The 72,089-nt window shown below is 37.3% G+C and overlaps 2 protein-coding genes across 2 annotated transcripts; both read left to right on the top strand.

Annotated features, from left to right (window-relative positions):
- Positions 1 to 31,208: 31,208 nt before the first annotated feature.
- Positions 31,209 to 36,090, top strand: LOC109014003 (protein STRICTOSIDINE SYNTHASE-LIKE 3-like). Its single transcript, XM_018996298.2, has 4 exons — positions 31,209 to 31,757; positions 33,179 to 33,454; positions 34,765 to 34,932; positions 35,434 to 36,090. Exons 1-4 carry the CDS (start codon positions 31,426 to 31,428, stop codon positions 35,834 to 35,836), a joined length of 1,179 nt encoding a protein of 392 aa, XP_018851843.1. The 5' UTR covers positions 31,209 to 31,425; the 3' UTR covers positions 35,837 to 36,090.
- A 13,573-nt stretch (positions 36,091 to 49,663) lies between these two features.
- Positions 49,664 to 51,118, top strand: LOC109014035. The gene is made up of 2 exons (XM_018996346.1): positions 49,664 to 50,651; positions 50,733 to 51,118. The coding sequence occupies exons 1-2, from the start codon at positions 49,664 to 49,666 to the stop codon at positions 51,116 to 51,118; spliced, it is 1,374 nt and encodes a 457-aa protein (XP_018851891.1).
- Positions 51,119 to 72,089: the final 20,971 nt, after the last annotated feature.

Here is a 72,089-nt window from a genome sequence, read left to right as displayed (position 1 = left end):
GGTATCGCATACGAGTAAGTTCCCTAGCGAAACGTCCGTGCACATGTAATTAGTTACCACATAAGTTTACTATAGTAATTCTAAACTTTTCCACCCCATTATGAACATATTCAAGAGTTGCATTCAACAAATCCTGTTGATGTCTCTAATGACATATATGTACTAGCTTGTGGACCAAACCCATGGGTTGGGTCATTTTCTTCTTGCATCATGAATGACACCAGATTTCATGCAGTGTCTCGTTGTCAACATCGTCGCACCCAAAATAGTGGGGTGGTTGTTAAATGGGAACACCAATCTAAGTTTGTCGATTTGTACGAAGTATTGATTGACATATTGCAATTACAATACAAGGATTGGCGTCATGTATATTTGTTTAGATGTGATTGTTTTGATGTCGATGATGCAAAGAGAGGAATACATGTTGGGGACCATATAACTAGTGTCAACACATCTCGAAAATGGTATAAGGATGAGCCATTTGCCATTGCCTATCAGGCAACTCAAGTGTTTTACTTTCAAGACAATAGTAAGCATGGTAATTGGTTCGTCGTGCAAAGGGTGACCAGTAGAAACATGTACGATGTTCTAATTATACCATCGAAACATGATGATGAGCAGAATCAGAATTTTGCTACTTTTCAAGAGAACGAACCATTGTACGTGGTGGTAGAACCTGAAAATGATGATAATGGCATTAGTTCTCCATTCCATAGGGCTGATGTAGAACCAATCAATGTTGCTACTGATACACTTTTCCAGGATGCGATATCCCTTCCCGATGATGAAAACTTCATTGATGACGAGTTAGATGAAAATGATGACTACCAAAGTGGTAGTTGTGAAGATCTTGTGACGGATAGTGGGACTTCGTCTGATAATGGTACACATTGATGCTATAAGTTTACCCACCCTTTGTTTACTATTTATTATATTCATTTAACATGCTACTATGAGTTATATATGATGTAATTGCATTTCTTACTGAACCAAATTTTGACCTGCATATTCACAGGTGATTGAGGCTACCTGTGATGTTGGAATAGCTACTGAGGCAAAGTGATATCTCTCATAGCATCGCCATTTCTACAAGTTTTTTTCTTTTCTTTCAAACTAGTTATATTATTTATTTACCACATTATATAGTGGGGTGCATGCAGTCATTTTATCAAAATTTAACATGCGTGTCTATTTCAATTTAGTGACTTAACGAGGACTTAGTAGGTTAATTAAAGACATGATTTGTGCATTTAAGAATAAATTCCTTCGAATAAATAGCTAGAACATCACCTATGGCTTCCTGTCCATGGATGGTGCTAATCCAAATGCAGTAATATTAAGGGCCCTCCAAATAAGATAGCTTTAAGGGCTTCCTCGTGTTTTCAACTGTTCGCATAAAAATATATCTGCAAGTGCACAAATCGTAACAAGTAGTAAAGTGATTTAAAAAAATGGATATCGAACCCACAGGGAATAATTATTCTATTGAGTCTTGAAATTGACTAAATTAATTACTATTTGGAAAACCGAAATTTGAAAAATGGTTTAGCTAAATTAAACTGAAGAAAAGAACATTAAAATTAAGATTTTAAAAATAATAATAATAGATCTAGAGCATTTGACTTCATCTAGCAAATCCCACACAAGTTTTTCTTCCTTGTTATAGAATCTCAATTATCCCAAGTTGATGATAAAAATCCCTTAACTATTCAATATTTTCTCTTGAACAATATCAAAAATATCTCAAACTAATAACTCCATTTCTCTATGTGAATTTAACTAATTGGAGACTCATTAAGTTCTTTAGATTTTTCTTGAAAATCACACTAGTCGCAGTATAGTATATTTGCTTTCGCTCAACTAGTGGTATTTAATTCTAGAGCTTTAATCACAAATCACATCTTGGCCTCAATGTAATCCAAAAGATCGAACAATAGTTAGCTAGAAAATTAAAAACATTAAGAACAATGAATAAACACTCAATCATGGAAATATTGAAAATAAAATAACTTGGATTATAAACTATGTTCAATGCTAGGCTACATCAAAACTCTAGAAAATAGAATTAGGTCATAATGGAATTGAAAAGAAAAAGAATAAAAGTAGTGTTTTTCGTTGAAGTCGGTTGATGAAGCATGTAGCTCTCGCCTTAGCCCTCCAATTCCGCCTTCTCGAAAGAGCACTTCAAGAATAAATTCTGGAACTCTAAACTCAGAATTAGACTTTAAAACATAAAAACTCTAGACTCCAATTCAGAACTCTCTAACTCAGACAAAGACTAAAACTAAAACTAAGATTAAGAACCAAGACTCCCTATTCATCGCAGAAGACGGGATTAAATAGATATCAAAACACAAATCCAGAAACAAAATAAATGCAGCTACAATCTTGCCTAAAAATCTAGAAAATAGTTTCCAAAGATAGATGTTAACCTAAATGGAAGATTCAATGATATGTGGCTTGAATTGCAGAGTTCGGGATGATTTGGTCGCCAATAGATTGATTGCGGAACTTGGTAGGATTCCACCTGGTAGATGCCATGTGTGCTAAATATAATTGGCATGGAGGTCAAATGAACGGGCGTGGAGGTCATAAAAGACCACACGGCCCTCTCCTCACCTACCGAGAGGAAAGACTCTGGACCCAGATGAAAGACTCCTCTCGCCTTTTCTAGTTGTTGCCCACGATATAGTTTAGGTTGATCTTTTAAGTTGGTCATTTGGACTAGTCGCCCAATCAAACCACCTAGAGCCTTGTTGCCAAATCTTCGCGCCTTTTGGTCGCGAGTTTCTTCGCCTACCAAGAGGTAAGTCTTCTCGCCTTTGGGCGAGAGAAATCTCTTTGCTTCCCAAGGGACAAGGCTCCTCACCCAAATCTCATCGGCTCTCTTAAGATCTTGCTGCCTCTCATTGGTCTAGACCCGTAATCTCTTCTTTTGTATCAAAATGCCCCCATTTCACATTAAATATTCTCATTCATTCAAATCAAAGAAAATAAATAAAAATACGTAGAAATAAAATAAAATCAATGGTATTGAAGGGAAAATGACATTTTTCAAAAATAAAATAGTGATAAAAATCACATAAAAATAACACTTATCAAATACCCCCCAAGCTTAAACTTTGCTCACCCTCGAGCAAAGAAGAAAGAAAAACATTTAAAACAAGCATTGGTTTGATTCATAAAATTTATTGCCTCAAAGATTGTCTAAAGTCTATAATTTAAATGAATCATTCAAGATCAATCAAGTCCAAATGTTAATTCAAAACTCAATTACACCGCATTATCCATCCCCACATTCATGCATACCCATCATTCTCACTTCATCATTAGCTCCCGGAAAGTTTTATGCAAACAAGTAAATAAATAATGGATTTCTAAACGCTCCATAGGCTTACTTTTTCAAATCACTCTTCACTAATGTAGAACATAAAATATCGCTAAGGATCAATAGGTCTTTACTAAGCTTTTAATCTAAGGCTAGAGTGAGGGCTACAAAGGAAAGATAGGATTCAAACAAAGCAAGAGAACTTAAATTTGAACACTAATAGAATAAATAGAGCATTCTCACCTCTAACACAAACTTCTCTTCTCAATCTTTGTAAATTTCTCAACATACCTATCTTTATTGCACTTTCAAGTATCTCTCTTTTTACGCCTCTATTCGGTAGGTTAGACATTTTCTTTTCTGGAAATATTCCATACTTTTTCGACTAACTTTGTGGATGACTCTCATCGGCCTTTTCTTGTTCGCCACACAGTAGACGAGTTGACTTTTCACACTCCCAAACATATGATTTTGATAATATTTTTATACTTAACTTTACTTGTAGACCTTCTACCTCTCTTGCCTTTCATGCGCTTGTGAGTCTGTGATTTTGTATAAACTTAGTTCTTTTGAAAGGTAAGGAAATAAATATTTAAGCTCAAATAGGGTAGGGAATATGAGGTTTACAAGAAAGAAAAATATAAGGCCAAAATATATTTCACTAAAGCTCAAAGGGGCGACTAGAGATAAACATAATAAACAGATAAGCTTGAAAGGCTCAATCGTTCAAAAGAATGCCTTAATAATTTCCCTAGTAATATTCTATCTAGGATTTTGCCTTGAGTATAATCAAATAAGTTATAGAGTAAGTTGAGACCATATAAATTCAAAACATTCATATAAAATTTCTCTAGGTACTCAAAACAATTAATGATCGTAAGAAGCATTCATTGGACATAGGAAATATGAAATTAAGTAAGATCAAGTAAAGAATTAATAACTAGACTTAAGCAATGAGGATTTTTCCTAAAAATTATAATCAATTAAAATCATATTCTTATCATAGAATTTTTATTCTTCAAACCATATTGTTTTTATCATCATTATTATCATTTTAATTACTATTTTATTATTATTATTTTTAAATAAAATAATATCCTTTCCCCCCAAACTTAAATATCACTTTGTCCTCAATGGGAAAAAGGAAGAAAAATTAAAGCAAAGAATGAGAGATGGTAGGAGATGCTCCCCTGATTTTTTTTTTTTCCGGTCTTCCAATTGACTATTTTCCTTGAAGGGGCAGCCATCTACCCCTTAGAGATCTCCCCGTCCTATTTGTTCCTTAAATTTGATGGAAGCAGTTTGCTTGGATGGTTCCTTACGTGATAGCTTTGAAAATTCAGGTCCATAAGTCTCGTCGGCCATGATCACATCTCGGTCGCTTATTTGAAAACAAGAATGTATCTCAGAAGGGAATTCCATAGATTTATATATGTCATAAGTGATCTGCTCCTCGCCGACCCTCAAAATGAGTTTCCCTTTCTGGACATCAATTAAAGTTCTCCCTATCGCAATGAAAGGTCGGCCCAATATCAAAGAGATCTCCTCGTCCTCCTCCATATCAAGTACAATGAAATCGGTCGGGAAAATGAACTTATCAACTTTCACCAGTACATCCTCAATGAGTCCTCTTAGGTATTTAATAGATTTGTCCGCCAACTGTAGAGAGATGGCGGTCGGTTTTGCTTCTCCAAGACCTAGTTCCTTAGGCGGCAGCTTCTTTTGTACAATTGCACTACTCTCCTTGGTCGCCAACTGTAGAGAGATAGTGGTCGGCTTTGCTTCTCCAATACCTAGTTCCTTAGTCGGCAACATCTTTTGTACAATTGCACTACTCTCCTCGGTCGCCAACTATAGAGAGATTATTAATCTTATTTTTTCTTAATCTCTAGGGAAAAGGAATTGGTAGATCATAAATTGAAGGAGAATAAGTTTCAAAAATAAACTTCCTATATTTCTTGGGTTTTGCAACCCTTTTATTCTCTCTAGTCTTCTCAGCTTGCAGGTCGATCGCCTCTCGATCGGTTTCTTTTAGCTCGTACTCGGTTTCCTTCTTCTCGGACTCCACATTTTCGATAGCTTCTTCATCTCGCTCGGTATTTACTGACTATGGTTGGTCATATGTCCACCCACTTCTCAACGTTATGACTTTGACATGTTCCTTCAGATTGGTCATAGTGTTGCTCGGTAAAGTTCTTGTTGTCCTCTTGGTAAGCATGTTTGAGAGCTGACTGATTTGTACCTCAAGATTTCAGATTGAAGCCCAGTTGTTTTGAATCACCATATTAGTCTTTTGCATGTACTACATGATTATATCTTCAAGTATCATCTTCTTCTCTTGTTGTGGAAACTGTTGTGGTGGTCTAGCTGGCACTTTGTTATTGTTCCATGAAAAATTAGGGTGATCTCTCCATCCGGGATTGAACATGTTTGAATAAGGATTATTTTGACATTGAAAATTGGACACATAATGGGCTTGTTCATAACTCGGTTGGGCAAAAGGATTTCCCACTCGACAATCTACATTTGAATGATTTCTTGCACAATGATCACAAACAACATTAGTTTGAATAAAATTAACGTTCATCTTACCTATTTGTTGTGATAGATTTGCCATCTAGGCCGCCAATGTGGTAATAACATAATCTCTTAATGCCTTGTACTCCTGGTCAGCTATATTAAATTTGGAGGTGGCAACCTCTTTCTTCTTCTCTTTATTGTACGCCTTTGTTCTCCTTTTTATTTCTTAAATAAAATAAAATCCAAAGTAGTAAAAATCTAGCTGGTATCAATATCAATAAGAAATAACTATTCCCTGGCAACAGCGTGTAACGCTCGTCCTTGTGGTGGGAATTTTTACAAAATATTTTTAGAAAGGACGACAGGAATTACCGTCTGATTTTAAACTTTTCACTTGCATACCCAGGGTGCAAGACTCCACGTTTATGAATTAAAATGTGCTTTGACGATAAAAGAGGTTTACAACGGAAAACATAAATCTTGAAATAAAAAGGCCTCTCGTGCGTTTAAAACTCGTGCCTAGACTTCCGTGCTCTTCCCCATGGGCCATGTCCATCCTGATCATGCAGTTCGTGTGGGGGGAGGGACATGCATAAAAACTAAAATGAGTCGAAGACTCGTAAGCATTACTTCATACAGTTAAAATATGACAATATAGGTTTTCATTCATGCATTCATCTTTCGTACATACTATTACGTGCATGCATACGTGTCATACGTGCGTTAATTTGAAAACTTCACTGGACTGGGTTTTTCTCTTTTAAACATGGGCTTCCTTTTCGTAAAATGTTTCTCCTGTCACTACCTTCATTTCTTCAAGAGTTCGTGCATGTTTTCGTGCATACATGCGTTCTTTTGAAAACGTCACTGGACGGGATTTTTCTTTCAAAAGGCTTTCCTTTCTTTAAAACATGTCCCCGATCAGTGCCTTCATTTCTTAAAAGTTCGTCCATGCATGCATACATCCATTCGTTCTTATCACTTTCATAGGCCAGTACACACTGTTACGTCTCGTGTGTTGGGGTTAGCGGTCTTCCTTTGGACCAGAATTCTACTCGTGGCCACGGGTTGGGAATCCCTTTCATAAGGGGCAGCACTTGGTGCACTTCTAGTACTACTTACCCGACATTGCAATTTGCCCATTCATTGGTACCCTTTTCATTCATTCATGTGGTCGTTACGTATCTTCATACATTTCATGCTTTCATTTCTTTCTTACTTTTCATTCGTTCGTTCGTGTCAGCTCGAAAGAGCTGGAGCTTTCATTCAATTTATTCTTTCATTTAACAGTCTTTTCTTTTCATGGGAAAGCATTTCTTTTCATGGGAAAACATTTCTTTTCATTGGAAAAAATATCGTTGGGGCGTAAGCCCGAAAATTGTCTTTTCCTTTTTCAGTCCATTTCAGTCCTATCATTTCTTTAACAGTTCGTTCATGAAAACGTCATTTAAAAACATACATGGGCTTAAACGTCAGCTTTCATGGCATCCATAAGCGTCATCTTGAACGTCGTCAATCATGGCAACCACGAGCATCACCTCGTGGCGAACACGAAAGCGCCGGTTCGTAGGATCCATAAAAGCATATGCTTTCATGCCTTTCATGCATTTTCATCAGTTTATAGATTTTCTTAGAAAATACATACAATAGATACAGCGTATAGTCATCCATTCACATGCGTACAATTAATATTTTGGGTGCGTAAACAGGGGCTGCCAAGGAGGGGCTGTACATACTTATACCTTCGAACAATTAGCATTTTCTTTCTTAAAACGTCTTTCTTTTCTTTTCATAAGCATCTTAAAAGAAAAGCGTTTCTTGTATCTTGGAAAACTTTAGAAGAGTATGAACGTAACACTTACCTGGACTCCATGCTATTTGCATATCATGCAGTCCATTCATGTGCTTGTCAGATGGCAACCTACATGCATACACATACCTTAGCATCATTTTCTATCTAATGCATAAGCAACTTAAACTAGAAATAGAGCTACATATCACTTAGAACACTCTCTTTCTATCTCGTGCACTTACGTGCCCTTTACTATGTTAAACCCTTCGGGGACCACTTACGGTCACCACATCTTCCAACTCAAAGTCTTGCCTCGAGTGCTCATCCACTAAAGTGAACCCATGATTCACCTTAGGATTAAGACACTAAGACATTTTTACTCACCACATCTTCCAACTCAAAGTCTTACTGACCACATTCCGACGCATGATTCCGATCGATGGACTCACGCATCCCAATCCTAACAATACGGCCGTCACTACCTTCATGCATCTTAGCCCACACTAAATCTTCATTCACATCCATACAAGCCACACGACTCTAAGCCAACTATGAGGCTTAAGCACTGTTCAACTATGCTCATTATAGATTATCCATTACATATGGTGAATCCGTCCGACGCATGTGTCTACCCAGATTACACATGTACCTTACCCCTTCATCACCTAAGACCAACATATAACATGTTGATCACCTGCTCGTAGGGACAAGGGCCATACTTTGATACCAACCTTCTCTTAACCCGGCTAGCATGACTCTTCACGCTACCTGTCCCTTTTGACAGTTCATCCCAACACTTAACACGATAAGACTCCATTTACAACTAAGCCTTATGTCACGTCACATAGCTCGAGATTGCTCCAGAGCTACACTATGACCTTGTTGCGTTTCCCAACATTCTGCTACGTCAACTCCTAACTCATCACGAGTACGGCTCCTCACGTACTCCCGTCACATCGTGACATCTCGTCACGTTCCCATTACGCCATTCCTGCACTCTAACATTTCACCCGTCATAAGCATGACTGCCAATAACCACGTCACCTCATGACGTTGCCCAGTCATGCTTCCACTGCGTACTCTTACACTTGTTCTGCTACTTCACACCTAATCTCAGCCATAAGTCAAGTATGGTGACACCTATCACCTTAGACTACAGGCCTCACCATAACTACCTCGGGACACTGTTCCACAGTTCCCGACACTATCCATCACGTTCCATGCCCATCAATCACATAACTATCCTTGTCTCTACGACACTCCACACGGGGTGTTGCTGCCACGTGAAGTACACTCCACGTGTACTCCATTCACATACACCATGCTATATCACCATCATGGTATACCCGCCATATGGTGCATCACTCTACCACATGGAGTACACTCCACGTGTACTCCATTCATATGCATTATGCCACATCACCACTATGGCATATCCGCCACATGGTGCATCACCCCGCCATATGGAGTACATTTCCACATGCACTCCCTTCATATACCATACCCCACACAGAGTACACTTAGCGTGCACTCTTCCCGTTCCACAATATGCTAGGAGGGTATATTTTACATATACTCTCCTTGTCTCACATTACGCCACACACAAAGTACACCCAGCGTGTACTATTCCCATTCCATCTGGCACGTCACCAATACAACACATACTCCACAACCACACTACACAGTGCACTTGCCAATTATGCCCAACACTTCACTGCACACTACACGGCACAATACATCTCCACACAACACAGATATGCCCAACACTTCAGAACACAGAATGCCCAACACTCCATCACACTGCACCACATCACAATACCACACTCCACAAATACCAACAGCACAGTCCACAACCTAGTCCATTAATCAATATCTAACATAATTACAAGGGATAGAGGGTTATACCATTGACTGGATAACCCGTGCGTTGCTCGTTGATTGTCACAGCGGATGATGTCGGAAGTGTCGTACGTGGCGGCTAACCCACGTACGTCAACTGTTTAAGCATTTGGATAGCTAGGTGTGGTCTTGGAAGGGCTTGTGGTGGCCTTGTGATGGGGGCAAGGATCATAACACGGCGGGTCTAGCCGTGTACAGTGGCGGTCAGCCACGCGCAGTGGCTTTACATGTAGTGACTACCCACCACTCAAAGTGGTGGTTTGGACCTAGGGTTGGGCTGAGGAGTTACTGGTGGAGCTCATGGTGGCACTGGGGTGGTGCCACGGTGGCTCACGGTGGAGGAGGGAGGAATGGCCGTGTAAGGGGGGAGGGAAACCCGTGAGTGAGTGAGGGAGAGTATGCGTGCATGGGTGGCAGATCGGGGCAATGGATGGTTGGGATGGCTTGGTGGTGGCTTAAGGAGGCCGAAGGTGGCGGTCAGTCACCGTGGGTGGCGGTGCACGACAGTGAGAGCTGTGCAACCCGTGCGTGGAGAAGGGGAAGCCCGTGCGTGGAGGAGGGACTTCTGGCCATGGGTCACGTGGAGGAGGAAGGGGGAGGAAAGGGGAGGTCCATGGCAGTGCTTGGTGGCCGTGGGTACCGCGTACTGCGGTGCTAGAGGCAGCGCACGGTGAAGCCCTGCGTGGGTCTCTTGTGCGTGCGATGGGGAAGGTGGCTGCATGGGAGGGTCTGAGCTTGCTGGAGGGTGATGGCCGGTGGAAGAGGAAGCTGCCGTGGAGCTGGTGGCGCCATTGGGGGGCGCACGGCGACGCAGTAAGCACTACCCGTTCAGGCTGTGCATGGCCAGCGGAGAGAGAGAGGGAGGGTGGCAGAGAGAGACTGGCATGGGAGGACTCACGGGCGTGAGGTGGAGCTAGTGGTGCCGGCGGTGTGGTCTGGTGACACACGGCAGCGCCAGGCTGGGGCATGGAGCTTCGGGCGAGGGGAGAGGCTGCGTAGTACGTACGCTGGGGAGAGGGAGGAGAGAGAGAGAGAGCTACGAGAAATGAGGGAGAAAGAGAGGGGGTCTGGGTATTTAACCCAGTCCTTTCGTCTGGGGATCCACGTAACGATTTAACGATAGATCTCAAACACTGATTTGAAATGCGTAAAACATTAACTTAATTAAAAGCTCTTAGAGGAATTAAGGTAGAATATTATTTTAAACTAACTTTAGTTTATAAAATAATATTCTTCATCATTAATAAAATGATGAAGTCTCACTTAACATATTAAAGAGAATAAAACCATTTAATTAATAAAAGCTCTCAACATAATTTAAATCCCATAATATCTTAAATAATTGAACTCATTTTAATAATAATATTAAAATGATTTCTGACAATTATAATATTTTTGGAGCTCTTTAAGAATATCATGATTGTCGTATTTAAGATCAATCTTAATTTAATAACACTGGAAATACTCCTTATAAATATTTCCAACATATTTAAAACACTGGGCATGCCCTAGAAGTCACACGATATCTTTCGAAACACGCCATCATGGTTCGACACACATGATGAGTCACGCAGTCGCTAGATAGAAAGGGCAGACAATCACAAAATCTCTGCCCTCGGAATTTGCTTACGTCATAAAGACAGAACATACGTCAGAAATAAGAAGCGTACGTAAGAAGGAAGGAGCAGGGTATCACACAGCGCCAAAAACTTGTTCGCATAAAAATATATATGCAAATGCATAGAATCATAACAAGTTGTAAAGTGTTTTAAAGAAAATAGATATCAAACCCGTAGGAAATAATTATTCTATTGAGTGTTGAAATTGACTAAATTAATTACTGTTTGGAAAATCAAAATTTGAAGAATGGTTTATCTAAATTAAATTGAAGATAAGAACATTAAAATTAAGATTTTAAAAATAATAATAATAGAACTAGAGCATTTGACTTTTTTTTTTAATAGAAGAGCCGGTAGCCACATGTCCAATAGTGGCTCCGTCCCAAGTTTATTAAAGAAGCGTTCACTTGTGGCAGAGGAATATCATGGAACAAGAAAAACAAATGGGTGAAAACATCAAAGACTCCCAAACAAAAACAACCAGCAATCCAAAACAGCAACAACTCTAAACGAGCCTAAAAAGACCTCTAAACATGCCTAGCAAAACAGGAAAACTAAGACCAAATATAGGGTAGACCCAATTTGTCCAGCATAGCCAGGCCTCTAATATGACATGGAAGACTCTAGGTATCCATGTCAAACATATCTACTCCCATCGCGCCCTCCTTAGCTAAGGAATATGCTAATGAGTTCCCTTCTTTGAAGTAATGACGACACTCAACATCCATCTCTTCAAGATGGTCAACAATAAGATCCTAGAAATCCCACAAATACCAAAGGGAGCAATTCCTGGAATTAACCCAGGACACCACCACCTGTGAGTCACAATCAACATCAACCTCCCTCCAACCGGCAGTTCTGCAAAGACGAAGGCCTCGAGCAAGGCACAGAATTCAGCCTCTCTATTAGTACATGACCCAAAAGTTTTAGAGAAAGCAAAAATAATTTTGCCATCCCTGTCACGAAGCACTCCACCACCACCACCACTCCCCGGATTACCCAAACTACTCCCATGCACATTCTATTTAACACGATCATGGGCCGGTTTGGACCACCAAACTACTCTTTCATTTTTTTGCTTAGGAACGACAAGACCTACTAGAAGCCTAGAATCCCCGATGCTAAACTTATCAACATTGGAGATACTATCTATCACCACATGCACCCAGAATTTAATTGAATGTCAAACCTCATTCATAGAATCATTGCTATTTTCCATCCGGGCCTTACATCTACGTTGCCACAATCTCCACACAACAATGGACAGAAGTAAACCGGTAAGGATCCCAACTTGGGACTGACGCGTAGCACGTTGAAACCAAGCTAAAATACGTTCCCTCCAGCTCTGGGTAGCCACAAACAGGACACCCATCTCAGCAGACACTTTCCTCCAAAGGGCAGTAGCAAAATCTACACTACCCAGGACATGATTAAGATCTTCACATTGCTGATTCTCACAACAATTACAACAAGAGACAATGGGAATACCAATCTTGCATATTTGATCATCCACACTTAGACAATTAAAGTAAGCTTTCCACACACAAATAGATATCTTACCAGGCAACCATTTATTCTAGATCCACGACGCACCATCCATTTTTGTGACTCTAACATGAATAATCTCCCAAGCCGACTTCGTAGAGAAATCCCTGTGTTTATCAGAAGTCCAAATCAACACTCCTCTTTATTCTTCACCCCACCCACCGAAGCCATAACCTCACTGGCCAATTGCGGTTTGACAAGCTGATTGAGTTTATCCACGTCCCAACAGTTCTGCACCACTATATCTTTCACCCTGAGATGAGTCTCCAAGATGTCATTTGCCCTCATACATAAAGGTCCGGCCTCCATAAACTTGCCAAACCAAAGAGAGACCTTGCCTTCCCTTACTTTCCATTGAGAATTATGTAAAACAACGAGATGCCTTGAAGAAAATTTTTCCAAAACTGAGAGCCAAGCCAGCCCTCCTGAATCAAAGGAAATATGATTATTTTTCACATAGTTAGCAAGAAAAAAATTAGCCCAGAGAGAAACCTGCATCAAAAGTTGCCAACCAAACTTTAGGAACATAGCCTGTTGAACCTCGCCAAGGTCCCTGACACCCACACCTCCCTCTTCACACGGAACACACATTTTTTCCAAGCCCTCCAATTTCGTTTCTTTTTCCCCTCCTCTTCTCCCCAAAAGAAAGTGGCAAACATGCTAGCCAATTTCCTCTTCAGTGTTTTAGGCATGTGAACCACTGAAAGCAAATGAATATGCATGCTAGTAAGAATGTGCCTCAAGATGATCAAGCGACCACCTTGTGATAACAATCTATTTTTCCAACCCGCCAATTTTTTCGCAACTTTCTCCACAAGAGGATCAAAATGGGAAACTTGAGCCTGCCATCAACTAGAGGAGCTCCCAGGTAGGTGAGTGGGAAATGACCCTGAGAGAAACTAGTATCAGCCAAGATTTCTCTAGTACGACTAGGAGGTAACCACTTAGACTAGAAAACAGCAGACTTGTCATAATTAATCTTTTGACCCGACCAAGCCTCAAACATACGGAAAATCTCCATCAAGGATCTAATGGTGCTTTTAGACGCATTAGAAAAGACCACAATATCATCTGCATACAAGATGTGAGACAACAAAGGGGCACCAGAAGGCAGGGAAAACAATTTAATTCTCCCCTCCCTCACCTTCTTGGAGATCAGTTGAGATAAAACTTCCTGGACCAAAATAAAGAGATAGGGAGATAGAGGGTCACCTTGCCTCAGACCGTCTCAGATTTAAAGAAACCTTTATACGTACCATTCATCATGACAAAAAACAAGGGGTGGAGACACAATTCCAAACAAGTGTGCAGAAGTGATCAGGAATACCAAAGGAGCGAAGGACAAGCATCAAGAACCTCCAATCCACTCTATCATAAGCCTTGCTCATATCAACTTTCATGAACAGATTACTGCCTCTCGCCTTCTTATGCAGCAGTTTAATAACTTCTTGAGTTAATGAAATATTCTGAAAAATACTGTGCCCCTTTACAAAGGCACCCTGTTCAGAAGAAATAAACTTGACAAGGATAGAAGATAACCGATTCACCAGTAATTTAGCATAGACTTTGTAAATCACATTGCATAGACTTATCAGACGAAACTTATCAAAACTCATAGGGTTAGGAACCTTCGAGATCAACACAATAAAAGAAGCAGTGAAGAATCGAGGCAAACTTACACCATGGAAGAAATCCTTCACCGCAGCCATGACATCATGCTTAATGAAATCCCAACAAGCAATGTAAAAAGCAGATCCTAGCTCGTCAGGACTAGGGCTAGAATCCAAAGAAATGGAAGCAATCACCTCTCTGACCTCGACTTCCGAAGGCTCAACCATAAAAGCATCCCGATCATTATCCACAAAACAAGGCTGAATGAGAGAAGTTAAATCCGGAATTTCACCATTCCCAGACTGCCCAAGAAAATCCTCAAAATGCTTCACTGCCCCCTCATGAACTTGTTCCAGAGAAGAAAGATTGACATCTTCAGAAATACGCATGGACTTGACACTCGAGTTCCTACGTTTTTGAGCAATAACAGCATGAAAAAATTTTGAATTCCGTTCACCCTCCTTAATCCACTATTTCTTAGCCTGTTGAGTAAGCCGAACATGTTCCTTCTGCATCCAGGAATCCAACTCAATCTTGGACGGCAACAAATCAGAATCTAACTGATTAGAAAAGCCATTTTGAGGGCTTTCCTCAAGAATCTCAATCCACTCTTCAATATCTATCTAGGATACAAAAATCCACCCTGCCAAATATGTTTTTGTTCCAAGCATGGAGAATGACTTTCATCTTTTTAATCTTCCCAGCTAGAATAATCAGCTTATTGGCACCCGGTGACTCCACACTCCAAGCCTCCCGAGCCACCCTGAGAAAATCCTCATGCAATAACCACATATTCTGAAAATGAAAGGGAGCCGAACCATACCATTGGAGGGAAGGTGTCAATTGGAGAACAAGGGGCGAGTGATCAGACGTACTACGGTTAAGAAGCCTGGCCTCAGCACCTCCACACCTGACTGTAAAAGTATTATTAACAAGAATACGATCAAGCTTAGCCCAGCTGCGAGCTAGACCATGTTGCCCACTACACCAAGAGAATTGAGTACCAAAAAGGTTCCATTCTAACAAACCACAATTATCAATGCAATTATTAAATTCACTCATAGGCAACCGGGATCTTGGATTCCCACCCCTTCGTTCAGCGTCCATAGGAATAATGTTAAAATCTCCCATAATAATCCAAGGAATACCCGAGCAAGTTATACTACTCAGATGATCCCATAACTCACGACGCTCAATCATCGAACATTTGGCATAAATGAAAGAAACCATGATAGCCTCCCCATTACAAGAGAACGAACCTATAAAGGATTGGTTAGTCACGGGTACCAAATCTATCTCTACCTCCTCTCTCCAACAAAGCCAGATTTTGCCTCCCACTTCCATATTGGAAGCTAACTTGTGAAACCCAATACGAAGCGCCCATTTATTAATTTTCACAATTGCCTGAAAAGGCTCAGATATCGCCAAGATCGAAATATTCATCTTGTTTATCAAGCTACGTAGCCTTCTCTTGGAAGTGCCCAACCCACGAACATTCCAAATTGCAATATTACCAAACATCAACAAAGTTTGGGAGGAAGGGCGTTAGCCCTCTTAGATCTCCTCGGCTCAATAGTTCTTTCTCCATTATCAGCGAGTCACCGAGTTCTGAGTTATAATCTTTATTAGCATCAACCACCGATAATGACTCCACCTCTGATAGAGCTTCATACCTGTTTTGACAAAGAATCCCATCAACTTTTCCCAACATCTCTTCCTCTTCCTCTTCATGCGTAATGTCTTCAACGAGCACCTCATCTTCAACATTGTTATGTATCTGGCAAGTATTTATGAGTGGCTGGACTGTCAACCAAGCAAGCACCTCATCTTCAACATTGTTATGAATCTGGCACGTATCTACGAGTGGCTGAACTGTCAACCTGACAAGCACCTCATCATCATGCAGAACACAGTTATCATTGTCTTGACTGGTACAAACTAGAATCGTTGGAGGAAATGAAACCCCCTCCCCACTTTCACAAGTTCTCCCCCTGTCCCTGCAATCCATCTGGGTCGACTGACTCACTACTGCTTTCTCGCTTTCCTCTGTACTGCCCCCAGCCTTGCAAGACTCAACCTTATCCTGAGATTTATCAACCTTATTAGCTTCCTCATGCATAGTCTCAAGCACCGGATTCTTCCGTCCCACTTCCTTCCATACTTTTTCATCATATTTATTTCCACCCACTTTCCCCTTCCTACTCACGTCATTACCACATTTAGCACTTTGCCTATTTCTACAGACCACCTCGGTATGGCCTTGTCTAAAGCACTTGTTGCAGTAAAATCCTAGTTTCTCAGATACAACCGGCTGCCAAATCTAATTTGAGTTGCCAATCCTCACAGGAAAGCCTGCAATCTAATCATCCCTAAGATCCGCTTCAATGCACAACCACGCCCATGTGGCCTGAGTTCTGTAAATTGTCGCATTATCTGTGCCCAAGAATTTACCAAACCTAGTAGCAAAACTTTGAAGGCAATCCAACCGATACAGGTGCAATGGGAGACCTGGTAAAAATATCCATTGGGGAGCAATGGAAGGTTCCTTTTTAACATCAAACCCCACCATCCAACTAAACAACCTGAATTGCACACCAGCCACCACCCGCCCTTCACGAGCCCATGCATGGAGATAGTCTTTCTCATTCGCTAAGTGCAAGAGGACGTGAAAATCATCCATAAAACTTATCATAGGCATCTCACTAAACCCCCATGATTTAATAATATGTTTCCGCAACACATCAATGGATGGTCTAGTGTTCAGGAATTTGAGAACCAAAGCATATTTTAAGTCTTCGGCAGCCCTTGATTCACCATTGATTACCTCAGGGCGCCAGACTGGGAGTTTGAATGTTGGAGGTGGAATAGGCCGCTGCAAAGCTTCCACGAATGATCTACGCTCACAAGCCTCAGTATATTTACCGGCCAAAAGCTCCAGCCCCACCAGAGGGGCCCTGCCGGAGTACTCTGCTCCAGCCAGCCGATACCATAACCGGAGGGTCGCAAATCACCACAACCGAAGGATCAGTGCCACACAAGGGAAACCCTAGCAGAGCATGCACGCGTTACGTAAGGAAATTTTTTTTCTTTAAAATGTGTAATATATGTTTTTACATTCCATTTGACTTCACCTAGCAAATTTCATACAATTTATTCTTCCTTGTTATAGAATCTCAATTATCCCAAGTTGATGATAAAAATCCCTTACCTATTCAATATTTTCTCTTGAACAATATAAAAAATATCTCCAACTAATTACTCCATATCTCCGTAACACCCCGTATTTTAGTGTATTTTTAATTGAAGGATTATTTTTATTAATTTAAATATTAGGTTCTCTTGTTTTAAGTTTATCGAATTTTTCGTTGGTTTAATTTTATGATTTTTAATTTGTGAAAATTATTTTGATATGCTTTCTTAATATTAATTATTGTTATGCATTTAAATTTCTCTTTATTTTAAATTAGTTTATTGTTGGATTTAATTATTTTATTTTCATTTAATCACTACGTTTAAATTATTTTATTTAACTTGCTATTTTGAAATCTTTTTCGTTTGATCATTTTTGTGACCCAAGATGTGAGGATTGGACCTCATTTCTTTCCCTCACTTTTTCCTTTTTCCTTTTCCTCTTTTTCTTTTCTTCTTCTTTTCTTTTCTCCTCATTTCTTTTCTCCTCTCTCTTTCTTCTCTCCAGTGCAATTTTCCTTTCTCTCCCCCGTCCGTTGTGTCGTCCTCCACTCACTGCCGTTGTGCGCTGTCGTGGTCATCACCGCCCCTCCCATTCTCTGCCTCTCCGGCCGGCAACCACCCCCCCTCCGTTCCTAGCCCCTCTCGCACCACCATTCTCCTCCACGCACTGCTTCAAGCCGCGGTACCTCTTGTGTTCGCACACCGCCGTCGCGCCGCCATTGGCCACTATTTCTTCACCACATCATTAGCTACCCTCCAGCTACCTAACCCACCCATCCTCAGCTCCGATCTGCCACCGGTGAAGTCCATCTGACTCCATTCCCATTTTGGGCTTTTTGGACTCCAACCGCCCTCTACGCCACCACCCACGACCAACCACCACCACCATTAGCTTCACCGACATCCCTAAGCCCTTCCCTTGTAATCTCAAGTCTTCGTTCAAAATCTTCCATTTTGAGACCCCCGGCCATAGTGCATTTTGCATTGTTACATTTTTGTGCCGCCACTTCTATCACCTCCATGATCATTTGAAAATTATATTATAGCACTGTAAGTATTTTCCCAAAGAACTTTTGTGATTTAAATATATATATATATATATATATATATATATATATTGGTAAAGTATGAATGTTCATATGGATCTTGAGTGGTAAAAGCTGCCCAACAAATACAAATATATATTAGCTTGTATTTTTCGAAATATCTCTCAGAATCTAAATTTCATGATTTGATCCCCACATTTTTCTTACCAATTTTGTCCCTATATTCTAAATGATTAGTCAGGAATTTTGAATTCAAATACAATACAATTGAATTTAATAATCAAGCAATTAAATAGGCTTTTATTTAGATTTTAGGAGCATTATTAGTAAATAGGAATTCCTTTACTAATTAGTCATTTAATATGATTATACAACCTTTGTTTGAGTAGGTTAATTTAATACATGAATATGTTACACATGTTGCAAATTAAAAGGGTATACAAAGCCCCTTTGACAACTGATACACGGTTATCAATACAAAAATCATGTCATTCACATTTTTATATCATTATATAGAATATAAAACGTTTGCATACACGTGTACTCCCCACAACTGCCAAGTGTTCTACAACAAGGCTTTAACAAGGGCTTTTTAGACTGGTTACAACAATTAGTATAAATGACCATGTTGCTGTCAAGTATTGGAGTCAGTATAGGTACACCAGATCCCAAAGTAACATCATAACCATGCTTTCCCAGATAGAACCAACTGCACTTGCGTGGGAGAAGGTTTAAGCTAGGAGAGAATACTTGAGTATTTGATGCAATTAATGAAAGTCATAAGGAGAAAGATGCCCTCTTACTTGTAATGCTGAATATTTCTACTGCACACCTCTTGCTCCTCCATCAGAAATTATCCTGGGGTGTATATTCTCCAGGTTAACCATTCTGTCAACAACATCAACTTGGTAGGCCTTTTTATGGTTTTATGGTTTTCCATAACTTCAGATAATACATTTCCAACAATGTTTAAACTAGTACGATGTTGTTAAAGTATTGTTCTTAAACTATGGTATACTACTATTCAACCTCACAACTTCAGTGTTAAGAGTTTATATGAGCTTATTGGAAGAACCAAATTATGTGCATGCAGTTCTAATGATTCAATCAAAGAGAGGGAGAGGCCGAGGAATAGCTACTAGACCAGGGAGACAGGTTTTGCCTCCAATAGAACGACACCCACAGCTTGAACCAGCAGCCTGGACTTTGAGAGATGAAGCTATCGTGGACTCTAATGACTCCACTCAACCTCCAAATGAAGTACCTTCATCTTTTCCACCCTGTACTAATGTAGAGGTGAATACAACAGTTGAGGGTAAGTTCCCATCTTTTCCACATCCTATTTCCTATTCATAAACACCTTGTGATAGGATTTATACACGGTGGTCTTACTATTTGTGTTACTGGGTTAGTACCAAACACTAGTACATGTGGTAGGGCTGTAGTGAAGGGGATAGAGTTTGAGAGGATGCGAAAGTATGGGAAGATACTACTTGAGATAAAAGATGGCAAGATAGGCCCATCATTCAACAACAGAACAGTCAACATAACAAGAGTGATGTGGATCATGAAGCACTATGCAGAAATGAGACATGTTAGCTGGAGTGTCGTGGACGAAAATGAGAAAGAGGAACTTATTGAATGTGTTCAAGTATGGCCTTCCATCTTGAATTATTGATATACATTTTTTAGTACTAGTTGAATAAGTTGTTAAAAATCTAAATATATATTAGCTTGTAAAACACAATATGCATGTTGTTAGTACTCGTGACACAATGTTAGTTTGTTGATGATTTTTGCTTGCATGAGTTATTTCACATAATCTTAGCAAGAGTAAATCCAATATCCATGGGGATTGAATTATAAATAGTGCAGTAAATTTTAAAACACAAACTATGAATTTTACAAGCTATTATAAATATAGATTAGCTTGTAAAACACAAAATACATAAAATTAGTACTCGTGACACAATGTTAGCTTGTTGATGAACTTTCCTTGCATGAGTTATTTCACATAATCTTAGCAAGAGTGAATCCAATATTCCTGGGGATTGAATTTTTAACAATGCACTGCATCTTAAAACACAGTCTAAATCTTACAAGCTAATCTAAATATATATTAGCTTGTAAAAACAATTTGCACATTGTTAGATCATGTGACACAATGTAAGCTTGTTGATCATTTTTGCTTGCATGAGTTATTTCACATAATCTTAGCAAGACTAAAACCAATATTCAAGGCTGAGATGTTAACATAAATGTGTTACATCATTAGTTTTAGTACATGCATTGGGTTTCTAACACAATCTTTGGAATTAGTTTTCTGTATATATAATGGCCCATGGGTTTTTAACACAATGACATTGATCATAGGCTGACTTTGTCTTGGATTGGACCAAGAAAAATCATCGTTGGACAGTCACAAGTTAGCAATCTCGTGCATATAACGTGTTTCATTACAAGCTACACAAAAAATACTTGAGTTATGCATCACATGAGGAGGGAGTAGCTAATGGAGGTGCGTTGGTAGAGAAGCCAGTTTAGGAATGGTTATGCAATCGGTGGGCAAGTGATGACTTCCAGGTAAGCATACATGGCTATTTTATTTGTAGGATTCACATGTCAAAAGGTCAATGGCTATTTAAATAAGAAAATGAAACTGTTTTTCTATAATATTCCCCACATCCTTAGCAATAACGAAAGTTCCATTAATTGTTGTTGTTAGCAATTGACCTATGGTTCAAAAAAGTCCACAATTTTCTGTTTTATTGCATAAAATGTCCAGCCAAAACAAAGAAAATAGGCGTAAGCAAAGGGTCAACCACACAAGTGGAAGGATTTCGTTTGTTGTACTAATGGAAATAAAGGTATTGAGATTATATAATGTCCTGGATGTTGTGGTTCTATAAATTAAATTTATTTGCCCAACATAGTTCTAATGTGGTTGGTATGCCCATATGTTCATGTAGAAGGACAATAATCTAATTGATTTCTACAAAGATGTGCATTGGTCGAATAAAAAGAGGAGATTTATCACACCCCAACTACAGAAGACAATTATGTGAGTAGATCCATGTTTATACATAACTACCTGGTTGATTCATGATGTTTTTAACTGTTTAGTGTATGGCAAGTTCACTGTCTAGTGTTAAATAGGAAAAATGCAGAGTATTACCAAAATCGGCTTGAAGAGATTGAAGGTGGTTTCAAGACTATGAGGGAGCATATGCGAGTTTGTGAGTAATGTGTAAGTATGAGAATGTCAGAAATGGAGACGGAATTAGAGTCTCAGAGAGAGACTCAGACTGTAGTTCCTTAGGCATTTTTGCATGCCAACAGTTACTAAATTTGTATTTTGACCTACACTTTTGCTACACTTTTGATGAAGAAGTGTTGGGGATGCTGATAATATAGTAATACTTTTGAAAAGGGATTAATTATATTCTGATCTTGCTACAGAGGACGTAAATTGGCTTCTTGCTCTATATTGACTGCATGCTTTTAAATTATTTGATGCTGTTTGGAGAGGTCATCTATGACAGATTCAGTGACCTTTCAATTTTATTAACATTAAAGTGACAACTGTTACATGGGCATGTTTGGTGGTTTGATAGAATGCAAATATTGTACTATGTAAATCTGTTTGCAATGTTAAAACTGCCATAGACAGTTTTAACATTGCAAACAAATTTAACTAATTCTCATCAATCAAAGGGACATTGCTGGATATTGATAGGATATTGACAGATTCAAAACTGCCACTAAAAATTTGTTTGTAATGTTTTCCAATTGCAATCTTTACTTGGGGTGGTTGTTGGGAGGTTTAACTAGAAAAAATTTAGCGATTTACCTACTGCATGCTAAAAGCAACGACTCATATATTGACATTAAGTTGGTATTTAATCCTATGGGTGGTAGCTAAATTGGGCAACTTTGAATTTCAATTATACCCCTACTACCTTGTGAAGAGGTTTTTAGGCATACATAATGCTTTCATTTGTAGAATTGTGTTAAAGCACAAATATTGTTCTAGTGCAATAGCAAGATATGGTGAAATATAGATAGAACTAAATATGTAAAATCACCAAATTAGTGAACTTACTGTTGTTATATATACATGATAGGGTTCTTGTAAAGGCAAGGCAGGAATTTCAGATTTGAGAAACGATAGCAAGGTGGTACTGCTTGAGAGGTTGTTCATGGCCATGTGAACAGTAAGGTATTAAAAATAAATATCCATCAAATTCCATCAAAAAAGCTTATGAAAAACGACATTCAACCATTGGGAGTATTACTGACATGCATGCAATATATGAATTTCTTCAACACAATTGAATCTAAACCACATTCATCTCCACCAAGTAAAGAAGGAAAAATGAGACAATTTTCCTAGTGATGGAGCAGTCATTTTGTAGAGTGTTTTAAGCTGCCCAACACACAATAAGCAACAAAATTTGTTTCTGTTTGGCAATTGAAAGTACATTTAATGAAGATGTGATTTTAATAACTTAAAATCTTAACCATGCCTGCATTTTTTGACCTGACTTTTATGCCATTGTTGTGTATTGGAACTGGTGATCAATATTTTACCATCCAAAGGCAGTGGTGATTTAGATGTGCGTCCCAAGACCCAAAAGAACTTTAAGTTTAAATTTTCCTCTGTACGTGTGGTATGTACATGTATATGTAGAGATATATAGTAGGACTGCTGGCATGTTTAAATAGCAAGTATGGATCAGAATTTTTAGATCACTGCTAAACTAAGTTGGTGAACTCTCGTGCTCTAGCTTCCTGTCCGCTTTAGGGAAGAAACGGTCAAAGAAATTCTGTTGATTTGTGCACTCTAGGACACTAAATATCTCTTCCATGTCTTGAATCCAATCCTCTTCTGCGTTTGAATCGCCTATTCCATCAAATGTGGGACTATGGGTACGATTAAATTGCTTGAATGCGTAGCCTCCCTCATTGTTGGTTTTGTTCAAATCCTCAAGATTTCAAACTCAGCGACGAGACTCCATCCTGTGAGCTTAAACTTGGTTAAACGTTCTAAAAAAAGAAAACAAAATATATATACTAGATAAATATTTAAAACAGGTTCAATATATATATATATATATATATATATTTTACCCATTCCTAACCATATCTTTAATCAACTCATAAAGCCCTTCTTACCATCTATTATCGTAAACCTAACATCGCTTTAAATTTTCATACGTTTTTAGAGTCTAAACCTCAAAAGTCACGAATTCAATTCTTAACATCTGCCAAATCTAAAACCTCAATTTTCATAAAACACAATCCTTAATGCGTGCAGATTCTAAGACCTCAAATATCATAAGAATTAGCTCTTGCCATCTGCAGATTTCTAAACATCAAATCTGAAATTATTTCCTAAAGTCCCCTGAAATCTAAAACTTCATATCCTAATTTCTGTATAACCTCAAACTCGGCTTTCGATTAAGCTTACGTACACCTTCAAAAAAGAATCTAGACCTTAAATCTTATAAACATTATTTCTTATAGTCCACAAAATAAGCCTACCAGAACTAAAACCCCAAAGGTCATGACAATCATTTCTTAAAATCTACAAAATTTAACACCTCAGATCTCCAAAACTCAACCAAGAAGGTCTGCAAAATCTCAAACCTATCTCTAATACCTCCTATAACACCCCATTTCCAGAGGTCTAGAGAGTTAGCTCTTGTAACCTAAAACCATCTCCCATAACCTATTTATTTACTCCAAATTCTCTAAAAAAATATAAATTCTTTTATTCAAACCAAATATAAATGTTCCTTCACCACGACACTAAAAACAAATACCTCAACGAAATAAATTAAAATCTCTACAAAGACTCGAAAATATCTATGACTCAAAATACCAAAATAACATAAAATAATAAACCTAATAAATAAGATTCCAATAAATACTTGTACCCTTCGACACTTATTCTTCTACGATCATCAAACCTTGCTAACACTTCCTACTCTTGATTTCCAGCTAAGTCGTCAAAATTATCTGAAAAATATTGTGAAAGTAAGGGGTGATTTATCAACAACTCAGTAAGCAGAGAACATATACTTGTATATAAACATGAGCATTTACAGATTTCAGAATGCAGAACAGCGAATATTCGCTAGATTGTGCTTTACGTAAAATGCAAAAGTCACTTTTAGATTGTAAAAGACAAATATTCACTAGAGAGACCCAGGGGTTGTGCGACGGAGACTCACCAAGAGGAAGAGGTAGCGAGCAGCGAAGTGGTGGCAGGCTGGGTTGACGGTGGAGCACGACAGTAGTGCTCTATGAGGGAGAGAGAATCATGTAGAAAGAGAGAGAATGGAGAGAGAGAGAGGGGGAGAGAGAGAGAGAGAGAGCTCACCGAGAGGTAGAGAGGGGGCGTTATCCAGCTTGTTGGTGCACAGACTACAATACAAACTGGGAGTGTCTCACAGTGGTCGCGGCGATTAAGCAGCTGGTGGTGGCTGAGATCAAGACAGAGAAGGAGTTAGGGAAAAAGGGACGAAGAGACAATGGGGGAAGGTTTAACTTGGCTTACCAAAAGGAAAATGACGGACCTAGGGTGGAACAGTCGGTGTTTTCTATGGCATCATTGTATCTCTCCTTGTCATGGCTAGTGGCACCTAATGGGGTTGAGAGCAAGGCAAAATGAGGTTGCTCTATTTTGATGTGGTGAAAGAGAGGACAAAGGAGGCCAAGTGTGGTCTGGTGGTGCAGAGCAATGCTATGAAGGAGTTTTGGTGTTGCACCAAAGCTAAGCAGTGGGAGGAGATTGCGACATGGTGGCTGGAGCCTCTAAACATCGGTCGCTGGACTTCATGTAGGGGTGAAGGTTCTCAACGTGGTGTTACGGTTGAGTTCATGAGATGGGGTTGGGGGCGCATAATGGGGCATTGGGCTTTGGTGATGGTTGTTTACGGTGGAGGGAGGGGCTACGGTATAGCGGTGGCTGTGTTGAACATGTGGCTTAGACGGGGGTTGGTTTCTTTCTCTCGGTTTGTCCAGGTGTTACGGTAGAGGAGTATGGGTCCACTAAAACGTGGGGCTGGTGACTTGGGGAGGTGTAGCAGGGTAGGGCTTGGGTAGTTTCTACGTGCCTGAGATAAAAACTTATGTGTGTATATATATATATATATATAGGTGATTGAAACCCTATAGAAAAATGAGAGGAAGAAACGTGCATGGGAGACATGCATGGGCGTGGAACTAATCCCTGGGTTCTCACGAGCTTGGGCTTTTTGGGCCCATTCAAAGTATTTGGTCCACATCTTGGATATTGTATAGAGTTAATAAATTGGGCTGGTTAGATCAGTCCAAAAATCTCTTTGGTTGTCTGAAATCTTATGAGTCTAGTGCTTAATAAAAATTAATGGGCCTCACCAAAAATTCTAAAATAACCAAACTCATGATTCATCCCATAACTAAATAAAAAGACTCCACCTGATCAAATAATTTTAACCTAATTATCAACCTCAAAAAGAATCCATACTCTACCACAATAAAGTGTTGGACCTCCAGCCCAAAATTATTTGTTACATACCAAGTGGACTATATCTATTCATCCAATAGAAAATATTTATAGAACCGACGATTAGTTTAGGCTTGGTGTTGGGCTTGGGTGTTACATGGAAACATTAGTTTTATGCTGCAGTTTGAAGGTCTACGGTAAGTATATGAGACTGCTTGTGTGTTTCTCTCATTGGAGGGTTCACCTCATCTGTTTTAAGGTTTTTTCTATGATACAACCCAATGGCAATCAAAATTAAATCTTGATATCCAATTATAACTTATAAGTCCTCTAATTGGATATTCGGGTTTCTACCCCATATATGTTTGGATATTTGCATCTGGATTTTATGCTGATGTGCGAATTTATTTCACACATTTTCTTAGTCCTAATTGTTTTGATTCAGAGTGTTTTGTATGTTTCTTAGCTCGTTTTTCTAGAATTTTAGGTGTCTTTTACGTTTAGTTAATTCTTGAAAATTCTTGATTTTTTTCAAGTGTTTAATTATTGAATTAGGTTGAAATTAGAATGATGTGAAGAGGCAGAAATTGGGCTAGGCCTAGAGAGCAAATCCTAGTTGGTTTGGTCTAATCAAACCAGAACATTGTTTTCTTTTTAGGTTCTAACTGGAGCTAAGAACCTCGGTTTTAGGTGTTGTTTTGGTTAATGGAAAGCTAAGACGTAGACCTAAAACTTTTATGAAGAGTCCAAACCCATTTATTCCGTTTTGAAGTTAAAAACTTAGCAAAAATGTAGACGTTTGAATCTGTCCAGAAGTTTACTGCAGCCCAGACCATATTTCAGTTTTCAGCCTATATCTGAAGTTCTAGAATTTAGAATAAAGCAAGCCTAGGTGCGTTCAAAATTTGAGAATGAGATCTAAAACTTTTGTGAAGGACGCAACTCCAAACTGTGTGGTTTTGATGCTATAAATCTATCTGGAATTCGGGCAAACAAGAATTCTAGATTTTCCGTAGCAGATTTGGGAGAAATCTTTTGTTTTAAAATTTGAAAAGGGTATCGATTTTGGATGGATTGGATGGCTTCCAGATATGGAAGTAGGGTTCTAAAAAGCAAAATTTCTAGAGGGTTTGAGAGTAATTTGGATCAAGAAAAAAAAAAAGAAACCATAGAAGGAATCCACAAGAAATCCAAATCCGAAACGCACTAGGAGATAGCCTGGACATACTTTAGTCTTTTGACCATAACATCCTACTCATACATCCGATTGATGCGATTTTTGATGAGTTGGAAATATATCTTAAAGGGCTACAACTTTGTCTCAAAGAAGAATTTCGAAATTCGAAATCATGAAGTACGTACGTGGCTGCGAAGATAAATCCTAAAAGTTAGGCGATTTTGTTTAGGGGGAATCATGAAAGCATTAAGGTTTCTTTTCTACCCTATATAAGCATATCATTGGTATGAAATTGAGGGAAGAGGATTGAAGGAAGAGCCGTAATTCCGAAAGGAATAATGAATCTCACAATTTATGCAATTACAAAGTTCTTTTTCTCATTCTCTAATTTTTAGTTGTTGAATTGTTATTAAAGATGTTGAATTCAAATTTATGTTTGAGAAATAATTAGATTATTTTATTAGTTATGATTTGCTAGTTTTCTTATTCTAGGGCTAGGATGTAGTCATTGAATTTTGGATATGATTTGAGTATGGTTGTATTGAATACCCTTTATTAATTGCAATTGACTGATTTTGATTTTCATTCTTACAATTTATTGGCCATGAATTGCATGCTTAAGATGTTGAATGAAGTAACGAAAGTTAAAGTTCAATTTTAGTTCATGAATTCATCAAATCTTGGTAGTGTAGTTTAGAAATAAATACTAATGTTTTGAATACCGTACCGGAAGCCGTACCGATCAAGGCACTAGAACGAAATATTTCGGTACCAATACCATTTCAGGATAGTCGATATATGAATAAATTATATATAAAAATATATATAAATTATATTCTAAAATAATAGTCTATATATAAATACACATATATATAAATTATAAATAGCCTAGTCTGAATTGAGATAAAAAAAATAAGCTTGAAGTTTGAAAAAATGAAAAAAAAAAAAAAAAAAAAACTGAAGGTCGAAATTGAGGCCAATACGGCCAGTATTTGGGCTGGTACAAAACATATATGGTATCTGTACTACCCCAGCGGCCGGTACGGAAAATTTCGCCGACTGGTATGGTACGAAATTTAAAACAGTGATAAATACACACATTTGTGATCTACATTCAAGAATTCCACAAAAAGCATATTGGATTTATATTAATTTCTGTGATCGTGACAGTAGACATAGGATTAATATAGGTATAGGTGTTATACCTTGAAAGAGGATATCACGTAAAAAATGGAATTCAGTCATTGTAATTAGCAAAACATTAATTCAAGCAACCAGATTTAAATTCATTGAAGGAATTCAATTGATGAAATCCAAGTCCTATGAACCTTTCATATTTGACTTTTCAGGTTAAAAATTTGCAATCCGTCACATCAATTTGAGATTGTCTAAATAATATAGGAAAGTTTATAAATTGGTACTTGAATATCTTCATTGTGAAAACGATACTCTTTTTGTCCTATTCTATTTGTCACGACCCATGCACTTGTGGTAGAGTCTAAGGACCATCATATGCAGACCTAGATATGCATCCGGGTAAACAACTTGAATCGTAAATATTAAAGAAACATCTCTTCTTAATATGGTGTGTAGAGTACACTTAATAAAGTGTTTATATGACATAATTTGATTTGAAATTAACATTTTAAAATTTGAATCTTACAAATCAAATGTTACATTTAATTTATGTGGATGATGTCCTCTACGTACTGAATCAAGAATATAATAATTTTATCTTGCAATGTTAATATTTATATTATCAATATAAAAATATAAAAAATTATTAATTCCTCTCGAAATACAGATAAGATACCAAAGTTTTGAATTTCATATCATACCGGCATACCAGAGAAGTAGCCAATACAGAGAAGCACGGTGTTTCTTACCAGATAAAATACCGGCCGTACCGGAGTGTTTCGGCCGGTACCGGCCAGTATTTTGGGTTTTGGCCGGTGCGTATATAAGGGCTTTTTGTAATTTCGGTCAAATGGCAGGGGCATTTTGTCACAGAAGTAGAAAAGTATAAATAAGTCGACATATTGTCTATTCTAAACAAAATGATAAAAAAATATATTGTCTTTTATTAAAATGATCATTTCTCCTCGCTTGAAATTTCAGAATTGTATTTTTGATGTATGCGATCTCAATGAATTTTTTATTATTCATTTTAGTTGATAGTATTATTTTTTATTTTTTATGTAATCTCAAGATGAGTGATTTTATTTTAATAGTTGGATTGAGACTTATTTAGTTCTACAAATATGTGTGTTGTTAAAATTTAAGACTAGTATTCTAAATTTATGACTTATTTTATTATTATTTTAGAATATAATTTATGTGTGTATATATATATAATTTATCTATATATAAATTATTTTAAAATAGTATATAAAATGATACCAATACTAAAATATTTTATTCTAATATCTTGAAAGGTCACCGAAAGAGTATTCAGTACTTTGTATTATGGTCTTGATATATGCAATGAGTGGCACTTGGAGCCGGTCGGGTGTCTAACGTTGATTTACACCGGCCATTAAACAACTGCCACATGCAGATTTTAGTTATAATGAGAATAGAACAACATGCAGTAGATCACAGTTTCATAGCCTGAAGATCTCCTAAAATGCGATGCCAGAAGATTGAGCCAACGTAAAAGTCTTGTGCCTCTCCTCCTTGCCCCATCGTCGGCCTCCTCTCGTCTCTCTCTCTCTACTCTGTGTGAAAAAAAAAAGTCGTCTCTCACCGTCCATTATCCTCCCAACTCCCATCTGGCTTCTCCCACCATCCACTGTCTTCTCCTCCCCCAAACTTTGATTCATGGGCTTGTCCATGGCGAAACATCATCAGCAGTTGTGGATATCACACTGTCTTGCAACTCTTCCCCCTATCCTCAAAAGCCCAGGAATTATCCCTTAGTGCTTTCGAGTCATTTTCTGGTGAAGATTGAGAGTTCAAATCTGATTTGCCAAACTCTTCTTTGTACATCTCCTCAACCATGGGCTTCCAAAGTTAGCGCATTAATAAACCAATTTGCAATCTGATTGGTATACAAATTAATGAAGATGCCACATGACTTTTAAATTCCAGTACCAACAATGCATATTAAGAAACCATTTTTAGAATCATCTTACCAGATTTCTGGTCAAACCCGTTTCCTTTGCGAGCATAATTTTTTCGGATTCTTTTGGATAACTGGTGAAATAAGGTGAGAATTAGTAAATTAAAACTTCTTAATTTAATCGCAAGTACATGATAAAAATAGAATTTGGGGAATCAATTGTTGAGGGACATGATTGCCTAAGGAAGTATCTTGCCCAAGGTTTCTCTGGGTAGCTTGAACCTGACCCATGATTGCATCACCATCAGAAGTGTCAAGAAATTTTCTGGAGTGCAACAATTGTGTATGGTTCCTCGTCGACCCCAACCTTCACATAGCTGTGCTGCCCAGTTCTGGGCCTTCTAGCCCCCGTAGAAATTATATATGTAGCACCCGATAGAAATTATATATGTGAACTTCGAATCGACTCACCTTCGAATCAGGATCCTTGGAATCGGAATGGGAGAACAAGAACTTCAAATCTCAAGATCCTTCGAATCGGAAGAACAAGAAAGGGAGGAAAGAGGGAAAGTAAGTTGCGAGAATTCAGGAGGAGAGAGAAAAAAGAGAGGGAAAGGAAATTGAATTATTCCGTGAGGTAGGTGACATTGGAAGAGAAATAAATCTCATACGTGATGCGATCTTATTGGCCGGTATGAAATTGGATATTACACCCGACCGCTTCGCAATACCAGTTTTTTGTTTTTGAAAAATTCTAAATATAAATTTTGAATTCAATATGAAATATAAGGATAAAAAAATAAAATCACATATTTTTAAGTGGGTGTGCAAGATATGAAGCTTCTGTAGCACGATTTTGTTTTTTAGAGGGAGAAGTATCCAATATAGCGATAGAAAAGTCCAAAACTCCGCAAGACTACAACTGTTTGATAATTACTCCTCACCGAACCCTACTTTACGGGTCCAACAAGCCTCTGAAGTCTGACCGATTTTTACAACGTACAATGGCTCTCTAACTCTCTCTCTGACGATAACTTAATAGTTATGGGAGAGTAGAACGTTGCTCAGACCGATCCTCGTCTGTGTCTGTCTCTCTGTTTCGCTCCCAGCCTTTGTCGCCAGAAAAAGCCCGGAGTCACTGCAATGACACCGACCGGAACCCTCGCGGGGCTCTTTTTCCTCATCCTAGCCTTCTACTGTGGCACTGACCCTTTCAAGCACAGCGCAATCTCGCAATTCCCAGACTTTGAAGCCTACGCCGTCGACATGCCACCTTGGTCCCAGCTCCCTACTGAGAGAGACACCCAGAACTTGCTCCAGAATTCCGAAATCAAGTTCCTCAACCAAGTCCAGGGCCCCGAGAGCATAGCGTTCGACCCTCTTGGCCGTGGACCTTATACCGGTGTCGCTGATGGGCGGGTCCTGTTCTGGGACGGTCAGTCTTGGACCGATTTCGCTTACACTTCATCCAACAGGTGAGTTCCTGCGATGGGGTTCTGTTTGTTTCAATGTTTTTGAGTGTTTGGAGTGTGAACTCGGTGAGGTTGTCGGTCGGCTCTAATATAGGGATATGGGCAAATAAAATTTAAATATTGAAGGAAATTGTAACCAATATGGTACTGGTAGTTATACTAGAATTTTGCATACCATTGTTAGTTTAAAGCTTGATTCTTGACATATAACAGCATTTGGCAGGATAACCCATGATTTTCAGTTTTGAAGGGAATACAAATGGATGTAATAGTGGAGAAATTGTATAAAATATGTAATTTTGCTGTTGAATTCTGAATTTGGTAGGATGGTGACTTATTTGAATCACAGCCATAGAAGCACAGCTTTGTGAACTCCAAAGCTGCACCTATCGTGTAAATAACGTGTAATATATATTCTATTGGCTGGTTAATCACAAATCATAACTATATTATCCTAAGAATGGAATTTTTTTGTTTGGGTGAGAGGAATGTTTATAGCGTAATGCGACTAAATGGTAGTTTAATTGATAAAATGCTAAGTATCGTGTTTATTGAAATATTAAAGTGTGTGATTTATACATCATTTCTTTTTAATTATCATAAGCGTTTCAATATCTACATTCCACACCATATCTGCGGGATGAAATTGCTCTGGATTCGGTACAGGAACTACTTCTTGGTGAATGCTTATTTAGATTTTTGGTTATTTCCGCGATTGAATTCTTCAGAATACTCTTTTATCCTTCATCAAATTGGTTCTAGTTATGTTGGAAATAACAAATATACAACATGCGCATCTAACTATAACTATTAAGAGTAATAATAGTAGGTTGGTTAGTATAATTACAAATTTTCATAAGGAAGTAAATTATAACTTCTTAATAATTTAAATATATAATATGTCATTATTACTATTTTATTTAGCCAAGTATGAAAATGTTAAATAAATTAATGTTTTTCATTGTTATTATTTCTTATAGTGCTTCTGTTTTAGTAATATTAAAAAGAGTTATGAAAACTTTTGAAGTAAATTAAGATGATATGGTTTACATTCTTAAATTAAGAGCTAAACTGCCTTTGAACTAATGCAATGATTTAACATTATTGTGTTGGCTGTAAATAGTGATTATTGCATTGGAATGTTCTCTTACAACAGGTTTATTGGAGAATTTGTTGGCAGCCATATTCAGTAGTCTTCGTCTGTTAGTTCAGACCTAGTAAGAAAGCAAATTATAAGAAAATGTCTCATGAGATCATCTAATAAATGGCTCCATCTGACCGCTTCCATTATTGAAAGAACTGGTCTGAGCGTCTTTTTGCTAGTTTGTTAAAATATCTTTCCCAGTTGAGCTTGTGGTTATCTATCTTTGTAATAATACCTTTTAAAATGATAATTTCTTTACCATCTATTATTTGGCATTCAGGTCAGAATTATGTAATCCTAAACCATCGCCTTTGAGTTACTTGAAGAATGAGCACATATGTGGCCGGCCTTTGGGGCTTCGGTTTGACAAGAAAACAGGTGATTTATACATTGCAGATGCATATTTTGGGCTAATGAAGGTAGGACCAGAAGGTGGCTTGGCAATATCTCTAACGACTGAGGCAGAAGAGGTGCCCTTGAGGTTTACAAATGATCTAGACATTGATGATGAAGGGAATGTTTATTTTACAGATAGCAGCACCAAGTATCAGAGAAGGTAAGCCTTGCTGCTATTCCCTTTAGGCTCTGACACTGTCATATTTTGAAGTTGGCACTTCTTTGGATGTAAGTGAACTAGTCACATGTTTTTGGCCAATACTGAAGAGATCGCTTATTTAGTTCTACACTTATAGGGCATATTTAGTAATCAGTTTCAGTTTTGGTTTTAGGATTCAAAACTGGTTTATCCTTAGTTGTGTTTGGCAGGGAGCAAGATCCCCCTCCTCACTGCACCTCTGCATGGCCACCTAGGAGGGGGATCCCCCTCCTCAGTCCTCATGCCACCCTCACAGCCCCTTGGAGGTGGATCTCCCCCCCATGCACAGTGTGAGGAGGCAAATGCTCCCTAGTCGCTAGCACCACCCCCGATGAGTGACGAGGGGGCTGTTCCACCTTGCACCACGGAGGGGGTAGAGGCAGATTTCACCCCTGTGCCACTTCGTTTTCCTTTTGAATTTTGATCTATTCTATTTATATGAGTAGATGGAGTGACATGGACAAATGGTGAGATTTTGTTGGGTATATTGATTTTTTAGGACCATTAATGAAAAAACATGTGCCACTAGAATCAAAACCAAAACTTGACCCCTAATGAATCAATCCTGTGAAAAAAGAATAAACCAAAACCTTTTGCCAAGCATGCCCATAATATCCCACCCACCCCAGAAGTGACACCTTCCCGACAACAGAATGCAGATGGTAAGTCAATTAAAAAAAGAAAAAACAAGTTCATCAAAAGTCTTTCTTGTATAGTGGTGGCTTTCATCTTCCACTTTGCACATTTTATCCAAGATTACCAAATTTTGTATGAATTTCTTAAGTTACTAGATTAATCCTCAAAATCTCTTATCACATTTTAATTATGAACGATTTAGAACTTAACAATATCAGAATTTTTGCATATTATTCTTAAAATATACAAAAATGCTTGAATAACTCTCTGTCAAGCGCATATTTATAATAATGCCTCAGAGTAAAAATAAAAGTGCCTCCTTTTTTCTGTCCCATCATATACTCAGATTTTATAAAAAACTATCAATAAATTTCTTGATCCTGAATTTTTTACTTTCCTAGTTTAACTATCAATGAATTCCAAAGATTGTATCAATCGGCAGGTCATTGGTATACATCATTCAAGACTATTTCTGTCAAGTTCTTAGGGTGTCCCTGATTGATCCTTCCCACTCTTATTATGTTATGGAGAACTCCTAGGTGTTTCTGCTGCTTTATTTAATAATCTCCTGGCGTTATTTTTTTTAGCTGGAGGGAGCCGCTATGCAATAGTGTTAACATGGTTATCTCATGCAGGAACTTCATGCAGTTGGTTTTTTCTGCGGAGAATACTGGGAGGGTTCTGAAATACAATCCAACAACTAAGGAAACCAGTGTCCTTTTGAGGAATCTCCAATTTCCAAATGGGGTGTCCTTGAGCAAGGATGGTTCCTTCTTTGTCTTTTGTGAAGGATCCATTGGCAGGTGAGCTAGTCTTCTTAATTGTAGGTTTTCCCAAGTCAATATTGAGGATTCTGTTTATGAACTTACCACCCTTAACAAACGTATAGGTCATATCTGCATGTAGAGTCTACTTGAGAATTGAGATCGGCCCTCATTTTGCTCAACACTTTTTCATGTCTTTGTCTTTCTGTTTTATTGCTTGCCATTAATCACAAATATATAAGGCTGGTTTGATTGAAGCGATCTCGCCATATGACTCCTAGAGAGCAAGTTTCGACTTGGAACTTGCAAGAGATGTTTTGCAGAAAATATGTCCAAATATTGTTTTCTATATGCTGTGAGTTGACCAAGAGTACCTTTATATTGACAGAACTGAATGATTTCAAAGTTGTTTGGTGTGTATGCTCCAAATAGACTTCCTCAGAACCTCTTTCGCTCAATTAAAGCTATTCTCATCAGAAGTAATTATTGCTGTTTTCTTTTAGTTATTGACGAATTCTTGTATGATCTTTGATCATGCAGGTTACGAAAGTATTGGTTGAAAGGTGAGAAGGCAGGGACATCAGAGGTACTAGCGGTCCTGCCCGGATTTCCTGATAATATCAGGACCAACGAAAAGGGTGACTTTTGGGTGGCAATGCACTGTCGACGATCCATATATACTTATTTCTGTGCACTATACCCAAAAATCAGGAAATTTCTCCTCAAGCTTCCAATTCCTGGGAAAATTCAGTTCATGCTTCACATTGGGGGCCGGCCCCATGCAGCAGTTATCAAATACAGCCCAGAGGGTAAGCTTTTGCAGATATTGGAAGATAGTCAGGGGAAAGTTGTCAAGGCAGTAAGTGAAGTGGAGGAAAAGGATGGGAAACTATGGATGGGGAGTGTTCTGATGCCTTTTGTTGCAGTTTACAACTTGGCTTAAGAAGCCAAAGAATCGACTTTCTGGTAAGGGCCATCGTTGCCAATGCTAGAGGTAGCTACAGCCCCCCCACCCTCTCTCTTTCTTCTCTCCTTTTCTTTTCTTCCAGGAGCCAAAAACGAAAGTTCTACTTTACCCTTGTTTTGCACTTCTGAAGAATCAGTGCTCTTAGAGCACTCCCAATAGTTTATGTATCTTATCCTTTAAAATACATCATCAAAATTTACTTTTTCTATTTTACATACTAACTTTTACAATATATCATACATCAGTTTATCTATTTTTTCTTTATATTATATTATTTAATAGTTTGTTGGAAAAAAAAGTACAAAGAGAGAAATTATTGTGAGAGATAAAGTACATGGACGGAAGAGAAATTAATTTAAAAAGTTTACATGCATGAACAGGATTCTGTAGATGTAGAGGGATTACTGTATCAAAATGTAAAATATTTGTAAAATACAAAATCTGATGGAGTCCTCTTTTAACAACATTTCTTTATATTTTGAAGAAAACTCTATTTTACAAGAGCCATTGAGAGTGCTCTTAGGGGCATGGACTACTTTACCAAAAGTTGACTTCTTTTCTATAGAAATTACTAACTTATTCGGTTTTTAAGCCCAAACTTCTAAGCCCGTTTATTCTTTTGAACAACTTTTATTTAGTTTTTCTTTCCAAACGAGGCTTAAAAAGACAAGAAAGAATTAAGGGATTTCCCTGGAGTCCCAAGTTAATTAGAGCTTACTTTCGCTTGAAATGGCCCAACCTCTAAGAGTTGGAAGGATTCAGGAAAGACTAGGCACTTATCAAAATTAGGAAAGTCAAGTGCTACATGAATCCTGGTTGGCGGAAGAGATGCTTGCGTCTGCTTAGCCTGATTAGTGGGAATAATTGCAATGCTTAACAACAACCTATTCTCAATCATTCCATAGGTTCCCCGAATCAAACCACCCCTGATCTCAATAGACATCTATTAATAGGTTATGTAACTTATACAAATAGAAAATAATTAAGATAACTCCAACACATGCTAGCCATGACGCATCGTAACTCGTCTGCTTGCTCTTGAGGGTTATGTACAAACTCCTCCCCTATCAAATGGTCTACAAAAGCTACGGTTTTGTCATTCGACATTGTTGTGGGACTATTACAATGAGATCATGAAATCTCAACAAGTTAACTCCGAGACTAGGTTCACGACGATATGCAATGAAAGTTATTATAGTAATCAAATGTATGACAATGCAACATGAATGATCAAACTTCCTTAACATCACTGTTTACTTTTCCCTTATTTGTCCTTATTAAGCATACACCATGATTCCCCTTAATAAACTAGTGCGTATATCCTGATTCTCTTCATCACACCTCCACATCAATGCGACTTTGTCTCAAGAACACTTAAGCTTTCGTTTGACCGTCCTTCACCTTAAACTTCTCTAACCTCTACCAACAAGAAGGCAAACCGTGTGACCTAAGATTGTTGCATCTTGTTCGAGGAAATTGATTGTTTGAGAATGGCCATAGGAGTTCTACTTAGATTATTCTCCATCCCAGCCTTGGGGTTCTGATTTACCCGGCAAGACATCTTAGAAAGGATTATATAGTTATGCACATGCTCATAATAATAATACATTGGTAAACCACAGTCATAAATCATATAATCAATAAATATAGTTGAGAGGTAACTTACTTGAGCGTACTAAGTGGAAAATAAGGATCAGTTAAGCTATGTTTTTGGAAAGGGAGTTTTTCTTAAAGAGTAAAATTAAGAAAATAAGAATATTTCCAAGGCATTTGACAATTGCAACTAAGTCCTTAAGAAAGCCGAATTTTCACTTAGTCTCCGGATATTATCTAAATTGTAAAATGGCCCCATTTCCTTCTAGACTTGATATAGTGTCTTAGAATCTCAAGTTAAACTCACATTTTGATTATATTTCCACCCAACTCCATGGAAATCACTATTTTTCCAAGTAGCCAAGACATGCCCTAATAATAACTAGACTAATTCCTAATCTTGATTCTCCACCTTGAGAAGCATTTTTTGCCAAGTATGCCCTTTAATTGGTTCTTCTAATAACATGGTGTTTTCTCTCAACGGGACTTACTCCCTAACCCGTTGCATCAAGTTTAAAAATGACTTCAGTCCAAACCCCTAATTTACAATTAAATCAAAACATATGTATTGCAAGTAATGGAAATATCCATTTTTTCATACCAAAAATACAAGCACCAAAGACCAAAGGGCAACCCAAGAGCCTCAAGGATTTCCAATTCAAACTTTATACTTAATATCTATACTTAAACTTAATTAAACACATCTCTAAGTCATGTAAAACACCATTAAAGACTAATAGAACATCAAACTGAAGGTCACAAGGACAAGTTCCCTTTGTACAACCAACATTAAAATTCAAACTCACATCATGAAACAAACCGAGCTCCATATCATTCAAAACACCATTTTCATCCAACCTAAACATGATCTTCACATACATCTCCATCCATTTATCAAACAACAAAGAGATTTCCATCACACTACTTTCTCTACAAAATCTCGACAACACCAAGGAAACAAAGTTTTTCTAAAATCAAAGCCGAATATCACATGCTAAGAAATCTAGTCCTTAAAAATCAAATTGAGACCCTCTCTTGGTGACATAAAAAACCCCTTAAAAAAACACATTTTAACTTACTCCAAATCAACATTCCCAAATCACACTCCAAGATTTCAGAATTCAAGCAAGGTTTGGTTGTCTTGCAAACCCACATTTACACATATGCACACATACATAAAACCTAAAACCATCATCAACCCAAGTCAAACTTTTCACTTAAAACATATCAAGGCACACACATAACAGATGAACATATTGTTCCATCCAAGAACAAAGTTTTGTTTCACTAAAGCCATGTCTTTCTTGATCAAGGTACTCCTTTAGATTCAACATCAAAGCATCAATAAAAAAACTCAAGCACTAAACATCTTATAAAAATCAACCATCATACCAAACATTCAAAACCGAGACTCCTATGCTCATGCTCATCTCTTCCTTGCTCAACCAAGATATGGTCTTTACAAAACACATTCGTTTATCCATCATCCAAAAGCATAAAAAGGCATATTTTGAAAAAATCAATACGTCTTTGGGTGACCTAAAGTCGAGCTTCTCCTTTACCAAAGAGGTTGATGGGGGTATTTTGGTAGCTTGTGTTTTGTGTGAAAAAAATCTCCAATGGTGTGTGTGTGTGAGTTGGCCAACAAAGGAAATGGAGTGGATGAAGCGGAAGCTTGAAGTATTCTAAAGTGGAGGTGTGGCTAGGTGTTGGCACTAAGAGATGAAAGAGAAAGAAATAGAGAGATAAAAGGTGTGGCTGGGTGTTAAGTCGTAATGAGACTCTTTAAGGTTGAACATGATTGATTGTTAATGCATGATTGAACAGTATGACTGAAGAATGCATATATAAGTATTAATATGCCTGAATGTGAAGAATGTGAATGAATGTGATTGTGAATGTTATTGCCTAACTTAAAATTTACATTCTTATATATTTACAAAATGAAGTAGTTCTTATTGAGTATTCGATTTATTTAAATATGTGACTATCCTAGGTGATGCTTAAAGTGAGGTGTGAGGTTTCCATATGAAACTTGGCTCAGGGAGAAGAGGTAGAGGTATGAATCATGTACAAAGGTTTAATTTATAGTTTTTGTAGTACAAGGTTTGAGAGATTTTTATAAATGCTTCCGCAGAGTCTTTTGATTTTATAAAGTACATTTATTTTATGAAAATGAATCTTTTGTACTTGGAGCACTTCGACAAGAAGTAAAGTTTTTAATGGTGAGTAGAGTATTGGTCCCTCTATTTTTTTTAATTAACATTATTCATAACCCTAGGGGGAATTGGATATTACATATACATACCAAATCAATATTGGGATCCTCAGTTTGACATCTCATTTGTGCTAATGTTATGAGTAGTAGTATGTTAGCTCTTTTTTCGTAAATTAAAGGATAGCAAATTTCATCGCTGTCGATTGCTTCCACAAGATTGTGTGAGATGGTTGTTTGATAAAGAGCTATTATAGATTGCAATGCAAGTTGTTGATTATCTTGAATGACGTTGTTTCTAATTAAGTGTCCTTTTCTGGGCATACCTTTATTCATGTGCCCTTACCACTTACCAATTAATTAAAAATATATGTTAGAAAAGATTCTTTCAGGTTACAGGATAGAATGATAAAGAATCAAGATCAACAAAATCGATGGAGAGTAGCAGGGTAAAACCAAATATCTAAAATAAGAAAAAAAAGATCTCGAACATATTAACCCAAATGATGAATGGATAGCAAAAACACAAGAAAATACATAACATAATTGTTTTTATTTTTCATATGTAATGCCCTTATGACAAAAAATGATTCTACAAATAGCAATTACTTCAAATCAAAGCTGAATGTTCAACTGATTAAGAAAAACAAGAAGTCATTATGACCCCAATAGAAGTCAACAGATTAGTCACCAAAGGGAAGATGTGTCTTCTTCCATTGGTCATTACTGACAAAATGATCAATAAGGAGGCATTCGGGTCCACAATATCGACGGTTTGGAGGAGAAAAGGCTGGATTCAATTCAAGGATGTGGGAGAAAATCGTGTTCTTATAGAGTTTCAATATGAACAGGATAAGCATAAAATCCTCATGGGGAGGCTATGGTCATTTGACAGAATGCCAGTCTACCTACAAGATTTTGATGGGTCCATCCCACCAAAGGACTTTTTCCTTTTCTACTGAAACATTTTGGATACAGGTCCATAACATGCCATTAATTAGCATGACTAAAGAGGTGGGTTATCAAATTGGTTCTGGAGTGGGAAATGTTGTAGAAGTCGATACTGATGGTGTAGGTAATGGCTGGTCAATTCCTATCAAAGTGGAGGTAGATATCACCAAACCTCTAGCTAGAGGAAGATTTCTTACTATAGATAAAAAACAATTATGGCTTCCTACAAAGTATGAAAGACTACCTTCTTTTTGCTTTCATTGTGGTGTTATTAAGCACAAGGAGAAAGTTTGCTCAAAGACGACACAAGATAGGAATTCAAGAGAGTCACCAAGCTCAAGACATATGGAACCAATGTATTAGAAAAATCCAAAAGAGCTCCATCATCAAAAGTAATTATATGGAGCTAATTGAGGAGATTGGATCTAACTATGGAAAGGAGGTTGTTGAGGAAGTAGCAGTGGTGTCTAAAAGAGTGTGGCAGAGACGAAATACCTATGTGTTCAACCTGATTTCAGACACCCCAACACAGTGGTCCAACAAGCTCAAGAAGTGTTACAAGGGATGAAAGACTCTAAAACTAGTGAAGTTGTTTAGCCAGGTTTGCTAAAACCTATGGATCTTAGATGGCATCCACCTCCATTAAGCACCTATAAGATTAACTGGGATGCTGCAGTTGATAGAATACAATGCAAAATTGGTGTGGGAATTATAATGAGAGACTGGATTGGGAAGGTTTTGGCCACCTCAAGACTAAGTAGATCTCTCTTCCCTGATCCTTTACTTGCAGAAGCATTTGGTGCATTGGAAGCTACATGTTTTGGCCTAAAGATGGGACTCAATAATGTAATTCTAGAGGGAGACTCTCAACAGGTTATTAAGGACATCACAAAGGAGGGTGAGTACTGGTCTGCTACAGGTAAGGTAGTTGAAGATATCAAGCTATAATTGAAACAGTTTGGCAAATGGTCGGCTAATCATGTGAGAAGAGATGTTAGTACGGTTGCACATGCTCTAGCTCATAATGCTCTATTGATTCCTCATACTATTCTTGAGACGGGGAATGTCCCTTCTTGCATTCAGGACTTGATTTGATTTTATGATGAATAAAGTCAGTTTCCTTTTTTTTTTTTTTAAAAAAAATCTTAACATTCAACTTAAATGTAAGCACTTTTATGTTTAAAACAGCCAATGCAATAAGTGATAGACTTTAGCTAGGATAAGTTACAAAACTAGTCCTTGTGTTTTAGCTCGTTTGTAAATCCCCCCCTCAATTTCAAATTTTTATAACTAACTCTACGGATATGCAAGTTTTTGCAATTAGATCCTTTGTTCACTCTGGCCAATTCATCTAACCAAGAGGTTGCAACGTGGCACGTGGCAGCCAATTAGATGGTGACATGTTGCACCCTTATTTGAAAAATGAAAATCTAACAAGATTTTAAATATAGAACAACTAAGGGGGCGGGTAGCACCCTCCCCTGCACCCCGCCCCGCATGGGGCGGGGGGTGGGGTTTTCACCCCCCGTCGCCCGCCCCCGGGATGCAGGGGCGGGGGGCGGGGTGTGGGGCAGATTCTCAATCCGCCCCACCTCCTTCTACTTTAAGAGAATACTACATTTTATTTGATTTAAAAATTATTTCTAAGTGCAAAAATAATTAAAAATACATTTTTAGACCCGAATTATAAATTTAAATTTTGTAAATATGACTATTATTTAAAAACTATGTAATTTTTAAATTTGCTAGTGCATATTTTGTATAAATTGTAGTGCATTAGTTTTTAAACTATGTAGTTTTTAAATTTGCCAATGCATATTTTGTTGACAAATCTAACAAATTGTAATATATATTTATATATACACAATTTATAAAATATAAATATATATTTATTATTATTATTAAACTATTATTAGTAGCTATTTATTACCTTAGATTTACGTCTTTGGTATCAGAGTCATTGGCGATTATATTGTTATATTAAATATTATTGTTACAGATTTTACTGGCCAACTAAAAGACTGATGGGATCATTACCTTTCAAATGTCACTTCTCCATCTCAAGATTACTTGCCCTGGCATCCACCTCTCATAATCTTGAAAATGAACCTTATTCTCCAACATATTCACAAGTGATTGGAGATGATGCCCAAATATACATATTGAGAAAAAAATAATTTAAAATTAACAAAGAATATCTCAAACAAGATTACATGAAAGAAGAAAATAGTCACAAAAGATTAGTATTTTTCTCAAGTTTTAAAAAATAAAAAGAGATTATATTCAAACGTACATTATAAAAAGAGATTATATACCCAAATATACACATTCACGTTCGAACGTACATGATTTACGTTCAAACGTAACAAAAATGCGAGAATTTTCCCACTCGATTTCCTTAGATCAGTGATGAGATTTCCATGTTCAAAAGTTTCAATTTAACGTTTCGAACATGAATCGATGAAATATGAGAGGAAATTGATTTACGTTCGAACGTTAAATTATAATACATTCGAACAAGAGAAGAAAAATGCGGCAAATTTACCGCTCGATTTCCTCACCTCCGTGATGAGCTAAAACGTTAGAACGTTCAAATGTTTTCATTCGAACACGAATCGATGAAATTTGCAAGGAAATTTATAAACATTCGAACGTAAAATTTGTGTACGTTCAAACATGAAAATAATATTGCGGGAAATTTTTCGCTCGATTTTGGGCTCTGTCATAGAAAGTAACGTTCAAACGTGTATATTTAACGTCCGAATGTTATCTACCAAAAATTCAGTTTAAATTTATTTATGTTCGAACGTTTCATCTGAAAATTGGGCGGGATATGTTAACATTCGAACGTACAACTTAAACATTTGAACGTTCCATCTAATGATTTTGTTTTTTCATGAATACACACACGGGAGAAAGCAGAGTCATTTCTACTACTTCTCCTGTGTGCAAAAATAACCAAGAGAGAGGATGAGAGAGGGTCGTGGGTTAAAGAGAGAGAGTTAGGGTGAGAGAGGGTCGTGGGTTAGAGAGAGAGAGAGTTAGAGTGAGAGAGAGTTAATATTTTGGAACTCTAGCTCCCTTGATTTTCGTAAGGAAAACTCTTTTTCTTTTTTATTTTTTTGAATTTTATGATATTTGTCTTGTGTTTATATATATATATATGTCTCTAACAAGTTAGTGTTGTATTTTTTTGAATGATTGGTTGTTTTGGCAAGTTGAAAACTTTTGATTTGTAAGAGGATATTGTGAGTGATAGGTATATTTCTAAACTTTAGCAATATGTTTATACATTTTGTTGTGATTTTATTGCAGAGAATGATGAATATGGGATGTGTATAATGTGAGTTCTTTGAAGCACTTTGATGAATTGGATATAGGTAGAGTATTTTGAGTTGAGTAGTGAATTTTGTTTGTATATATATACATAGTGAATATGTATCAATTGGGTATTGATGAATTAGAAGGAATTAAATTGTTTATATTGATGAATTAGAATGAAATCTTTGTGATATGGATTGTGTAATATGATGAATTAATATGAAAAATTGTGTTGTGTTTATGCTTACTCTTGAAATATTATGATTATTGTTTGTGAATTTTGTGAATATTTTGTGAGTTTATGGTGTTTATTGATGAATTAATATGCTTTTATATTGTGAATATGTTGTGATATGGATTTAAAATATTGTGATTATTGTTTGTGAATTTTTATTGAATATTTTTATATGGTTAGAAATATATTGTGTTTAGTTTGTGGATTTATGTGAATTTTTTTATATAATATGTTTTGATGTTTTTGAATTTGTTCTTTAACAAGAAAATTAAGTTTAGGAACTTAATTTAAGTTAAAATTAAAAACATTTAATATACATTTAATATGGGAATTAATATTTAATATTTAATAAGTATATATAATATATTCATACTAATTTAGTTAGAATATGATTATTATGCAAATTATAAGTATATAACTTAACTATATATAAAGTATAATATACATATAATAACTATAATTAATAATAACATATTAAATATTCTTACCATTGTGAGGTTCCAAACCATTATATTATTAAATATATATATATATATATATAAATAAAGTAAAATACTCTTCAAGAAAGAAGTCTTGAACCCACCAAATAAGTAGAGAGTTGGAATAAATAAATATACTTATTTAGATATTATATACTTATTGTCTATATAAATAAATAACTCACTTAATTAAGTATAACAATTAAAATTATAATTTAGGAATTATAAAATTTAAAATTATATAATAACAATTATATAATAAGAATTATAATTATAATTTAGGAATAATAATATTAAATGATCTTGACTAAATTTTAGTCAAATTGCTTGATTGTCATAGTCTCTCTGGCCTTGAGAGTTGTCAAGGCCGGAGAGTTTGTGACAGTTAAGTAATTTGACTAAGATTTAGACACTTCTTCAAGATCATTCTCCCTCGTTATCTACTTATGATAGAAAACTTGTGAACATATTATTTCATCTCTCTCTAATTTAACAATATAACACTACTATTTGTTTGACATTGTTAATTTAAACAACATGGAGATATTGTTTGCAGTGTTTTTTGATAGATATTGTGTGACATAGCATAAATAACCTTAGACTCGTTTGTGAATTAGTATACATTTATGTGTCCACTAATTCCTGAATTGTCCAGCGTGGACAGTTTGAGATTATATTATTTGTATTGTACATTTTTGTTACTCCTACTCTCCACGTTTAATATGAAGTTTCGGTATCTTCCTCTACTGTTCTTCGGGTATACTGTTCGTAGGGTCACAATCCCTCTATGTGAACATATATACTTGGAGAACTATGCTCTAGAATTGCCTTTTCAATTAAATTGATTTTGGGCGATTTGGCGATATAACTTTGCTAGGGTTCGTTACGTTGTTGGGCTGCATGGCAGCTAGCGCCGTAGAGGCAAATCGACGTTCCTACGTTGATCTTGTCTCCACGGTTCCACAACCCATTCCTGAAATGACTGTGACTCATCGTGGGCCAAAATACGTGGATGGTGAAATCTGTTTTCAGTTTTCCAAGGAGAAGATTGCACGATCTGCAAAACCGTTCCATTTTTCCATTGTTCTAAAGTTTCTAAAACAAAGGCCTTCTTTGGATTCTATACGGTCGTTCATTCATAATCATTGGGGTTTATCATGCATGCCGATTGTCTCTGCTATGAGGAGACCATGGAATGTCTTCATCCGAATGTCCAATGAATTAGATTTCTTAAAAGCGTTTTCTCGTGAAATCTGTGATGTGAATGGTATTCAGTATAGGGCTTTTCATTGGAAGCCAGATTTCAATGAAGATGAAGAACCTTCGTTGGTTCCCATTTGGATTGTGTTGCCAAGGCTCCCTCCTAATTTTTATCATGAATCTTTTCTAAAGATCTTCACTGCACCATTTGGTCGTTATATTCGAAGGGATAATCCTACGAAATGTGCAACTCGCATGGATGGAGCACGATTATGTTTGGAGATGGATGCTGCGAAAGAACCGATCCCTTATTTCTGGATTGGGATGCCAAGGCAGGGATGGAAGCAAGAAGTGATTTACGAGACGCTCCCAGCGTTTTGTTCTAAGTGTAAGTTGCAAGGGCACAATACAAGTACTTGTAGATTAAAGATTCATAATAATGGTGAAAAAATTTGGATTCGTAAGGATTCAAAAGTTACGAATTCTGGAAAAGCTGAGCAAGATGCTAGAAAGAGTGAGATAGATAAAGAAAAAGAAGCGATGATTGTTCCAGTAAATATAGCAGGCTCTATGAGTGAGACATTGAATACACAAATAGAGAAACCTGAGAATCATGCCTTTATTCCTGCTGTAGATCGATCACAAGATGGACAGGATGGTCCTAATCAAGATTTAGAGAAGATAAGTGGTAATGAGGATGAGAAAGAAAAGATTTACCGTGTGGAAGAGGTTGAAGTTGATATTCCAACGGGTCCTGTGGAAAATGAGGATGTTGCTGGAAAGGTTGGTACTATTCTAGATTCAGAGAAGAGGTGTAGTAATGAAGATGAACAGAGTGCAGAAAATTTTTTAGAGGAGATGGTTTATCACGTAGAAGAGGTTGAAAATTATATAACTCTGGACGTAGAAGATTTTCCCATTACAGATGGTGATGGAGGAATGAATCTGGGTGACTCTTTGTCTAAACCGGAGTTGGATTTAAATGTGGAAATTTTTTCAAAGAATAAGGATTATGCTATAGAAAATGAGGGTGCGGAGAGGAAAAAGAAAGGTGTTCGAAAAACTTTTGAAAGAGTTCGCAGTTCAACCCAGGTGTTAGCCCGGCCAAATAAACTTTTATTATGATTAGTCCGATTTTAGCATGGAATATTCAAGGTCTTGGAACTTCTCGAAAAAGATTAAAGAAATTGGTTAAGAAAATGAGACCGAAAGTTGTGGTTCTAATGGAACCTTTTGCAGCTGTGGACAAGCTGCCAGAGTTCCTTCACATGTTAAATATGGAGAAGTTTATCACAAATGAGGGGGAGGCAGGTAAAATTTGGGTGTTATGGCAGGATGATGTCTCAGTCCAGCTTGTCTTATGTAGAGAGCAGTTTATTCTACTTAGACTGGAGGAGGGTATGACTAATACTCTGTGTTGTTTTGTTTATGCGAAGTGTAATATGGTGAAAAGACGAGAACTCTAGGAACAATTGAATGACCAGGTAGTTGGTTTAGATCCTTGCATTATTATGGGTGATTTTAATATTATTAGAGAAGATTCAGAATGTCGGGGTGGTAGACCTCGTCTGAGAGCAGCAATGGAAGACTTTAATTCCTGGATTGATCATTGTGGATTGATTGAAATGAGGTCTTTGGGCAGGAGGTTTTCTTGGTGTAATGGACAACGAGGTCTTTCGAGAAGTTGGGGGAAATTAGATTGTTGTTTCATGAATGCTAGTTGTTTGAGTAATTTTCCAAATGCAACAATTAGTTACTTAGCAAGATCCACATCAGATCATTCCCCCATGTTCTTGGAACTGAAGAAAGATCCCTTTGCTTATGGTCCTCCTCCTTTTCGGTTTCAGCAAATGTGGATTGAACATCCAGAATTTAGACCATTTGTGGAACAAGTCTGGCAGGAAGAGGTGGATGGTACGGGTCTCTTGAAATTGGCTCTAAAACTAAAAAAATTAAGGGGTGCCTTGAGAATTTGGAATAAGCGGATCTTTGGTAGAACTGAAATTCATTTACAAGAGCTACAATCTCAAATTGATTCATTGGAGTCTGTTTTACAGCAAGATTGGGATCCAAACATTGATCAGGAGCTTGAGTTGAAGACTGCATAATTGGCTGATTGGAGGTGTAGGGAAGAGACTAGACTGGCTCAAATGGCAAAAATTAAATGGAATGTTGAAGGTGATCAAAAATCCCAATTCTTCCATGCTTATTTATCTTACAAGAGGATGAAAAGAGTCATGGAGATGGGACTTCAAGATGGCACTTATTTGAGAACACCTGAGGAGGTTCATTTAGGAGCTGTCAATTATTTTTCCTCCTTTCTGCAAAAGGAGTCACATGGGAATGCACCAGATTTATCTCATATCATTTTGCCCGTCATAACAGCGGAGGAAAGTGCAGTATTATGTGATATTCCCTCTATTGACGAAGTTAAAAAGGCTTTAGATTCTATTCCTTCTAATAGTGCTCAGGGTTCAGATGGTTTTGGAGCGGGTTTCTTTAAAAGTGTTTGGGATATTATAAAGATAGAAAGCATGGCTGCTGTAGAATAATTTTTTAGAGGTGGAAAATGGCCTAGATTTTATACTTCTTCTTATGTGGTACTGATACCAAAAATGGATATACCAACTGGGTCTGATAAATTTAGACCCATAAGCCTGTGTTCGGTATTTTACAAAATTTGTTCCAAGGTGATTGTAAATCGTTTGACATCTCTTCTTCCAAAAATGATATCTCTTGAGCAAGGTGCTTTTATTCCTGGCAGAAGTATCTTTGAAAATATCAGTCTTACTCAAGAAATGGTGCACTCGATTAATAATAAGATTCATGGTGGGAATGTGGTTTTAAAACTGGATATGACCAAAGCTTATGATCGCGTTGATTGGGATTTTCTTCTGAGGGTGCTTCTTGCCTTTGGTTTCTCCAATACAGTTTGTAGTTTGATTGGGAAGTGTATTTCCACGCCTTGGTATTCCATACTGATGAATGGCACTACGAAATGTTTTTTCCAGGAAGGTCGAGGGCTGAGGCAAGGGGATCCGTTGTCCCCTTATTTGTTCATTATTTTGTAGGAAATTCTATCTCGTCTTATAAAACAAAGTGTGGAAGAGAAGAGGTTTGGTCAGTTTTCTCAAGCCCGTGGTACTAGTTTGATATCACACCTAATGTATGCAGATGATGTTGTCATCTTTATGAATGGTGGTCGCACTTCTATCCGTAATATTTTAAGAATTCTGGATACATATGAGAGCTGGACAGGTCAACTGATTAACAAAGAAAAAACTACTTTGTTTTTTTCGAATAAAATTTCCATAGCAAGGAAAATGAACCTCAAAAGATTGACTGGTTTTTCGAAAGGAAAATTCCCGTTTAAATATTTGGGGACTCCCATTGTTTCCGAAAAACTGAAAATTGCAGATTTGGAGGAATTGGTGAGAAAGGTTCAGGCCAAAATCAGTGGGTGGAAAATGAGGCTTTTATCTGTGGGGGGAAGAGTGATCTTACTAAGACATGTCCTAGCAAGCATGGCTGTGCACTTTCTCGCGGTCTTAAAAGTTCCTAAACAGATTATTTATGCTTTAAATCGTCTTATGAGCTCGTTCTTTTTGGGAGAAAGGGATGGAAGAGACAAGAGAAAATGGGTGGCTTGGAGGAATATATGTACGCCAATTGCAGAAGGAGGATTGGGAATTAGACCTTTTGAAGAAATGCAAAAAGCTCTTTAGTTAAGATTTGCATGGAAGCTTATGCATGAAGACTCTCTTTGGGCAAATTTTTTTCGAAAGAAGTATGTAGGTAATAAACCTTTCATGTTACTTGGTCCTCCAAAGGGTACAAGGTTTTGGTGTATGATTGCAAAAAATATTCCTATTGTTTTGAATTATACTAAATGGAAGATCAAAGATGGAAATGTATTCTTTTGGTATGACAAGTGGTTGGCACAGGAGTCATTTGCTGAAGCTTTGCCAGTGGTTGAACAACCTCTTTTAAAAATCAAAGATTGCAAGCTTGAAAATGGTTGGGATGTGGATCTTTTAGAAAGATTGGTGGGCACGGAACTTGCTGAAAATGTCATTAATGTGTTGGCAAGGAGCAAAGAGGGAGAAGATTTACTTATCTGGACCAAAACTGAGAGTGGGAATTTTACTACAAAATCTGCTTGGGATTGTATTCGAGTGAGAAGTCCTATTCTAGAGGGACATAAATGGATATGGAATAGCATTCTCCCCAAAAAGTTCTCTGTTTTTATGTGGAAGGTGTGGCATGGTGCTCTAATAGTGGATGATAAAATTAGGTGGATTGGAATTCCCCTAGCATCGAAATGTAGTTGTTGCAAGCAAGGGAAGTATGAAGATATTAATCATGTTTTATTTGAAGGGGAGGTTGCAGGTGGGATTTGGAAGAAATGCGGTGCTTTACTTGGGCTACCGGTTGGAAGATTATGGCGTGAAACTTGTCTTAGCTGGTTTCGGAGAGCCTCGAATTCCTCTCAAATAGGAGTCATACTTGGTTTATTGCCTATTATAATTTCTTGGAGATTATGGGGAAGAAGGTGCTCTGCTCGAATGGAGAACAAAGTTGAAACAAGTCAGGTGGTATGGCTTTCTATCAAACACTGGGTAAGTGTGCTTGGACAAGGACTTGCTAAGTTTAAAAAGTTTAACCAGAATGATTCTTACATTCTCTGGAGCCTAAATGTTTTTCCTATTCCTATTCAACAACATCCCATTCAGCTCATTTCTTGGTCAAAACCTTTACATGGTAGAGTCAAGCTAAACACGGACGGGAGTTGCCTGGGTAACCCATGAATTTCGGGGGCTGGAGGGGTAATTCGGGATATGCAGGGGTATGTTTTGTTGGCATTTTCTATGAATTTAGGCTATGGAGATAGTACACAAGCAGAATTACGGGCGTTATTGGAGGGAATTAAACGATGTAAACAATTAAACTTGTCTGCTATTGATATTGACTTGGATTCAAAGGTTGTCCTGTCGTGGCTGCCGAAGAATCGGTGTGGCATCTGGTATTTGGAGGACTATTGGGAGGAGATTCAGGAGCTGATAAAGAACATGGATTATAAATACTCCCATATCTTTAGGGAAGGGAATGTTGTCGTGGATTGGCTCGCTCGGTGGGGTGCAAGAGTGGGAGATGCGAAATGGAGAAACACATTAGACTCACCTGCTATGCTGCGAGGTTTGATAAGAATCGATAAATGGGGCCTTGCATCCATTCGGTGTAAATCGCATGATGCAAGGATTTAATGCATAGGGGGTTTGCTGAGGGTTAGTGCAGAGCTTTTGCAGCGTGGTGTTGTATGCAGCGCTGCTGTATTTTTCTTTTTTATTTTTGTGTTGCTCGTTAGGCTTGTTTTAGAGGGTTTATTTTATGTCAGTTCTTTTCTATTTTTGGTTAGTTTGGTTATTTGTTTGAAATTCGTTGGGCAGTTTTTGAGAGATGTTTTGATAATCTCCCAAGTACCTTGTTTGTAATCTCGGTATTCATCCGCCATTAGTGAGGGGTTCTTAATAAACTTGGGACGGGGCTGCTATGTGTGTGGCTACTGGCTCTTCCATAAATAAAAAATAAAAATAAAATACTTGGAGAACTATAGGGAGGTGCTGCCAAAATTTCTACTAACGTGGAAAGTAGTAGAGTGACGAGATTTGTGAAATATGGATAATATAATCTCGAATGAGATAGTACCAACTACCTTATCAAAAAAGCAATGAGAATTGGAGCATGACATGCATGTGAATTTTTTATATACGTGTTATTAATACATAGATGTTTTTAGAAATAGACAAAAGTTGGATGCGCTAGGCGATAGACTTGGAAAAGATTACGTACCCTATGCGCATGGAGTAAGAACCTTCATTGATTTTGCACGAGCCTCTGTTGATAGTCGTGGTTACATTAAGTGTTCATGTCAAGGGTGTAAAAATTTGTGTGCGATAGGATTGGATGAAGTTGAAAGTCATATATTTGTGAACGATATGGATCTGGGGTATACCCGATGGGTACTGCATGGTGAGCCTTATGAATAGTTAGCGGATGTATTGGTCGATCATCCAAATTATTTGTGGCACATGGATGATGATTATGAGCAGGATAAGATGGAGGAGATGTTGAGTGATAGTGGAGCTGAGATATTTATGGATGAGGTTGACAACAATGTCTCAAGTGGCCGAGGGACTGATTTTGAAAATTTTGCTGCAATGTGGGAAGATGCAAAGCGCGAGCTTGATCCAGGCTATACAAAACATTCCAAAATGTCGTTTATTGTGTAGTTGCTTCACATTAAGTCATTGTGTGGGATGTGGACGAAAGCAATAAACATGGTATTTGACTTATTTAACGAGGTGCTGCCCGAAGGGTTTGCATTGTCGAAGAACTTTTATGAAGCGAAACAGTTGAGAAATGGAGTAGAATTTTAGTACAAGTCTATAAATGCATGCAAGAATGATTGTGTTTTGTTTTGGAATGAGAACGAGGAGAAACAAGCATGTCCTATATGCGGAGAGTTGAGGTAGAAGGATAAGAAAAACTTGCCGGTTAAGGTGTTGCGGTATTTTCCCCTAAGACCTAGGTTGCGAAGACTATATAGATGTGTAGGAAAATTGCTCACGATATGAGGTGGCACGAGGAGAAAAAAGTTAAGGATGACGCATATATGAGGCACCCAGCTGACTCACTTGCATGACAATCTTTCGATAATCAGTACCCAGAGTTTAGGATAGAAGCTCGGAATGTGCGCCTGGGACTCACAACCGATAGAGTCAACCATTTTGGGAATATGAGTACAAGTTATAACACTGGCCCGTAGTGTTGATTCCATACAATCTTCCACCATGAAGGTGCACGAAGGTGCCCAACTTTTTGTTAACTTTACTTATCCCCGGTCTGAGATCACCTGGGAATGACATTGATGTATTCATGCAACCATTGATTGAAGAGCTGAAAGAGTTATGGGAAACAGGCGTCAGAACTTATGATGCATCCACGTTGACATCTTTTCAAATGCATGTTGCAGTAATGTGGACGATAAATGACTTTCCAGCATATGGAAATCTTTTCGGCTGGAGTACAAAAGGAAAGTTAGCGTGTCTGACGTGTAATAAAGAAACTGCTAGTGAGTGGTTAAAATATTCTCAGAAGTTGTCTTTTATGGGTCATCGCGTTATCTATCAAATCATGTATGAATAAGAGAATGTGCTAAGTTTGATAGGAGAGTAGACGACAAAATCGCATCAAATGAGTTGTCTGGGGAAGAGATAGTGGAAAAACTGGTACATGTTAGAGCAAACAATTTTGGCAAAGGTCGGGAAAAGAACAAGAGAAAACGAGGTGCAGCAGAATTGAATTGGAAAAAGCGTAGTATTTTTTTTGACTTGCCGTATTGGTCGTCCTGCATGTTGCGACATAGTTTGGATGTAATGCACATAGAGAAGAATATATGTGATAATATACTGGGTACATTGATGAGCATTAACAAAAAGATGAAGGACACAATCAAGATGATGAAAGATCTTGAGAGAATGGGAATTAAACATAATCTACATTTGTGGGTGGAAGACAACAAGGTGGTCATTGTTTTATGATGACGAGGGAGGAGAGGATGGACTTCTGCAAATGGTTGAAAGTGTAAAGTTGCTAGATGGTTATGCTTCAAATATCGGTAGATGCATGAGCCCTGATGACCAGAAAATCAGTGGATTGAAAAGTCATGAATGTCATGTATTTTTGCAAAAGTTATTACCTGTGGGAATTCGTGGGAAGCTGGCATATAATGTATGTGTCACCATATCCGAACTCTGTATGTTTTTTAAGGATTTGTACACTCGGGTAGTAAATTGAGATATGTTGCGAAAGCTGGAAGAAGACATTGCTACTATACTATGTAAATTTGAGTAGATCTTTATACCATCATTTTTTGATGTCATGGTCCATTTAGCAATACATTTACCACGAGTGGTACTGTTAGGTGGACCGGTGCAGTTTTGTTGGATGTATCCAGTTGAAAGATATTTGAGTCGACTGAAGCGCACTGTTGGAAATAAAGCCAGAGCTGAGGGTTCAATAGTAGAGACCTATATACACGATAAATGGTTAACATTTTGCTCTCTATATCTTTGTGGTGTTAAGACACGATTTAATCTTCAAGAGCAAAATGCTAATCTTGCTACTCAGCCTCATTGTGAGCTATCAATGTTTTCTCAGAATGTACGACCCTTGGGTGCACAAACGGGTTACGATTTAATTGATGGAGAGTTGGGTAAAGTTCTATGGTATGTGCTAAATAATTGCCGGGAGATTGATAACTATCTCAGGTATGTCGTTGCATGCTTTAAATAATTCTAGTTTCTTCAAGTTTAACTATAACTATTGTGCTCAAAATAATATTCTTTTGCACATATATATAGTTAGCACATGGACAAACTTAGGACAGAAGGCGTAGAGAATATATAGGCAAGACACGAGGAAGAATTTTCCGGATGGTTTGAACAACGTGTATGAACTAAAATTATATGTATGTTACATTTTGAAACTTTTAACTCTGGGTAACTTTTAATAAATATATACTATTTTAATTGTTAGATTTTGGAACAACGTGCTCGTGATCCCAGATCAATTTCTCTTGAATTGTATGCATGGTTCGAGGTTATAGATTCCATACTCTAGATCGTGAACGTAATAGAAAGACTCAAAATTCTGGTGTGTTGGTCAATGGGAGTCATGGAACAGATGATATTGATTATTATGCTGTCATACGTGATATTATCGGATTGAAATATCTGGATGGGTCTGTAACATATGTCTTTAAATGTGATTGATCCAATGAAAAGCGCCGGTGAAGATAGTGGAGAGATAACTTGGCGAGTCGTACAAAAATTTGTTTCTTGAAATATAGATGAAGCAGGAACGGGTGCAGATTACGAGAATAATATAGATGAATGTGACATTCCGATTGTAGAGGCCTGCCAGGAAGATCGAGAGGGTATTAACTTGTTTGTTGACCTCGGTGCACTCAAGTTGCTCCCCTTGTGTAGAGATGACGTCCCACCCATTCATCTCGACCTGTCCGTATTAAATGATCATTCAATTCAAGTAAATGAAGAAGAATAATAAGAAGATGAAACAGAATCTGGGGAAGAGGTGGATAAGGAGGACAAAGAAGAGGTTGATGTTGATGACAAAGATGTTATTGAGAGAGATTTTGAAACAAGCACGGAAAATACATCCGAAGATGAAGAATAAAAGTACTAAATATTTTATTCATATAGGTGACTATAGAATATTATACTTTTCATAATTTCTTCTAATTAATTTTCTATGATATAATTAATCAATTTTAAAGATGCTGCCAAAACGACAACGAAGAAATATTCATCCTCTGCCAAGAACAAGTCCCAAACCCATTGAGGACTCCCCACCTGAGGAATCTGCTCCTGAAGATCAAGTTAACACGCAAGAGAACAATAGCCAGTCGATACCTACCAGTAAGGAAATGTCATTGATAATTAATTATATAATTAATAATTTTGTCTTAATAACTATATAAATATAATTATACTATTATCATATAGTTGATGCATTTACTCATCGTGGTCTTGGCTATACACATAGCATCTCTCTTGGAAAAAATAGAAGGCATAGAAAACTCAATATCACAATTCCTGATAATTCCACTAGAGGAGTGGATGATAGTGCAGTAGCGCTTTCCTCCTATATTGGCACAGTAGTTCAAGTTTATCCTGCATTTTATGTGCGCTCATGACGAGATGTTCTGAATGCGATTAAGGAGCATGTTCGAAGTCGTGTGCTGGTGAGTTTACTTTGAGAGTACATTTTTTTCACCTAAATTAGTATATCATATTTTTTACCTAATTCACTTATTATGATGAATTCAACCTTGACTTTGGCTAGAGCGAGGATTTGAGAACTGTAAATGAGTTTATGGTTACACTATTCTGACATCACAAATGACGATGTTATGACCACTTCAAGAAGTTTGAGACATTGGAAGAGGCTGCGCAGTCCCCTTTCCAGCAAATGAAGTTAGATGATTGAAAAAAGTGTTGTGATCTTTTCATATCTCTAGATTATCAGGTATTTTACATTTAATATCCTTGAATTATTTACATTTATATTTGTTCTATATATTATATGTATATATGTTGCAATTAACATTTTTAATTAATTTTGTAGTACCTAAGTTCTACAAATGTATCGAATATATCTGCTTTGACTGTCCACCATCATGCCGGTTCAAGGTCATTCCACCATCTTGTTGAAAAAATGGTAATTACAAATTATAGAATTCATTTATTTTTTAGATATTCTTTTATTTAAGTACTAACATTATCTTTTTAAAATTGCTAATGTTGCTTTGTTAGAAACATGATGATCCTGAAAACTTTTCCCTCATTCATGTCTATGTTGCTGCTCACTAATGAGAGTTGTGAGTGGATGGATCATGTCACTGCAGATAATTATGTAAGCGATGTTAATTTTGTTAAATAAATTATTCAATATGTGAATAATTTATTTTTATTTTTATTTCTTTTAATACATTACTTATTGTGTATTTTCTTTCAAATTGCAGGAAAAAATGATGGAGATGTAGTCAGCTTCTGGGGAATCCTCTCCAAGTGACATAGACATATTCACGCAAATGCTCAAGCCACAGTTTTAGTATTGCAAGAGGTTTGGGATGATCTTATAAGCATAAACGTTCATCCTCCTCAACTTCATCGACTTCACAAATTGATAATCTTACCAAAGATTTAGAAGTTGCATGGCGCAAGAATGAGTATATGAGGTCGAGACATCAAGAGTTAGAGAGTCTCTCTTAGAGCAACAGTCTCATTTAGAGACATGCTTGTAGTACCAACAGAGAGACCAGGAGGAAAGGTTATGTAGTGAAGTCCAAGAGCAAGTGTAGCGTGAGATGATAATGCAAATGGAGCGTGTTAAGTCGTTGCAACAGAATTGCGGTGGGCGAGAAATGAATTTTATCAATTTTATCAGTGTATATAACTAATTTTAATATCTAATTTTGAAACTTTATAAGATATTGTTAGTTGTTAATTGATGGTGTGTAATATGATACAATTGATATTTTCTTACTTCTATGAAATTAGTATTTCTGATTTGTACGTTCGAATATAAATAAAAAACGTTCAAACATTAGTTCATATTTGAACCAACGTTCTAACGTGAATACACAAAATTATATAGTAACGTTCGAATGTAGGACTCAACATTTGAACATTGGTCCATTAACGTTCAAATGGAAATTCGAACGTTTATTGCAATTAACGTTCAGAAGCATAAACATTCGAATGTAAATATGATACATTCAAACTATAATCAACGAACGTCAACTTCTGTCATTCGAACACTAATCGATCGGGTTGACGTTCGAACATCCAATTGGACGTCCAAACATTACTTTCTATGACAGATCTCAACTGTCACAAAAAAAGGGAACGTTCGAATGTTATACCAAGCAGAACACCTCCAACCGTCACTAAAAATATTTTTAATGACGTTTCAATAGTAAATTGTCACCAATTATTTCATGTGACACACATTAGGTGACGGTCATGGTGACGGACCAAATATTTTTAATGACGTTTTGGTTATTTTTTGTGACGGTTTCCTCTATCACAAAAGATAAATTGTGTTGTAGTGTATTAATGAACAAAGTTGTTAGTAGTGTTCAAATGGATGATTCTCAATTTGCTTCTTTGTCCAATGCCATTGATGTTGATTGAATTGAGATAGTTAAGATATCTGGATGCAAAGTTGCAAACTTTTAACTGTAAACATCCTTTTTTGTTTACGGGTAGATTGTCAAAAACTAGGGCTGAGCATCGACAAGTCGAAGTCGATATGCCCTACCTCTGATTTTGACTGTAACTTTGTCGAATTTCAAATCCAACCTCTGGCACCAACTTAGAAATGTGTATTCTCTGATTCGACTTTGTCGGAGGTCAAATTCAACCTCCGACTTAGGCCCATTTTTAAAAGAAAAATTTGTGTAGGCTTTCAAATTTTAATTTTTTCAAAAATTACAAAATCATTGATTGTTATTTACTTCAATTTTACTTAAAACATAACTAAAACTGAAAAACTAAATCATTCAGTAAAGTTAAAAAACATAACCAAAACTTCAACTACATAAAAATAAGTAACATGCTTCGAAAAATTAGAAAAAATAAAGTCTCATTGTTCATGTACAAGAAATTAATGTATATATATCAGTCAATGACCATAACAAACATAATGCTCTTAATGGTAAATTAGAAACCAGCCAAGCAACAGGAAATAGTCACACACCATTAAGCATATGCTCCAATGTAATCCCAAGCTCCAAAATGGATTTCAAAATTGGTGTTGCTTTCAACCAAGCATCTAAAAAACTACTATTGTATGAACAGATGAAGATTCTAACCCAGTCAGATGGAAATTAGGTATAAATTAGCCTACATCTAAGTCAAACCTAGCACGATGCTAGGATCTACCTAAAATGTATAGAACAAAACATATCCAAAACCACAGCTAATCACTATTGATTTAATGCAGCTTACATGCCAAACTAAAACATAAGAAAACCTAAATCATTTACTCAAAAGTTAATCTAAGCCAAAACTAAAATTGTTCTCATTCTAATAACAAACAAAACAATATTGAGGGCTTCTTCCCATTCCAAGCTGGGCTTAAACACAATCAGCCTCCCAAATGATCCAACCAACCCATCATCCAAATCATCCACATCCATCATTCATTATAATGTTATTTTTTTCCAACTACAACAACCAACATTTTCTAAGTTCTCATTCCAACAATAAAAGAAAGCCAACAACAACAAAACAAGTTTTTTGTGCAAGCCAAATTAAATGTTCCCAACAACAACAAATGAACCAAATTCCAAGTTATGCCTGAAGAAAAAAGAATAAGATTAGTAAGGAAATAAAATAGGTCCACATAAATTTATAAAAATAATGAAACAAAATTGAACAAACAACAATTACACAATTTTACAAATGCACCTCAAACCTCAATCATCTTTATGTAGTAAACTCGACATACTAGTGATTAATTCTACATTATAAAGTTAAAGAATAAGAAATTAGCATCACAAAATGACAAAATCAAGATATATATATATATATATATATATGTATAAACTATAAAGCATATTTAAATATATTACCTGAGTCTAACTTATAATTGTTTGCATCATCAATTGTATCTAAATAACTTTGACTAAAGCATATAGGAGTGGACTTCAACCAATCTTGACCACACACAAGAGCCTCTACAGTTTTAGGAGACAAAGAACTCCGAAATGGATCCTAGACATGGCCTTCCTATGCTAAATGCTGACTCAAATGCTACGGTGGTGATCAGAATGACCAAGATATCTCTTGGTATTAGAGCAAGAAGTGGATATTTGGTGGAGTTGACCATACACCAAATTAAAATGTCAAAACTCTTTACAGGAACCTCAACATCCTCTAAAAAATACCATTTTAGCTCCAACTTATAGTCTATCAAGGTTGCTGATTTTCGGTTTTGTTAAGAGTTTCCCAAAAAGGCCAAGGGATCAATTTTACAGCTACACCTCATTAATGTTCTACCCTCATTACGAGTGTGAGACGCAATTGACTTAGACCCACTTGTGCACCCACCGTAACAATTTTTTCATACAAGAACTTCATATTCCTATTGAGGAGTTTAACAAATTATTCACCCCTCTCATTACCCAATGTTTGACTGAACCAATATGCTCAAGTAACCAGTTTGTATCATGGATCAATAATGGCAGCAATAAATAACAACCTATTTATCTTTTAACGATCCCCCAAATATTTATCATATTTAGTTTTCATTCTAAAAGCCATTGAACTCAAGCGTTGATTACTATTATCACAAAAACTATTCAAGTTTGCATGAATATTAATAAGATCTTGAAAATACAAATTCGATGTGACATATATTATACCATAAATACACAATATGACATTATAAAACACATGAAGAAACTTCGTAAAGTATCTAATAGTCTCCCAATCATAAGACCAAGGAGCTTCTAAATCCTTTTTCTCAAGCTCAATCTCAAAAGTCGAGATCCTCATCAAGTAGAAGTTTGGAAGGATTTTTGATACTTCTCAACCATGTCCAACATAAGATAAGTCGAATTTCATCTAGTAGGCATGTCGAAACTAGAACATGAAACTTTTGACCTATCAACACAAGACTTGAAAATAGCTAGTCTTTGGGGAGAAGACTTCACATATTTGATCAAATTGAAAACCCTTATGATTGAGTCATCAACATCTTTTAAACCTTCACTGATAATAAGGTTTAAAATGCGTGCAGTACATCGCATGTGAATAAACTCGTGATTCGCAACACATTCCTAACTTCCTATTAGAGAGAGAAGCCGACCACAAGCTTGGAGGTGGCCGAGGATGAGGGGAAGGCGCAAGAGCAATGACGGCAACTGGAGAAAATGAGGTAGAACGCGACGAGAAGAGCTAGGGTTTCTAAGAGAATCTGAGAGAGAAACTGAGGGTGAGGTCGCTCGGGGTTTTGGGTAGAAACATAGGCAATGTAGTCAAAATAGTGTCATTTTTCATATAAAAACAGAGTCATTTTTGGAGGAAAAACGACTCCATTTGAATTTGGGCAGGGTTGCTTCGATTTTAGGCTTTTAAACCCAATTTCCCCTTTTTTTATTTTTTTCCCTAAATCTTAAACTAAACCATATTTTTTCAAACCCTAAATTTAATTTTAATCTTAATCCTTTTTTTATCTTTAAGTTTTTTATTTATGGTTTTTATAATTGCTAGTATTGATTATTAGTAAATATTAACTCACTAGTGTCCAATTATATGTTATCATTCTATTTATAGTTTTTGTAATTTTTTTCATCACTCAATTTAATTGTTAGTATTGATTATTAACATATACTATTTAAATTGACTTGTATTATAGTGTTTAAATCAAATTTATTATACTAATTTTATTATACATTAGTATAAATAGACTTGTAATATAGAGTTTAAATACAATTGTTAGTATTTATATTTGTACTATAGTATTGATTATTAAAAATTACATAATACTATAGCATTACATGTTTTTAACTCATTATACTTGTACTATACTAGTGTTTAACTTATTCCTGCTCTTTTTTCTTTTTCTTTTTTTTAAAAAAAAAAAAAAACTTATTCCTATTATAGACTTGTAGTATAATGTTTAATTACATGTTATTATACTATATATTACATGTTATATAATAGTCTCTATGTTATTTCTAACTTAATTATATATTAGACTTGGGCTTCGTTTATTTTCACAACCATTCTCATCTCATCTCATCTAATCATTATAATTTTTTCAAATTTTCACACAAAATAAAATAAATAATTCAACTTTTACAAATCTTAAAACAAAAATAATATTAAAAAATATATTCTAACAATATTTTATTTAACTTTTAACTTTTACTCATCTCATTTCATCTGCGAAAACAAACGAGGCCTAAGTATTACATGGTAGTAATACTATGATGTTCATTGTTTACATATATTAAACTATTATTAGTCAATTTAGTCAATGTATATTATAGTATAAATATATTATTTTATAATAATTAGCTCATACTAGTATATTATTGAATTTAACTATATAAGTTCTAGTTATATAACTATATATTAGCATATATGATCAATATAAAGATAAATACATATAGTTTTATAACATATATATATATATATAATATCAAAGTGAGATTCGGAGTTGAAGATCAAAGTCGGAGTCGGTCTGACACCTCCTCCAACTAGAAAGTGGAAAAAACAAAATCCAATTTTTTGATTTTTTATCAGCCTTAGAGAAATCCAATGAAAATCAGATCTTTTATATTTAATTAAAGTAGCACAAACTCATAATTTAATTTTTTTTCAAAAAGAATGGAAAAGATAAAATTTTCTCAAAAAGAATGGAAAATATAAGGATTAATGAAATGCAAATAAATTCTGACTACTACAATGTTTATATTTTGGATAAAACAATCTAAAATAAGCAATATAATTTGGTAATTTAAGTTTGAAAGGTCAGGTAATAAATATTCTTTCCTATACTTCTTTCCCCTTTATCTAATTAATTTTCATTAGTAATAGCTAGATTGATGTCATTACTCTAACCCATCTCTTCGGATGACAGATGCCACCTCAAATGATGGGCAAACTAGTAGTTGGGGGTAGTTATAAAAAGAATTTGAATTAGGTGTTGTTTGAATGGTGGATTGAGATAAGATGAGTTGAGATAAAAGTTAAAAGTTGAATAAAATATCGTGACCTAGGTTGGCCTTCAAGGTCATGCAGTCCGGGTTGGTTAACCTAGGTAATCATCTGGGTCCACCATTTTTTTTTTAAAATTTGATTGATTTTTGAATTTAGGTAATGATTATATAATAGTTGGATAAAAAGTTGAAATGGAAACATTAAGATGGAAAGATGTTTGGTTTGATTTAAAAAGTAATTGAATAATTTTGAATAGATTTTTTTATTGACATTGGGTGCCAAAAACAAATCACAACTAATCTCAAAGGTATACTAGCGAGACGAGCACAAGTGCAACAAGTTTTTAACAAATGACCTTTCTGAATTATTTGCAATTAAAATGTTGAAACTTTCTTTGAAATGAAAAAGTTGAAATGTGTTTTTTTGAAATATTTCAAATAAAGTACATCAAATTACCAATAACACCAAACCTGCCAGAATTGGAAAAAGGGATGAGAATTGGAAGAAGTTACAAATTCTTATATTTTAGAGTTGTTTACTACATCTAATCTAAAGGGGAATGGCCTTAGTTATTGACACTTTACATCATAAAGTTTCAGCATCGATAAATCATGATCTATTGCAACCTTATTCAAGGGAAGAGGTTCAAATAGCTTTGTTCCAAATGCAATCTATAAAAGCTCTTGGTCTGGATGGTATTCCTCTTGTATTTTTTTAAAAATATTGGTCTATAGTGGGGATGTTGCTGTCCAAGCAAAGTTGTCTTGTCCTCATTTAGGTAAGATACCTCATGAATTAAATGAGACATTTCTTGTTCTAATTCCAAAGAAGGAAAAGTTTGTGAAGGTTACTGATCATAGACCAATTAGCTTGTGTAATGTGGTTTATAAGATCTGGCCAAAGTTATTGCTAATTGGCTAAAGCTTATTTTGCCACAATTGATTGGTGAAAATCAAGGTGCTTTTGTTCTGGGTAGGCTTATTACTATCAATGTTTTGGTTGCATTTGAGCCTATACATTCTATTCGAAAGCGAAATATAGGTAAAAGGGGTATTATTGAACCTTGATATGAGCAATGCTTATGATAAGGTAGAATGATGATTCCTTGAAAAAGTCATGCTTAAATTAGGTTTTGATGCAAAATGGGTGGATATGGTGTTATCTTGTATTAACTCATTTCATATAAAGTTCTACTTAATAGTACTCCTATTTATTCTTTTGGTGCATTGAGAGGATTGCGATCAGAGGATTCATTATCTCCTTATTTATTTGTGCTATCTGCTGAAGCATTGTCTTCATTAATTAAAGATGTTGAATGGTGACGTTTGCTTAGAGGTGTGAAGATTTGTAATGGTGCACCAATCATTAACCACTTGTTTTTTTGTTGATGATAGTTTGCTATTTTGTCAAGCTACAAAGTATGAAAATGAGTGCCTCTAGTAGCTTTTACACACATATGAATATGCTTCCAGGCAGCAGCTGAATTTAGAAAAAACAGAGTTGTTGTTTAAGTCAAGAGGAAGTAAGTGATATTAATTCGATTTGAGATGTACAATCTGTCCAACATCATGCAAAGTATTTGGTTCTTCCCTCATTTGTTGGTCGAAACAAAAATAATACTTTTAGGAACCTGAAGACACGAATTTGGAATAAGCTACAAGATAGGAAAAAGGAGTTACTTTCACATATCTTGAGAAGTGAAGTTGTGTTCCATTGATGGTTAAAGATCACGACAAGAAACTTATTACCTTCATTTTTCATTAGTGGGATAAGGATTAAATTGTAAAACATGCTCCTCTTGAACATAATAGGTCAACGTATGTACTGCTCCACAAGAACAAGTAGGAACATGTTTATAATTTGCTAACTCATCTCAAAGAGATTTTAGGCAAGTAAAATAAGTGCTCACATAAAGCTGCCCTTGAGAAAGAGCATAAATGGATTTCTGTAACTGGAAAATGCAATGACCATTTTTTTTACAAAAACGTTCCTTAAGATCCAGCCAAATCTCATGCGCAGTAGTTATGTACAAAATACTAGCAAAGATGTCAGGGGAAACAGAGTTTAAAAGCCAAGATTTCACCATATTATTGCTACGAAGCCACAGGGAGAGAAGAGGATCAGCCAAATCTAAGGGCTTGAGGATGAAGCCATCAACGAAACCTAGTTTGTTTTTTCCTAATAAAGCCATGGCCATGGAATGGCACCAAGTATGGTAGTTGCCGCCGACCAGTGGCAGAGTAACCAAAAGAATACCAAGGTTATCACTAGGATGAACGAAGAAAGGACTCGTAGAATCCTTAGTGACCGATTTGTGACTCAGCGCCATTAAGAGAAAACTTTTGATAACATGTAACGTTGGAACCTTGGAGGGAGAGAAATGGTCAAAACCCTAGCAGAGGAAAAGTCTAGGAACGTCTGGAAGGAAGAAAAATCCCAAATGTAAAATTGACCTCTTCAATTAATGTCTGTTACTTGCAAGTACAATAGAAAATGATGTATTTATACTATGTACAAAATAAACACTAGTTTTTACATGACACGTGTAGTATGATATAAAATATATATGCAATAAAAGTCAGTATCCATCACCGTCTATTGGTTTATGAATCCTGATTTTTAACATCTAGGTGAGAGGATAGAATGTAAGAGGTATCAGAGACTGAACATAGTTAGAGGATAAGGAATGAATAATGGAATGTTAGGACATGCAGCAATAGCTGCATGCTAATTAAAGAACGGACTAGAAACGTTAGGAAGACTGTAATAGTTAAGAACCGCATGAACGACCACGAACTAAGCTAGGACCGAAACGCAGAACGAGATGGCGACTTCAAGCCTCGCCGCCAAGAATGTAAGAATGGAAGGTGCGAGTGCTACATGATGGATGGACTCAAGTACATCAAACTGACTTTAAGCATGTCGATGGAGGAATGACAAGACGTGACTAAGATGCTGAATGTGCGCGGAGATGCGTAGAGACAACGCGAGGACACGTACGAACAGATCCCTAATAAAGATGAGCAAATTCCTTAAAATACTGCCCAAAATTCTTAGAACACTAAGCAAATTCCTAGAGTACTAAGCAAATCCCTAGAACCTTAAGCAAATTTAGAGGACGAAATTTATTTAAGGTGGGAAGATTGTGATACCCTGCTCCTTCCTTCTTACGTACGCTTCTTCTTTCTGACGTACGTTCCTTCTTTATGACGTAAGCAAATCCCGAAGGCAGAGATTATGTGATCATCTGCCCTTCTCACTAGCGACTGCGAGCCACGTTATGCATATCGAACCATGATGGCGTGTTTCAAAAGATATCGTGTGACTTCTAGGGCAAGCCCAGTGTTTTAAATATGATGGAAATATTTATAAGGAGTATTTTCAGTGTTATTGAATTAAGATTGATCTTAAATATGACAATCATAATATTATTGAAGAGCTCCAAAAATATTATAATTGTCGGAAATCATTTTTAAAATGATTTCAATTATTTAAGATATTATGAGATTTAAATTATGTTGAAAACTTTTATTAATCAAATGGTTTTATTCTCTTTAATATGTTAAGTGAGACTTCATCATTTTATTAATCATGAAGAATATTATTTTATAAACTAAAGTTAGTTTAAAATAATATTCTACCTTAATTCTTCTAAGCATTTTTAATTAAGTTAATATTTACGCATTTCAAATCAGTATTTGAGATCCACCGTTAGATGGTTACGTGGGTCCCAGACGAAGGAACTGGGTTAAATACCTAGACCCCCCTCTTTGTCTCCCTCACTTTTCCCATAGCTCTCTCTCTCTCCTCCCTCTCCCCAACGTACGTTGTACGCAGCCCATCTCCACACTGTATGCTCCACTCCTCAACCCGGCGCCGCCTTGCATCTGCAACTCTCACCGCCGGCACCACCAGCTGCATCTCACGCCGATGAGTCCTCCCATGCCAGTCTCTCTCTCCGCTAGCCATGCATAGCCCGAACGGGCTTAGTGCTTACTATGCCGCCGTGCGCCACCCAATGGCACCACGACCTCCACGGCAGCTTCCTCTTCCACCAGCCATCACCCTCCAATGAGCTCAGGCCCTCCCATGCAGCCACATTCCCCGTCGCATGCACAAGCGACCCACGCACAGCTTCACCATGCGCTGCCTCTAGCACCGCCGTACGCGGTACCCACAGCTACCAAGCACTGCCATGGACTTCCCCTTTCCCCCTTCCTCTTCCACGTGACCCATGGCCAGAAGCCTCTCCTCCACGCACGGGCTTCCCCTTCTCCACGCACGGGTTGCACATCTCTCACCGCCGTTCACCGCCACCCAAGGTGATTGACCGCCACCTTCAACCTCCTCAAGCCACCACCAAGCCATCTCAACCATCCACGGCCCCAATCTGCCACCCATGCACGCACACTCTCCCTCACTCTCTCACGAGTTTCCCTCCCCCCTTACACGGCCATTCCCTCCTTCCTCCAGCGTGAGCCACCGTGGCGCCACCCCAGTGCCACCAGGAGCTCCACCAGCAACCCCTCAGCCTAACCCTAAGTCCAAACCACCACTTTGAGTGGTGGGTAGTCACTGCACGTGATGGACATCCACTGCGCGTGGCTGACCGCCACTGTACATGGCTAGATCCGCCATGTTACGCTCCTTGCCACCATCACAAGGCCACCACAAGCCTTTCCAAGACCACAACTAGCTATCCAAATGCCTAAACAGTTAACGTACGTGGGTTAGCCACCACGTATGACTCTTTTGACATCATCGGCTGTGACAATCAACGAGCAGTTATCCCGTCGATGGTATAACCCTCTATCCCTCGTATTTATGCTAGATATTGATTAGTTGACTAGGTTGTGGACTGTGATATTGGTATTTGTGGAGTTGTGGTATTGTGATGTGGTGTTGTGTGATGAAGTGTTGGGCATTCTGTGTGATGAAGTGTTGGGCATATATGTGTTGGGTGGAGATGTGTTGTGCCGTGTAGTGTACTGTGAAGTGTTGGGCGTAATTGGGAAGTGTGCCGTGAAGTGTTGTGGATTGTGTCGTTTAGTGTGGTTGTGGAGTATGTGTTGTATTGGTGACGTGGTAGATGGAATGGGGATAGTACACGTTGGGTGTACTTTGTGTGGGGCGTAATGTGAGACAAGGAGAGTATATGTAAAATATACCCTCATGGGGTAGTGTGGAACGGGAAGAGTGCACGCTGAGTGTACTATGTGTGGGGTATGGTATATGATGGGAGTACATGTGGAATGTACTCCATATGACGAGGTGATGCACCATGTGGCAGATATGCCATAATGGTGATGTGGTGTAATGCATGTGAATGGAGTACACGTGTACTCCATGTGGTGGAGTGATGCACCATATGACGGGTATGCCATAATGGTGATGTGGCGTAGTGTGCATGAAGGGAGTACACGATGAGTGTACTCCATGTGGTATAGTGAAGTATCATATGGCGAGTATGTCATAATGATAATGTGAAGGGAGTACACATGGAGTGTACTCTATGTGGTGGAGTGATGTACCATATGGCGGGTATGCCATAGTGGTGATGTGGCGTATGTGAAGGGAGTATACGTGGAGTGTATACTCCACATGGCAGCGACACTCCGTGTGGCATGTCGTAGAGATAAGGATGGTTAAGTGATTGATGGGTATGGAACATGATGGGTAGTGTACGGAACTGTGGAACAATGTCCCGAAATAGTTATGGCGTAGCCTGTAGTTTGAGGTGGCAAGTGTCACCATGATGGACTTATGGCTAGGAGTATGCGTGAAGTAGTAGAGCAAGTGTAAGAGTGCGCAGCGGAAGCATGACTAAGGAATGTCACGAAGTGACATAACTATTGACAGTCGGGCTTGCGATGGACGAGGTAGCGGAACAAGTGTAAGAGTATGCAGCGGAAGCATGATTGGGCAACGTCACGAAGTGACGTGGTTATTGGCAGTCATGCTTATGACGGGTGAAATGTTAGTGTAGGAATGGCGTAACGGGAACGTGACAAGATGTCACGATGTGACGAGAGTACGTGAGGAATCGTACTTGTGATGAGTTAGGAGTTGACGTAGCAGAATGTTAGGTAACGCGACAAGGTCACAGTGTAACTCTGGAGCAATCTCGGGTTATGTGACGTGACATAAAGCGTAGTTGTGAATGGAGTCTTGTCGTGTTAAGTGTTGGGATGAACTATCAAAAGGGAACGGGTAGCGTGAAGAGTCGTGCTAGCCGGGTTAAGAGAAGGTTGATATCGGAGTATGGTGCTTGTTTATACAAGCAGGTGATCAACATGTCATATGTTGATCTAAGGTGATAAAGGGGTACGGTACATGTGTAATCTAGTTAGACACATGTGCTGGATGGATTCACCTTATGTAATGGATAATCTGTCCTTAGCACAATTACACTGTGCTTAAGCCTCAGTGTTGGCTTAGAGCCGTGTGGCTAGTATGGATGGGAATGAGGATTAGTATGGGCTAAGTGCATGAAGGTAATGACGGGTGCATCGTTAGGATTGAGATGTGTGATTCCATCTGTCGGAATCATGCGTTGAATGTGGTTAGTAAGAAGAGTAAGACTAAGGTCTTAGTGTCTTAATCCTAAGGTGAATCATGGGTTCACTTTAGTGGATAAGTACTCGGGACAAGACCTTGAGTTGGAAGATGTGGTGACCGTAATGGTCCCCGAAGGGTTTAACATAGTGAAGGGTACGTACGTGCATAGGATAGAAGGAGAGTGTTCTAAGTAAAGCGTAGTTTTATTTCTAGTTTAAGTTGATTATGCATTAGATAGAGAATGACGTTAAGGTTATGTGTATGCATCTAGGTTGCCATCTGACAAGCACATGAATGGACTGCATGACATGCAAATAGCATGGAGTTCAGGCAAGTGTTACGTTCATACTCTTCTAGAGTTTTCCAAGATACAAGAAAGGTTTTTCCTTTATGATGCCTACAAAAAGAAACGAAAGACGCTTTAAGAAACAAAATGCTAAGTGTTTAAAGGTATAAGTATGTACGGCCCCTCCTTGGCAGCCCCTTTTTACGCAACCAAAGTATTAATTGTACGCATATGAATGGATGACTATACGCTGTATCCATTGTATGTATCTTCTAAGAAAATCCAGAAACTGATGAAAATGCATGAAAGGCATGACAACAGATGCTTTTATGGATCCTACGAACCGATGCTTTCATGTGCGCCACGAGGTGATGCTTGTGGATGCCGTGATTGACGACGTTCAAGGTGACGCTTATGGATGCCATGAAAGTTGACATTTAAGCCCATGTATGTTCTTAAATGATGTTTTCCATGAATGAACTGTTAAAGAAAGGAACAAACTAAAATGAACTGAAAAAGGAAAAGACGATTTTCGGACTTACGCCCCAAACGATGTTTTCTCATGAAAAGAAATGTTTTCTCATGAAAGGGCTGTTAAATGAAAGAATGAACTGAATGAAAACTCCAGCTCTCTAGAGCTGACATGAAAGAATGAATGAAAAGCAAGAAAGACATGAAAGCATGAAATGTATGAAGATACGTAACGACCACATGAATGAATGAAAAGGGTACCAATGAATGGGCAGATTGCAATGCTGGGTAAGTAGTACTGGAAGTGTACCCAGTGCTACCCCTTATGAAAGGGATTCCCAACCCGTGGCCACGAGCGGAGTCCGGGTCCAAAGGAAGACCGCTAACCCCAACACACGGGACGTAACAGTGTGTACTGGCCTATGAAAGTGATAAGAACGAATGGATGTATGCATGCATGTACGAACGCACGAATGCACGAACCTTTAAGAAATGATGGCACTAACGGGGGACACGTTTTAAAGAAAGGAAAGCCTTCTGAAAGGAAAACCTTGTCTAGTGACGTTTTCAAAAGAACGCACATATGCACGAAAACATGCACGAACTCTTGAAGAAATGAAGGTAGTGACAGGAGAAACATTTTACGAAAAGGAAGCCCATGTTTAAAAGAGAAAAACCTAGTCCAGTGAAGTTTTCAAATTAACGCACGTATGACACGTATGCATGCACGTAATAGTATGTACGAAAGATGAATGCATGAATGAAAACCTATATTGTTATATTTTAACTGTATGAAGTAATGCTTACGAGTCTTCGACTCATTTTAGTTTTTATGCATGTCCCTCCCCCCACAGGAACTGCATGATCAGGATGGACACGGCCCATGGGGAAGAGCATAGAAGTCTAGGCACGAGTTTTAAACGTACAAGAGGCCTTTTATTGTAAAAATTAATGTTTTCCGCTGTAAACCTCTTTTATCCCAAAGCACATTTCATTTTATAAACGTGGAGTCTCACACCCTGGGTATGCAAGTGAAAAGTTTTAAATAAGACGGTATTTCTCGTCGTCCTTTCTAAAAATATTTTGTAAAAAGTCCCACCACAAGGACGGGCGTTACAGGTTGCCTAGTGGAGTTGTGCACAAAAGCCATTCGGTTTGGTGCCTTCTTTGGGTGGGAAGAACTGGTCAAAGGCTCATTATGACCATGAGGGCCTCTTGGGGATTGGGTGGTGATGGAGGTGGCGTGGGGTGGTGCTCAATCATGGGCAAAAGGGAGGTTGAAACTCAACCAATTTGGTTCACATCCAACTAGTGTCCTAGGTGCATTCGGTTTGGTTTTTGAAACCAAATTTTGTTCAAGAATTAGTCTGGGTTTAAAGGAACCATATGAGGTATTTAAATACCATAGTGCCATTGAGAAAAAGGTACAAAAATATTGGACTTAATGGCAAAATAATCCATTGCACACAAAGGGCACACATGTGTGCCGATTGGTGTAGTTTGGGATTTGATATGTCATTTCTTCTGATGGCATGTGTGGAGGTTTATCTAGGGTCCTAAAATGATCTAAGAATGATGTAATTGAATAATGAAATAAGAAAATTTTAGATAAAAAAGGCTAAAAAGATTAAGAAAGAAAATTAAGCTCTAAAACATAGTTTAGAGATCACTAATCATGGGTAAGTTGATTAATGGTCTTAACCCAAGTTTAGAACTTAATTTGGGTACATAGGGTATGACATGGGCTTGAGGAAACTCATGGATGATGTATTGGACTTTCAAATTGAAGAGTGAAATAGAAGCAAAACAAAGTCTTTGGGTCTTGTTGGCTTAAAAAGGCCATGAGTGTGGGTTAATGGTCCATGGGCTTTTGGGTTTGAGTGAATGGGAGCCTTGTTTCTAGATTTTGAGGGATTAAGAGAGGCCTCAAGATCCACAAAGATGGGGCTTGAAAGGCTTATCTTGACTTAGTTGGGCCATGGGTCAAACCTATACCAAGCTTGGCCCAAAGGTCTTATGCCTTCCTCATACTTGGGCCAAGACTATCCTACCAAGTCTTGCACTCCTATGAGGCTTGGTCCATAAATATCCTAAACTTCTAAAGGCCTTAATAGAATTTTTTTTTTTCAATAGTGACCCCTCCCAAATTTATTAACAAAGCCCTCACTTATGGCGGAGGAGTACCGTGGTGACAAAAGGACCATGGGAAAATCCATCTGACCCACAACCAAGAATAACAAATCTAGGACAAACTTATTTATTGACTTAAACAATAACCACAAAAACCAGATTAAAAACTAAACTCTTAAAGATGGAAGGCCTAAGAAATCCAAACGGAGCAAACCCCAAAGAGTTCGCGGCAAGTCACAATTATTAGAAAAGGCCCAGTCAACGCCTAAGATGCCTTCCTTGGCTAACCAATCCGCCAACATATTACCCTCACGGAACACATGTTGAAACTGACAATGAAGAGAACGAGTCAAAACAATAATTTCTTCCCAAAGATCCTCTAGGTACCACACACCACAACGCCCTCTCAACCACTATGATAACACCACCATCGAATCCATTTCTATTATCACATTAGAAATATGTAAAGCC

This window comes from Juglans regia, chromosome 14 (genome assembly GCF_001411555.2).
Source record: "Juglans regia cultivar Chandler chromosome 14, Walnut 2.0, whole genome shotgun sequence".
Lineage (NCBI taxonomy): Eukaryota > Viridiplantae > Streptophyta > Magnoliopsida > Fagales > Juglandaceae > Juglans > Juglans regia.
The sequence above is the reverse complement of the archived record's forward strand: the minus strand, read 5'-3'. Positions and strand labels throughout refer to the sequence as shown.

Excerpts from the sequence above, each read along its gene's own strand:
- LOC109014003 (XM_018996298.2), top strand. The coding sequence starts at position 31,426 with ATGACACCGACCGGAACCCTCGCGGGGCTCTTTTTCCTCATCCTAGCC. Across the intron at positions 31,758-33,178 it reads GCTTACACTTCATCCAACAG|GTCAGAATTATGTAATCCTA; the intron begins GTGAGTTCCTGC and ends TTTGGCATTCAG. Across the intron at positions 34,933-35,433 it reads TGTGAAGGATCCATTGGCAG|GTTACGAAAGTATTGGTTGA; the intron begins GTGAGCTAGTCT and ends TTGATCATGCAG.
- LOC109014035 (XM_018996346.1), top strand. The coding sequence starts at position 49,664 with ATGTTACTTGGTCCTCCAAAGGGTACAAGGTTTTGGTGTATGATTGCA. Across the intron at positions 50,652-50,732 it reads CACGGACGGGAGTTGCCTGG|GCTATGGAGATAGTACACAA; the intron begins GTAACCCATGAA and ends CTATGAATTTAG.